The following is a 57,708-nucleotide window of genomic DNA, read 5'->3' on the forward strand; positions in this document are numbered from 1 at the left end:
TGATTTTTTGTGTTCTAGATATGCATTTTTTTGTTCTTGTAGGGTTGACTAAAAGCATGGATGCCATGTAATGCATAGGTCAGCTTCACTATTTCAGAGTTCAAACTTTCGGTGCCCACAGGTTCCATTTACAGGCTTCAGACAGGCATCTGTTCTTGACTAGTAGTATTTCAGCATCAAGAATTGCATATCCTGGTACCTGGGACTTGTTTACTTTTCCATGAAAATTGCATTTATGAAATTGGATTGGTGCGAATTTCTCCCGTTGAGTTGCAGGCTACATTGTGCAAGGGCCATCTGAAGAGAAATTTGACTCTCATATGAGCATGGCATCCACTATATTTTAGTCCCTCGGAGGTCATGTATATTACTAATAGACTATTAGCATGGCACACAGCATGCCCATCGATTCTCCAAAAGAATAAGCTACCACCCCGATCATCGTCAGAGGCTGGAGCACACAACATCTCCTTTCTGACCAACTCCCTTCGTGAGTAAGAAAATCTGCTAATGATTGGGTCATCAGGTAAGGAGGGTCTTCTTCCCTGACCCCAATCGCTAGCTTCACAAGCTATATTCAGATTCGGATACAGCCACTTGTTCTCTATCATTGCGTTCGCATCGATCTGTGAGTCTTATCTTTGAACGCGCTCTGTTCATAAATAAATCTATAATCCGTATCTGACAAGTCAATTGGACTGACGAAATCACCAGTCAACCTGAACATATATGGAGTATTTTATCTTCAGAGCCACACGTATACAGCTTGCTTCTGATGATGCCAACCGAGTTAAAAATTAAGTAAGTTTATCTTTCAGCTGAAGCTAGGTTAATTCCATTGGGTCTCGAGTTCATCGAAGCTGGAAGCAGTGTCGAAGCCCTGGCTTTCAGGAGGAGATGGCGTGTGCCGTTCCGTTGCGTTGCACTGCCCCTACGTTGGAGCAGAAATGTCAGGACGCTTCCGGATGCAGGGACTGACCGCGATTTGATATGCACCATGGTGATCATGGCCGTCGCACGGTCGCACTGGGCGCGGATCGCTTCGTGAGGTTGCGGTAGAATGTTTGTGATTTCTGTCCCACGAGGATTAGTGCTTGAAAATCGCTCGAAGGTACCAAACCTCTACTTGCCCCATGATGGTCGCAGATGAACAATGTGTGATTTATTTGTAAATGATCCATTTTTACCCTTGATGTGTAAAAATGTAAATAATTATACCTAAAGATTAAATTTCAAGCGTGCATGCCCTCTTTGCGTGGTATGCACGCTTGGATTGGCCGTTCATTCTTCATTAGAGGCGTGTGCGACTCGCATATGCATTCATATGGCGTCAGAGAGATTGAGAGATTTTTCTCACGCGCGTTCGTCTCCCTCATCTGTTAACTGTATATCGAACCCACGCGTCAGCGAAGATTTGCTCGTGGAACCGACAAGGCGGCTTGGAGACCTTTTTCAAACATAGGGAACTACACCTGTTCATTTTGTCGCTCTCGTCTCTCTCTTCAGGTTTGTTGCCCTCGCTTTCTCTTGGAATTTCCCCTTCTCTCTATCACTCGCGGTCTTCCCCTTGCGAATCCACCCGCAACTAGGGTTTTCTGATTTGCGTTTTTGTTGATTCAGTGCAAATCGGTAGTGTGGTGGGGAGGAGGGTTGCACAGGAAGGTGCTGTGTTTTTTTTCCTTCTCTCGCACATATCTTGCTTTTTTGGATCTGTATGATCCAGTGCAAATCGCGCATAGCCGCCCGGATTCCTCTAAATTTGCATGTATTTGGTTCTCTCGCATGCGATTTTTTCTCCCCAATCTTATGACCTAGGGTTTCCTGATTCGTGATTTTGCATAGATCCATTGCAAATCAGTAACGCAAGTTAGTGATTCAATTTTCCTAAGATATTTAACTGAATTCTTGCTTTATTTTGTGGTTATTTTTACAAACTGTTTAGCTTGATATTGGAGAAGTAAAATGGGTGTCCGGAAGAAACACAAGTCATTTGGACTGTTGTCAGCTGGTATATACTATTTCAAGTGTTTTTTCTCACGTTCAATTATATTTGTAAGCATTTCATTCATTTTACTTTCTTTATGCGAATTTATGCTTCTAGGTATCACTTAATATAATGTCAAAAAAAACAAGTAATTTTTCATATTCTCCAAATGATCAAAAAAAAAAAAACTAGAAGAAATTGGCACTATTTCCTATTGATTCTAAACCCAATTTTCAATACGTATGCATTTTAACAAATCAACATATGCAATTGAGAAATATCTAATAAGCATTTCATGTATGTGTTAAATAGAGCAAAAGCAAAATAAAAACTTACATGTTGGAAAGTAAATTTATTATTTATTTGAAGTATTTTTCTGTACATGAAATTCTTATAAGGTGTACCATTTGTTTGTGTTTTTATCTAAAAAATAATATTGTATCTTTCCACTTGCAACTTTTTACTGATCATAAGCAATTCTTCTATGATTGAGATTTAAGGTAAGCATTTTTTTATAAATGCAATGCTTAAGCAATATTTGATCATGATTGAGGCAAGATCTGTTTTAATGTTAAGCATTTTTATATAGGTTAGAAGCATTTCCTCCTTAGAGATTAGATGCATCTGAATTTTAAAGTAAAGCTATTACTAAACTGAAATGAGTTGTTTCATCAAGATGAGTTCAAAATTTCACAGATTTGAAAGCATTTTTATGCATTTGTGAAAGTAATACATAATCAACTTGAAAACATTTATCTAGTTATTGAAAGTAAGTTTAAATGGATTATAATTCTAATTTACTATAAACTGTTGATTGAGCACCTCATGTTCATGTAGTATTTTTATGCATTTACGAAATTAATACATAGTCAACTTCGAAGCATTGCTACCGAAAGCAAATTCAAATGAATCACACAATTTCTGGTTTCTAATAAACTATTGATTGAGCATCTCATATTCACAAAGTATTTTTAAGCATCTATGAAAACAATATATAGTCAATTGCATAGTATTTTCTATGATTACTCACATATTTGCTTTTTACTACCTACAGAAACACTTTAGTCATGCATATTTTCATAAGCAAGAATTAGGCATACTTGCTTTTTAGTATTAACCCCAACTTACAATTATGCATGCAGAATCGGCTATAAGGAGGTTTGTATTACAGAACAAGTAACTTGTATCATTGGATGAAGCAACAATTTTAATTTAGAAAAGCAAAATCACATACAAATTAGCTTACATACTTTGTGCTGTTTTTCCACTAAGCAATCATACAAATACATTCTGCATAAGGAAAATGCTAAAACATGCTTGTTTCATAAGCAACAACTCTACACACTATTGCTTTTTACACCTTTCCCCCCTGTTTACCTAATTTCTCATAACTTTTTCTTTTCAGATCATACATCAATGGATGAGCAGACAGATATGCATGCAGTGGAGGAAGCAGAGATTAACAATAGGGTGACAAATCACACAAAATAGAACTACAATTTGATCAGATGTAGAGGTAAAATGTGATCTTTTTTTAGATGCAGACAAGTTATGCTACAATTTGATCATCCAAGCTAAATCTTCTTAGAAAGCAAACATGTAGAAGCTAATGTAATTTTCTAGGCAAATTCATGCAAATTTGGTGTCAAATTCCTATAAAGTTGTAAAGCTGTAAACGTGTAGAATACAATTTGATTTTTTTTCTCTTGGGCAAACTCCTATAAAGCTGATAATAGAATCTAAAAAGGACAGCCATAAAACCATACCTGAGTGTTAGGTAATTTATTGCTACTTCATGTGCTGTTGTAATGGTGATCTTGCTTCTTTACTGAACACTAGCGACGCGGGGTAGGGAGGGTAGGTTGAGTTCATGTGGCCAGCTGCGCGTGCTCTGCGTGGGCATGCTCCTGTGTGTCGAAAGGGTAATTAGTCAGGAAAAACAAATCTCTAATCTAGTTTTTTTTTCCTAATTTGATCTATGCGGGTGTGCGGACGGATGAGTGTTAGCACCCATGCGCGGGCGTTAGCATGGTCTATAATTATAACTTAACAATTGTTAACAGCCGTTAATTAGGACAAAGAGCGGCCTTATGCATTATGCTCACTTGAGCTTTGAACCAAGCATGCCACAACATTTTTCACATACTACTCCCTCCGTCCTAAAATATATGATGTATTAGGATTTAGAAAAGTTAAATTTTGTAAATTTTGATCAACAATTAGTTATATTATACGTATATTTTAATGTATAAAAGTTGTATCAATATATATGTATTTTATAATTCTTTTAATACAATATTGATTTTATAGCAATTAATAATATATTGCAAAATAAATTAATGATCAAAGTATATTTTCACAAAAAATTCTAAATTCTAATACATCTTATATTTTTGTGATGGATGAAGTACATGATAAGCCTGACCGAGTCTCATCAAGAAAGGTCTTCAAGCTCTGTATCTTTGATCTTTAATATACATTATGTGAGTATATACGTATGGTTATATGAGTGCGTGCGTGCGTATGTGGGTTGCAATGGGGTTTCTCAAAAAAAAAGAACTCTATTTCTCTAGAAGAACTGCTAAACATAACTGGACCGGGCCGGTGGTAAAGCCCACCCAGCCTAGCACTCTTATATGGGCCGCCACTTTGGCCCACGGACTCAACGCTCTCTAGGCCCAACAAGCGCAATACCACCAAGTCCAGCCCAGCCCAACTCGCAACTACTAGTCCACCACCGGTCCCCCTCCGGATCCCTCTGCCCTGCCTCAGTGCCTCCCCCTGCGACACGCGCACACGCTCGTCCTCTCCTCGTCGCGTCCGATCGTCAACGGTCGAAGCCATGGGAGGAAGCCAGGAGCCGGAGGCTGGCGGGGGCAAGGCGGGCTACTCCTCCTCCGGCCTCCCGCCGTCGTCGCCGCCGCACCTGCAGGACCAGCCGCCCCAGCAGTACCAGCACGGGTACGGCACGTTCCAGAGCCCTCAAGCTGGGTCGGGCGAGTCCCGGCAGCCGCCTGTCGGGTTCCCGCAGCCCGCCCCGCCTCCCGGCTTCGGCGGCGGCGGAGGCTATCACCAGCAGCTGCCGTACGCGCCCGCGGAGCCGTACTACGCACAAGGGTACCAGGCCGTGCAAGGTATGGTGGTTTGGTCGGTCTCTCGAGAATTTTTTTCTCGTGCTGCTTAGTTTAGGTGTGGTGGGGAAATGAATAATTTATGCGATTAGTAGCATTCAGGAGGGTTACGACGTACTTATGCTTTCATGGTGGAATCAGCTTCTCCATGTCAATGCAGATTGTCACATTGCTTTTGTGTGTGATCAAAAGGACAAAAGCCATTAATAAAAAACTAAAAAAAGGGACAAAACCTCTAGCCGCTGTGTGCATGATCTAAATTCAAGTCCTAACCTTTTCTCCACCGTTGGCAAAGTCTGAGTAGAATCGCAAGATAGGTGAACTAATTCAGAATCTTAGTGCCTTGTTCTTGGGTAGATTGCAAGTTATGATAAGGGGAAGGGGGGGGGGGGTGTAATTAATGTTTAATTGTCAAATCGACAAGCTCCATTAGGTGTTGCTAGTTTGCTACTGTTATCGTAGTTGTGGCCAGTAGTTTTATCAGCAATTGAGATGTTGGTGATGGCACTGGTAAACTTTTTTAGGGCAGCAAAGGCATAATTCAGCTAACTTTGAGATAATTGAATTCACCGATCAAAATCAATGATGATGCTTGTTCAGAGTTTATTGCTGTCATCTCCTGTGGTCACCTTACACCTGTCTAGAATCATACAAGAAATGTAGCACCAGAGCTGGTTTGCATGGATTACCTGGCAAAAACAAATAAACGTTTGCCTAGGATGTAAAATAGAAATCTGTGTTATAAAATCATATGGTTTCTGGTGCCTCAGGGTATGACCCTGTTGTTGAAGGAAGACCAGTGAGAATGCGGCGCCTTCCATGTTGTGGTCTTGGCTTAGGCTGGTTTCTGTGAGTGTCCCTGTACATTTGTTTTTCCATACTTTCTAAAGCTGAATGAGACTACTAACAAAATCTCTCTCTTTCTTCCTCGCAAAGGTTTATCACTGGGTTTTTCCTTGCTGCCATTCCATGGTATATTGGAGCTTTTGTCCTAATCTGTGTACGGGTACATGAGCACAGAGAGAAACCAGGATATGTTGCTTGCACAATTGCTGTAAGTTCCTTTGTACTGATGCAACGCAATCGTGTTGAATTGTTTCACCTTGGAAATTCGAGATTATGAACCAAATGGAAGTAAATCGTCAGATCGACCATCTTTGTTTTGTTAACTGAAATCAATTAACATAAACGAACATACTGAGGTAATGCTTGCAGCTTTAAATTTCTAATCTGCTGAAAGATTGGTTCGGTGTGATTGACATGGCTCCTCAACATATAAGTACATTTAACTGTACAAATTTAGATAATTACAAGTACTAGAGAAATTGTTTATATCATAATTTGCTGCCTTTATCATTTTACACAAATTTCTTCATTTTCTGCACACTTGAGCTGACTTTGTTTTAATTTTGATGCATCACAAACAGGCTGCAATTGCTGCTGTTGCCATCCTCCTGGGAGTAACCAAAGGAACACACGTATGGTGAGCTGCCTCGGAGATTCGGCAATGATCCAGGGTCACTCACCGCTGTATTACTTGTATTGTTTACTGTATATCTATGTATTATACTACAAAAGTGGAGCAGCTTCGATGTACTGTTATATCGATATTGCTTCTACCATGTAATAAAATGATAAAAATACAATATATTTCTCGCAGAAGCATCGTGTGATATCATAATATAGCTCGGTGTTAATTTGAGAATTTTATGTTTTGCAATGGGCGCAGAAGGAGAACATTGACGAGAGAGAAGTCCAAGCTGTAGGCAGCCCATACTTTTTTTATATATATAAATCCCTCTATGCCACTGATATTTGTAGCATTTTCGTATAGGTCACTGATATCTCGATCAAATGTCATCAAGATATCAGCAGCATATAAGGAAACTGCAAAATATAGAAGTGGCACATGAGGAATTTACTCTTTTTTTTTTGTCCCGAACGATGCAACCAAGCGGAACACCAAAGGTAAGGGCTGCAAATTTCATCTACCCAAAGTAGATTTTATTTAGCAGACCTCAGCTTCGAGATCTATATAAATTTCATCTCGAAGCTGAGGTCTGCTAAATAAAATCTACTTAATATATATATATATATATATACACTATATATATATATATAAAATAAAATAGTATAAATATATATCTTCAATTTAAAATAAAAAATAATATACTTAAACCAAAGACCTTTAATATACCTGTCACTCTAGCTCTAACAATTTCTGGAATTGAAAAATTTTGCTAAAAAAATTTCTATAGCTATAGCTTTGCTAACCATCGAAGAAACAAATCGAGCCCACCATCGACGGCCCGTTAGGGTTTGTCTCCCCAACACATAAATACTCTTCCGCCTCCGCCTCCTCCCTCGTCGGCCGCCATCTCCCCCCGCCCTTTAGGTTTAGGTCTCCAACTCCGCCGCCTCCGGCCCCGCGAGCTCGCCGAAATGGTCGCCCACAGGGTAAACTTCTCTTCGGTGCCACCGTCTTCTCCGCCGCCTCATTGATCCACAGCGTCCTTGTTCTCAACGCTATGTCTGATCTCCGCTGCTTTTTGTGTGATTTGTTTGGAGCGCGCAGTTCCATCAGTACCAGGTGGTGGGTCGCGCGCTGCCGACCCCCGGCGATGAGCACCCCAAGATCTACCGCATGAAGCTCTGGGCCACCAACGAGGTCCGCGCCAAATCCAAGTTCTGGTCGGTGCCGTGCACTCTCGTCCCGATACCATGTTTCTCTGATTGTTGCTTTGGTGAGTGTTCCTTGACGATGGCGTGTGGCTTGTTTGCGCGCAGGTACTTCCTGAGGAAGCTGAAGAAGGTGAAGAAGAGCAATGGCCAGGTGCTCGCCATCAACGAGGTACGACTGGTTTACCTGTTACCAGGAATGCTGCTATACTTTCTGAATTGGTGTGGATCGAATGGAGTATTGCCAATATGCCGTAGATAGGTGGTGTTAGTGTGTTGCTTGCTGATTTTTTTGTCTTTTAGTTGATGGCCTTCCTGACTGGATAAGTGATGATGTACCTCACTACTTCGATCATCAATCATTATTGATTGGCTAAATGCAATAGGTGAATGGTGTATATGTGCCTTACTACTAGTGAGTAAAAGCCTGAGATTGTAAAGACGATCATTGTTCAATTTAGAGGATATCTTGGATTATGGTTCGGATTCCGTAAGTCTTGAGTTGCCGAATTTGTCAATTGCATGTCGATTAGGTTTGCTCTTGAATTACTTGACTCTGAAAGTGGTACTCTGGTCAACTGGTCATTTGATACACTTGTACTGGTGTATCCATTTTTGCAGAAATTGTGATATCATATACTATCTCTGTTTGCATTTACTTGTTAGTTTTGACTTTGACCATTATTTTTTAAGCAACTTATAAGCAAATAGCTCTAAACATCCAATGTTGGCAAAGTACTTTTTTATTACAAATCAAACAATACAAGGATTTTCAAAGTCAAAATTGACAAGTAAATGCAAACAGAGGGAGTACATGTTCCAATGTTCAGCAGACTTTAGTCTTTACTCTAATATTATAATGTTTTGTAGTGCTTGAAATGTTGAAGTTTCTATCCGCATCCTGCACCGCTTGTATAAATAGAAAGCCTATTGTAATTCATCAGCAAGTTTTAGCAATTTCAAATTACTCAAACTTGAGTTTGAGGAACATTGGTGCTGCCAACATTTAGAGTGCTTAAAACTTGTAGAGCTTCCAACTTGCTAATGATATGTCAGTGTCCAATGTAAGACTTGCATCAGGTAGTCCTGTTATTGCAACATATGTTGCCCTAGGTTGCTCTTTATATATATGAACCCTGTTGATCAGACTTTGTAATGAGATATGGTATTCTGACATCATATTGGGTGACAGTCATGAGAAGCTGATTCAGTATTTGGCTGTTAACTGACGCTCAGCTATTTAGTTATTTCGTTATTTATTAAGTGGGTTTCCTTGGTGGCATTTTGACTTGCCCTAGGTAGTTTTGGCTATAATAGGGCTGGATGAGGATGGGCTTGCAACCCCAAAGTTACTTGGCCGCTCAAAGATCCACGGGAAAATGGACTGATCTAGGGTTGTAGAAAATTTGAATGTGTTAAATGTTTTCCCTTCATGTTATATACCTTTCCCCCCTTGTACTGATTTTCTCTTAAAATACTTAATAGCTATGGCTTTCTTTGTCATGTTTGCTTCTAACATGCTTGATGTTTATCAGATCTTTGAGCGCAACCCTACCACAATCAAGAACTATGGCATCTGGCTCCGCTACCAGAGCAGGACAGGTTACCACAACATGTACAAGGAATACCGTGACACCACTTTGAATGGTGCTGTGGAGCAGATGTACACTGAGATGGCTTCACGTCACCGCGTGAGGTCCCCCTGCATCCAGATCATCAAGACCACGACAGTTCACTTCAAGCTCTGCAAGAGGGACAATACCAAGCAGTTCCACAACGCGCAAATCAAGTTCCCGCTTGTGTACCGGAAGGTAAGGCCACCAACCAGGAAGCTCAAGACCACCTTCAAGGCCTCCAGGCCGAACTTGTTCATGTGATAGGGTGGCAGGATGCTGCCCTTGTTGTTGTCTTAGCGCGCAAGAGTTGAAAGATTTTATCTGTGGAAGTTTTGATGCCCTGCAGATTGATTTCCAGTTACCACTTGGAATGATGCTATGCAAACCCTCACTTTTCTCGAATTAGTAATCATCAGACTCATTACTTCTGTCAGACTTGATCGCAATATTGATTTTCAATGTGCTGTTGCTCTCCTGAATTTGCCCAGTTGGGTGATGCAAGTTGTTGAGGAAGTGGCAGCTTGTGTATACTTCATAATTTATCAGTTTAGATTCCATGGGATAGATGATAAGAGCTGTACGCTGTTCAGAATGAAACAGAGTCAGTTTTTCCTAGCCATCATGATTAAGATGAACACTAATGTTTGGCAAGGTGGTTTTGGGATCTAAATCCCTAAGATTTAGTCCTGAATCCTTAAAATTCTTTGATCAATTCTTCGCTTGTTCAAAACGGGCCGGGTAGGCTGGCAAAGCTTGATGCCGTTCCTTGCGCCGGAGCAGCACAGGCGCAGCCGCTGCTGAAATGATGCGCATCCGTGAAAAACGTTTTGCATCCCATCAACGCGACCTCAGCGGCAGACGGCAGATACGCATGGCTGCACACACAGCGCACTAGCTGCTGCTAGCTACGTCAGCGCCAGGGCATAACCAGGGCGGATCTTAAGGGGGCTACGGATAAACAGAGTTATTAGAAGCTGAATAAACAGAGTTACGAGCTAGAATAAACAGAGTTACGAGAAATGGCTTCTGAAGAAGTGAGTAAGTATGTTTTTGATAAAAATAAATTAAAACTGAGAAACTCGTTGATAGATATTTTTGAGAAGTTATATGCTAAAAAGCTAAAAATTTATTGTAGAAGTCAACATGCTATTTTAAAAACAGTTTTTCAGACAAACAAAAACATAACTTTTCAAAAAAAACTTAAAAATAGAGGTTCAAACAAACAGACATTAAGTCTCCTACTTTGATGCTCCATGGAGACAAAGGAGTGATAAGAGGGAGAGAAGAGGAAGAAGAGGAGGGAGGGTGAGGGAGGAAGAAGGAGACGAGTACTTAGCAATCCATCTCGCATTTGTCACTAGGCATAACCTAACCACCTGAAAGCAGAACTTTCTCGAGTCCCCTTCTTTCTTGCTACAGTAGAGCGATGGCAAAATAGGCGACTCAGGCTTCAATCTCCATTTACGGTCGGCCCCTCACCGCCAACAGCCTCCCCGCTGTTGGAGAAGGTGGGTGGCCGCCCAAGGATGTTGGAGTAGCTATATAATAGGTTATTTTGTTTGGCCTTGGCGATGCTTGCTCCGGTTGTCGAGTGTCGGTAGTGGCGTGGTGGCGCGGAGGTTCCTAGCTAGGGTGGAGCAGCCCGAGACCGGTGGCGCTGTCTCGGGTGTCTCCTTCATGTTCTCAGCATTGCTCGTCCTCTACTTTGGGGCCGACATCCTCATCATGCTCGCGTTTGTGGCGGAGGTGAAGACAGGCAGCTCACCGCTATGACGGCTAATGTGTATAATGTTGTAAGGAACCATCTAGATAGTATTCTAATTAATCATTAAGATGATCATTTGCACAATCACGACGATAATGATTAATCAGAATACCACCCCGGTAGTCCCGTAATGTATTTTGTATCCAAGATCGGAACACATGTCTATCCAATATATAGCATCACAATGAAGTTTAGAAAAGATCAAGTAATTAAAGTTATATTACAAGTTTTTAAGAATTTACTAAGTTATTACAATTTATAACAAAAAAAAAGGTAAGAGAAGATAAAAACCGATTCAATTCCTAACCCACAAAAGAAACTACGCAGCGAAAGACTAAAGAGTATACAACAAAAGAAGGATGGAGCTATATGTCCTTAGACTCCATCACAAAATCACGACCTTCGAGTAGTTGCCTACTCATACCCACCACCACCCTTGACGGGCGTAAAGTAGCGAAAGACTAACTCCTCCTTGCCGGTAGCACCTAAAATAGCAGCGTGAATACGAAAGTACTCACAAGACTTAATCCATAATATGCACTTATAAATAGTCCGATCCCAAGGATTATGCATTGGGATGTTAGAAAGAATACGACCACATGGTTAAGTAAATTCATATGCGAAAGTAAAATTGACATAAACATGTGTGAACATCTATACTTGATCAAAGTAACAAACTAGCCCATAAACATCAACTGAACATAATGTAAAAAGGACTATAGGAATAATATCTGTAAAGCACCATCTCAACCCATCAACCACCTCAATTCACATTCGTAACTCTACGACTGTTGCAAATGGACATAAGCATGCTCATGAACGAGAGCGTGACATTTTGAAATATTTTTACACCCTGCAGAGCGTACAACTTTACCACAAGACTTGAGAACCATACGGCTTGCACGACCACACATGTCCATACAATAAGGTACTCATGGTCAACATTTCTCAATAAGCCTCAACCATTTGAATCATGCATTGCTCGGTACGGAGCCTACTTTGGTTAACTCCCGGAGCAACCACAAGTGTCTCTACAAGCCTGCTCGCTCACATCGTCGATGTTCAAGCCCAAATGATCACAGCTACAAAAGTATTCAGCTTATCTTTCCATTAGATCGACATGTGGTAAGTACGGTAAGTGCTAGAACTAACTGCAACAATGATCAGTGCTTAAGCGACGCAAGCGGTCTACGGTGTCCGGGTTCCCCTCTCGACCTACCCAGGGGAGCTCCACATCCGGGCAGGACAAACACCTTTAACATTGCCCATATCTCGCTTCATCCTCACCACTCATCCAACCAACACCATCAACTCATCATTGTGATCATAGTTCAAGTAATTAAAGCATATGCTCGCGAACGATGAAACATTTCACCGCTCGACTTATACCGAGGATCTGAGCACTTGCTAAACATCATAAATAACATTTTAAGTTAGATAATATCATATTAAACCTAGGCTATAAGGATACAGATCAACAATTATTCTGATAGGAGAATTAGTGCATCAACATAAGTTCTACCCTTCATAAACCCGACATCGACTCAAATACAAGCATAACGTACATAAAACATATTTATCATATTATACACACATTATCCAAATTAATGGAAGAAATATGCTTAGATGCTTGCCTTGCTACTCTGAGATTTGCCTTATGCTACCCGCGCACCACTCGTAAAGCTTAGGTAAATTGGTGTCGCCTTCAACCACGATCGTGACACGCTCTGGTTCTTCGTTCACTAAAGAAGAACGTGTACAATAATGAGTATGAATGAAGTGCACAATGCATACTACAATATGTATAACAACAAACTAAAGATGTAAGACATACGGAGGAGTAATAAAACTTACGATCTGAACAAATCCGGAAAAGTAATAGGAGGCCGAAGACTACGGGTTGAACTCAGAGTATCCGGGTTCCGAAACATCCAGGTGAGGGCTCTCGGTTAGCCATTTTTTAAATAACCTGGAACCTCCAGGTCGAGTTCGGATACTTCGGATTGGGCCGGACACTCCGAGTGAGGCCCTGAGTGGAGCTCTCGGCTAAATCTAAATTGTATTTACTCGAACACTCTGGATTAATCTGGAGTATCTGAGTTCTTGCCAAGTTGAGTTCTAAAGTGTTTCGCCAGTCGATTCAAGTCACATGCTAAATATATGCTACATCAACAAGTATATGTCCTATCCAAAGGGTTCTAAACTTAAATTGCACTATAAACCCTAACTATTTCTAAAAATAATTCAATGCGGTTTCTCTAGGTTTACCCGGACTATCCGGGTTGTGCAGAGAGGCTGCTTCAAGGGAGAAATCTCAGCTGATTTGATTTGTGAGCCTCTCCAAGCTAAAAAGGGGGACATGTTTGAGATAGTTCATAGAGTGTAGAACTCACTCACCAACCTAGCAACATGATTCCTAACTCAAATCTCACATAAATCCCTATTTTAGCTCCAAAGCTCAAGAACTCAAGAACTCTACTCTAACTCAAAATCGACTAACAAATCACGCAATCAAGCTAGAAAAAGCCTAAGAGACTTAACCACGGTGCTTGTGGAGGTGGGTGACCGTCGGAAGATGGAGGAAACACTCGGAAAGAGGAAGAACACTATTGCTCCTCGTTCTTCAACCGAGAACACCAAAACGAGTCAAAATCGGCTTGAATCTTTTAGAAAAACAAAAATAAATTGGATGGATGGGAAGCTCATGAGCTAGTGATCGCGTGAGTACCACATACATATCTCGATTCAGCTTCTAGAGTGCAGATTTGAGGGAGAAAGGGAGAGGGGGCTTGAGAGAGGGGGAGCTCCTTCTTCTTGGCCGGTTGGAGCACGGGTGAGGGAGAGAGTGAGCTGAGGGAGAGAGGGAGCAGGTGGGCTGCTGCCCCTTGAGAGATAGGGTGGTTGGCCCACATGTTAGAGAACAGTCCATTTTAGCTGCGAATTCTATTCCTTTCTCTCTCAAATTTTCTTTTCTCATTCGATTGACTCGAAACGAAGTGCTCTAATATGCCTAAATAAATTGTCCTAAAATTAATCATGACACTAATAACATATGGTTAGACTTAATTACGTGATTATGGATTTGAGACGTGACAAACATCCTTTACTAGCTTTCTTCTAGTTAGGTTTGTTTTGTTTCTCCATGGTTTTGCTTCATCTCTATAAAGGGATGGGAGCTTCATGTGTGGGTCGACGATATGCTTGTTGGCGATGCCGGTTCTCCCTTTCGTGCTGTTGACTTGTGCGATGGCGTTGGATTTCATTCCGGCCGACGAGTTTGCCCAAGGTGTTCAGCGTCCTTAATGCATCCTAATTGCAGGATGTTACTCTTAGTGGCTCCAAAAAATCTAATGACCTTTAATGGCCCGTCCTCATCGGTTTTGAGATAGGCTCCGGTTCCCTCGACCCTGGTCGGCAACGATGGATCGGAGACGAAGCTCATGGGTGTCACTGACAGGTCCTATGTGTTTATTGATGTTAGTTCCTTTGCCTGTTATGTTTGTGCTTTGATCTAATATATGCCACCCTCCCCAAAAAAAACACCCGAAAGCGAATCGGCTGATCAGGGTGCACTGATGAGATCCATATCTTTGACTTTACTTCGGCAAAGGTAGATGCACTACAGTAACTAGCAGTTTGCTCTCTCCCGTCTGTCAGATCATGAATGGGTGATCAGGATTTCAGTGATACAGTACTGCTACAATATTTTTATCCTTACGATTGGATGGCTAGCATTTTACTGATCATATCCTCATGAATTACTATAGCATCCCTGTTTTGGCCGAAACAAAGTAAGAGGAAGCGGATCCGCACTGATGATATGCGTCCGTGATAATTGGCGATCAGTCCAGTGCATTTTACGAGTTGATAATTGGCGAATGGTGGTAGTTGAAAAGGAGATCACAGGCATCATTACGCGTCAGATGATCAAACTACTGCATTCTTTATGTTCAGGCTGGCGAATTCTGAATTCTGAAGAGGCAGTAGAAAGACAGTATCCTCGGGTCCGTCAGGTCAGGTGTTTCCAGGGGCTTCTTGTAGCATGTACCCTGCGGTAGAAGTAGAAAGGTTGGAGGAATTTGCAAGGCGAGATGAAAGGTCTCTCTGTAGGCCGTAACTCATCAAAACTCTGACATTTCGGCATTTCGCACCCAAAAGGAGGAGACAGGCATGGTTTTCCTGCAGTGAAAATGATCATTTTTTTTTTGCGGATCATTTTTGTCTAACCGTTGAAATAACGATATGTCAACTTCGCCTGTACAAACTACTCCGGCAAAGTAACAGGGGCACTACAGGAATTATAATGAAATATGTAATTTTAAAATTTTCTTTTACTGTCATGTAGAACTCACATAGCAGATAACGAAAAATAACTGAAATTTCATAAATTTAAAAATTATAAAACGAAATTGAAATCTCTGGCACTACTGTACTGACGGGGAGATGGGTCCATTACTTGATTGGCGGCAGATTTCACTACCACTTGAAAGAGGGGAAGCAGATAATGGTGGCACACAGCATGGAAATTGCAGGGCCGCCCAGGTTTCACCTTTTCTTTCACTTGATTGGTGCGGACTTGAGTGAGTGCTGGCCCATGATCTAATGAGTGCACTTGCAGAAACGAGGCACGCACATATGCATGTCGTTTCTGCATTTTCCTTCTGTCTCTGCACTGTCATGTGACCACGGGAGAACAGGATGTGTGCAGCATGATCTCTCTTTCGGTATCTGTTGTTGGATTCTTCGCATGCAGTCTGCTTTCCCCATCGGCAACGCGGAGAGAGAGAGAGAGCATTGCTCCTTGGAGAAAAGACTAAAAAGAAGCTCGAGCTGGTCGGTTGGCCATTACAATAAGACTGTATTTTTGCTGATTCTTCCTAGTCTTAGTGCGTCAGTTATCTCTGAACCAATCATTTGCCAACACATATATGGACCTCGTTTCCTCATCTAGAACCGTATCCGGCAAATCACGGCACCTAAGGCACGAATATAATCCCACAAGGAGAAACCTGGAAACACTGCACAAGCTAATGGCAAACGAACAAGAGAAGATTGTGTAATCTAAGCTCGTCACTTTCCGCTTGTGCAGCGGAATTCTCTTGACCAAAGCAGGGCCAACCCTGTCTGCGTTTGACAGGGACTCGTTAACAGATCCTCCCATTGCCAACTACTACGAGCTTTCAGCTTTCAATCCGTCGCCCTGCGCCATGCAAATCCTTAATCAGCTTGGTCAGCCTATCCTCCTCGTTTGCCCCCTCCTCCTTTTCCCAGTGAAAATCACGAGCTAAAGTGATGGCTACTTCGCTAACAAAAAGGAAATTTAAGTGATGGCTACTTGCGATCGGCATCTTGCACATTGCCATGCACAGAGATTGGCGCCAAACATGCACGCATGGAGTTGGTGGGAGACCGGGAGTACACACAGTGCCGGACCTAAATCTCACTAGCTCCCGTCATGTATCGAGGTGATGGTGCCTGTAATCTTTGCATTAGCCCGCTGTTTAAGCAATCTGAACTGATCCACTGCGCAGATTCGATCGGGTCCCGGGTTTTCGTTATGACGACATGGCGAATTAAACTAAAGCAAATACTGCACCTGTGGCTGCCATTGATCTGAGCTTAAATGAGCAGATTAGGCGCCACAATACCGTAATCGAAATGTAGTCTCTGGTTAATGGCGATCAGATACTACAATACATTCCACTATGACGAGATCTCTACATGTTTATGACGAAATCTCTACAATGTAGTCTCTGCACGATAGTCTGTCTGAGAAACCGATAGTAAGTAGTAAAAATGACAATGAAATAAGCTTATGAGCCTATGATGTTTAGCAGGAATTCAGGCTTCATTTCATTCACGCCGAGCTGCACATTTTTCTGCTTAGCTTCTTTCTGTAGACACGTATAAGAATGTAGCTATGCAGCACTACCATGACCGTATATGAAGAAAGGCAATGTGACGCAAAGCAGATAGCTTTGCTGCCTGTCTGTGCTGGTCTAGAAGGTCTGTTAGCCACTGGACATTGACACCTCGTCTACAAACAGTTGAGTACCCTACTTTCAGACCTGCTTTTGCAAAATTTCCTGGATGCTGATACAAGAGCAGCCAACAATATCTTGGTGCTTCCTGCAGCAGCACCACAAAAACCATCCTTTATACCATCATACCACAGAGCTGTCAAAGCACAGCCAAATGTGCTAAAGAGCACCCGTCTCTTATTACATCCCATCCCATTCCATTCCCCAAAAGCACAAAAGTGCACCATAGTATATTACAGCAAAAGCAGCTGATCATTCATACCCAAATCATTCACAGGATATCCCCTCTCAAGTTCTGCCCCAAGACCGACCATATCTTACAATTCCTTAACTTGCTTGGCAGATTCTTTCATTCGTCGAGAAGTCATCCTCCTGGAACACCTCCACATTGCGCAGAGAGTTCGTCGGTTTCTGCCGTTCTTTTCGTTCATTTGTTTAGTGCAGATAGCTTTTTTTTTGGCTCTTCTTCGAATGGCAGTACTTAAGGCGAGGAAGGCCTTCAAAGACAGGAATGACTTGCGTAGTAGCATGAGGTGATAGTGAGAGTGAGAGAGAGATTGTGGAAGCTTTGCCTCTTTTTCCTCTGTCATTGTTAGTATAGATAGGCACATCATTTTGCTTCTGTTGTTTATTTATCAGGGGTGTTCAGGAGCTCTATTTCAGTTCTTGCTTGCCATTTTTTTGGGGGTGTTTGCTTCTGCTGTGGGGAAACTAGACTGACAAGCATCAATGCTACTGTTCATAAGAAAAAGACTGCTCCCTGCATTCACATGTTGTGTGATTCTTTTGCTTCTCACCCCAACCCATGGTGATTCAGGTAGCTCAGAGCAAAGCTACAAGATTGCTCAGCCTTTGGAGGTAATTTTCATGTCTTCTACTCCTGAAACTTTTAGCAAAATTTTCCTGGTTCTGTTCGACTTAGCTAGAACCTGAATATCTGACGGTAGAAGTTGTACTACTGACTGCAAATGAATTACTCTCGCAGCTCACACCCAAACTCTCATTGCAACTCAAGCTCCATGCCTTCCTGCTCTGGTCTTCAGTTGGCTTCCTGATGCCGATAGGAGTACTATTAATCAGAGTCTCAAGCAATGTCAAAAGCGCCAAAAGCGTCAAGGTTCTCTTCTACTGCCATGTCGCTTCACAGGTCTGTGTCACGAACTCCCATTTCTTTCAACTGCCCGGTTTCTCACAAAACCATCAGATATTCAGATGCAAGATAATTACGCGTTGCACTGGGCCTCGCAGATTGTCGCCGTCGCTCTTGCCACTGCTGGTGCAGTCCTGTCGATAAGCAACTTCGAGAACGCATTCAACAACACTCACCAGAGGATCGGATTGGCGCTGTACGGCTTCATATGGCTCCAGCCGCTCATCGGCTTCTTGAGGCCAGACAGGTAGATCGGGCAGCTCGTGCCTGAATCTCATCACACAATGCTTGCTAGCATCTTCTTCCCATGCTTCTTGTGACCAAGCTGACATATGATGGCTGAACATGCTGTGTGTGGATTTCTTTCTTCAGAGGCGTGAAGATGCGGAGCGCGTGGTACCTGACCCACTGGCTCCTCGGCCTCGCGATCTGCGTGGTGGGCGTCGCCAACGTCTACGTCGGCCTGCACACATACCAGGAGCGGACCGGCAGGAGCGCGAGGCTGTGGACCGTGCTCCTCACCGTCGAGGTCGCGGCCATGGCGTTCGTCTACCTCTTCCAGGACAGGTGGAGCTACGTGGTGCGGCAGGAAGAAGCTGCCCTCGAGGACGAGCAGAGCGAAGGATCCATGTACCCGGCGAATGATCACAAGGAGGTCGTCGTGGTGCCGTAGCGAGCTTTCGAGACTGAATGCCAAATTGCTAGTTACTTTAGCCACGATCGAGCAGCTGGGATACCAAGAAGGCTGTCCTGAAAAAAAAATTGCATTTGTGCAGGTGAATAGGTGATGTGCTTGTAAGAAGATCGAAGGGGTTGAGTGCCTCTGACACACTCATCTAGCGAGTCCATGACTGACAGATTCTAGAGTAGTTAGATTAGATGCTTGCAATGCATTTCTTAATCATCTCTAACTATTTTCTCTTCATTTTATTCTTTTTTTATTTCCCTTGCTGTTCTAATTTTTTTTATTTTTCCTCATCTCTAACGGTTTCTCTTCGAAACAATTCATGAAGAAAAATGAAAAAAAATCATAGGCCGGAGAGAATCACTTTGTGAAGGAAACCGTTGGAGAATTAAAGAGAACGAGAATCTTTTCGCAAATAGAACAAAATTCACGAAGTGAATCCGTTGAAGATACAAAGTAACACTATTTATGAATGGGACCCATATGAATAGTGTTTGGTTGGGCCGAATTAGGCTCGGATTTGGACCAGGTTTGGGCCTGGATGGGCTGGGCTAGGTTTGGTCTTCACAGTAGTGGGCTACACAGTACTAGCCTTGCTCGGTTAGGGCCGACTGGTTCATAAGCTACAGAGCTGGGCTAGCCCACTGGGATGTAGCCTTTTGGTGGCTGGGGCTTGTCGGCTCGGTTGGGCCGTGCAGGTGCGAGAACGGCCTAGCCATGCATGCGCGTGCGCACAGGCGCGCTGGCCTCAGTAGAGCGGTGAAGGGGGGATCAACGATGAGCGATTACGCCAAAGCGACGCCGGAGGACTCGCTGGAATCACTCACCCGCCGAGATTTTATGATGACGGATGGTCACCAAGATTCTACACACGACAACGAGTTCGTCTGGGGACTTATTGGTGGCGGGCCAGGGCCGAAGCGGCGCCAAACAGCGGTCGTAGTAGGTCTAAGCGGTGGTGCGGAAACCGAGAAACATCTCCCCCGCTTTAGCGCGCCCTGGGCCACCTGCAAGGCTATGGCTGGGTCCATGTGACTAACTTGGCGCGAAGGCCGGCTCAAGAGAGGGCTATGGGTCACCAGCGGCGAGGAATTATGGCGGTGATGGGGAAAATTCACGGTCACACGCGGTTATGTAAAAAGAAGGCATGGGGATGGCTATACGCTAGCTAAGAGGATACACGAGAGGACATGGATGCTCACCGAGTTCAAGGCCGGCGAGAAGTTGGATGGTGGCCGATGATGTAATAGAGTAGTGGCGGTGGAGTAGCTCAGCTATTGGCGCGGGCGGGCTTCTGGTCGATGGAGAGCAGCATAGGGATGGCGACAACTTCCTTGTGTTCCTCAATAGCACGCGGGTGGCTGATCAGCGACGACGAGCTGCAGTGGTGCATAATGGCGGCAAAGCCGGAGCTCTGGTGGTGGTGATATGGAAAAATATGGAAATAGGGATCGGGGCTGGTGTATTTATAGAGTGGAAGGGAGCTATAGAGAGGCGGTGGTCCCGTCATGCTATCCCTGAGGAACAGGACAACGGCTGACGGGGATATTTCCCGCGGCATGGTGGCACTACGTCGGCCATGCGCGCGGGCCACGAAAGTCATGGGTGGAAGATGCTTGGGCTGCACGTGAGAGAGAGCAGAGAGAGAGAGTGAGAACGTGGGCAAGTGGCCGAGCATTCAATGTGGCGGCTGGATATTTCCTGGGGAGGTGGCTATCGCGGTGGCGAGCGGCACGGCGTCGCCCTGGAGGAGGAAGGAGAGGGTGCAGGCGGGCGATCGTGGGATGGGCGACGCGTGGACGACCGAGCTTGGCGGCTAGCGCGCGCGAGGGAGGCTGGGCCGGTAGCACGCTTGTGGCCCATGCGCGGGAGAGGGGGAAGAAGCCGGGCTGGCGAAAGGAGAGAGGGAGAGAGATTGGGCACGGGAAGAAGAAGGAAAAGAAAAGAAAAAAATGTGTTTGGGTTTAAATTTAAATAGATGTATTTGAATTTAGTTTTAACTTTGGACTTGGCATAAATTCAATTGGGGTTATTTGAATTTACAAAATGAGTAAAGCTCTGAGATTTGGAAAGTGATTCAAATAAAAAGTTTTGAATTTAAATTGGATTTGAGCTGAATAAAAATCTAAGAATATATTTGAAATTGAGAGACATTCAATTTCAAATCTCCACATAAAGAATCATAAAACCCATAAATCAATGCATATGAAATAATTTAATACACGGATTATTTTGGAGATAACTCTAGGGTATTTTAAAAATAATTCTAGTGCATCTTAAAATACCTAGTTAACTTAATAATTCTAGGGCATTTCTTGATTTTAGCTGGCTTAATTAATAAAAAAAAAATTAATTTAGAATGAAATATGCAATTAATTAATATGCTAAAACTCAAAATGTTACAAAGATATTACCTCGTCATACATGCCGCAATCGTCCTTCATCTTTCACGCTATGGTTAGGATGGAAACTGGAGAATCCTAACTCTAGAGTGAGGAAGGGGCATATGTATTGGTGTGGTGAAGGAAGAGGGAGCCGTGATCAAGATCAGAGATTAGAGACGAGGGGATCGGGTTGGCAGGATGGGCATGGGCGGTTGGAATGGTCGCGTGTTGCGAGGGAGGATTGTACGATTTCTGCGTGTCATAGGTTCACGGTTTTGAAGGGAACGACAGGCAAGTAAGACGCAAGAAAAGTCATGTTTTATATAGTTAAGATTTATTTATCTTTAATTTCCTATGATCTCGATACATGTTAGTTTTTTTCCGAAAATTGTGAAGCATAGCATCATCTACATAAAAAATAATTTTTATAATTTTTCATAGCTATTTAGATAGTGTTTCGAAGGTTTGAGAGTATTAAAACATGATATTTTTTATTAAACATATCACCTAATGTATTGTTAATAAGTATAGACCGTTCGCTGAATGGGCGATAAGTATAGATCGCATGTTCAGCGGGCTAAAACCATCTTTTTTTTACAATTTTTTGAAACACACGTATATTTTTGCTATTTAAAAAAAAACAAAAAAAATCAAAGAAGAAAGAGCTTAAGCGCACAACTAGCATACCGGCCCATCTCGCTGCGTCGAAAGCACGAGTTTCTTTTTATATTTTCTAACATTAATATTTAAATAAATAGATTTTTGATATAAAAAAATTATAAAATTTGATGGCGGTTAGGCTCTAACTGCCACACCATAGGGTTGTTAGCCCCTTTTGAGGGTGATAAGAGCCTAACCGTCCAATCAGAGAACGATATATATCTAATTTTGTAATTTTTTATATCAAGAGTTTGTTTATTTAAATGTTAATATAAAAAATATAAAAATAAAAAACTCTCGAAAGCACTGCAGCCGCAAGCGGGTCCAGACTAGTTACGGCCCGTATATTCCTGTCTCCTTCAAATGGGCCGATTTTTTTTTTTAAACGGAGGCAGAGCATTGCCTCATTCATTAATGGAGCCGAATGGACCGGACTTGCCCTAATTCTTTCCAGATTTTTTTATATTTCGAAAATAAAAAATTGCAAAAGTTTTGCAAATTTTTCAAACGGACGTTTATTTTTACCATTTTTATTTTCGAAATATAAAAATAAAAAGCTCCTTCTTTCAGTCTATGCATGCAAATGTAAATCGGCCCACGAAGCGAAGAAAAAATCATGGCGGCCCACTTGCTCGCTGCTTCGGGGATCTGATGCTCGACCTCCTCTACGCGAAGCAAGCACGGAATCACCCCCCTCGGTGGTTGCTCCGTCGCCGCTGAACTGAACCCGCCGCCTGCCTCCGGTGGTTCCACCGAAGAGAGGCAGGCAGGCAGCCAGTCGCATTCCCCCCGCCGAAACGTTTCTTGGTATCGGATTGACATGGAGTGGTGATCCATCCGAACTTACGGCTGTTTTCTTCTTGGTAAGGAACCCTAACTTGCTTGGATGTATTTTTTTTTCTAAGACTTGTTATGGGAGATCTCTTATCTGCATTGAGCAATCAAATCTCCCAATCCAAAATTTCCAAAAAAAATCCCATGTCCAACTGCAGCCGCCGGTTGTTCCACCGGAAGAACGGTAGGCTACCAATCGCACTACCCCCGCCGACGCGTCAATTGGTATTGGATCAACGCAGCCTGATATCTCGGGGGGGGGGGGGGGGGGGGGAGTGTGCACATACTGGCTGCCCTCACATTCAGCACTTTAGCAGGCTACACTGGGACTGAGTTGCTCCGAATCCGAGCCATTTTCTCCTGCTTCATGATAAACAGTGAGCTTATTGGGATCTGGATCCAAGCTTGCCGGTGGCTTCGATAGATCCTTGTGGATGCGCTTCTGCTATTGCCACTGCTGTTGTCTTTTGCTGTTTGTGTGAGGCGACGATGCAGCCACATGCGGGCGCTGACTAGATGGGGATGGCCGCATGTTTGCGGCCTTGGTGGGTTTAGTTGGTTCACGTGGTTGTGTTGTGGTGTTGTCATTGTTGGTGATGTTAAGTGCGGTTGAGTGGTCGACCATAGTCGAGCCGTCCTGCGGCTTGGTTCCTCGCTGTGATGTGAGCGTTGACACCTGTCGATTTCATATTACATTGCATCTCTTTTAGGGTTTTGCATCCGTGAATTAAGTCCAGTGGTCCAATGTGTTTTGCGGTGAATATTTGTGCTCAGGGTTAGGGTTTGCCGGACAAATTTAAGCATATTTAAGCTGAGGCATATCAACCTATGTGATCTCTTCGAAAAAACGGACTTTGTGCTCATAGCTCCTTTGTATATCTTCTATATTGATGTGATTGGAAGAGCTAGTCCTTTGCTGCCATCTAGTAGACATTTTTACATCTGTAGGTTTAGGATAAACGTAGTTGCATTTTTAGCGTATAGCTGTATCACTTAATTATAGTCTGTGCGTGGTCGGTCTTTGATATGTCCCACATGAATATGCAATAGAGATGACATAGGTTGATATGCTTCAGCTTAAATATGCTTACTCTTTTCACTATATATACGCTTAAATCTGTGCAAATGTACCTTGTTGTTTTACTTATATTTTGTTGGGTGTCCGATATAGGTTATTTGATATGTCTAAGGGTCGAGCTTAACCTTTTCAGCAGGAGTTGGATCTTAAAGTAATGAAACAAAATGCTCCTCAAAAGCAAATTTAAGTTGGCCACCGCCATCGGCATCATGCTGTCGATGCTATCACTGCTTGTGCACCTTTTTCTTGCAAATTATTCTGCTGGGGGTATCACAAAGTACAGCATGCATATGGATGATGCCCTTCCATTTGGATCGGTAAGTCGGAAGTCCTGACTACGTTGCAGTATCACTTCTCGAATTTTCTGTGTTTTGTGTAATAAGGAATTCATGTTTATTGAGGTTACATTGGATATATTTTCATTGCAAGAGTCGAATAGGTCCTAACATCTTCCTTTTCCCCGCTTCATAATTTTGGCAGAGGCCTTGGCCACGGAGATTGTGGGGTCCATTGAGTACACTTGATCACCTACATCCTTTTTCGAAATCTAGAGAACCCTACGCTGGTAGCTTGTTTCTCAACTTGCAACTATTATATTAGCATTTTCCTTTTTGACATCTTTTGTTAAACTAGTCATTTGGTTATGTAAATAGAACTTCCAGGGGAAATCTACGGTACCAGCTGGTGCATTTGTGTTCCTTTTTGAAGTACACTTCTGCACTTCAAAAAAATCTCAAAAGATAAATACATATAGCCATGCTAGAATATGTATGTTTGCAAAAAAAAAAAAAAAGTGTGCATACACATGTTGATTTATGCGCTGTGCAAAAAGCCAAGTTTGTGCATATATATTTGCAGTATAATTCTATGCCTACGTCTTTTTTTTTGTGGTATGTACAGATCAAATTTTTACAAGTTTGCATATGCGACCATGCTTGATGTCTACGATTTTTTTGAGATATTTTTGACGTGTACAAGTACACAAACTAAAATTGGTGCAAATGCACCCATTTGCTGATGTGCATCAGTACTGTGTTGTTGACCTTGAAAGTTCTTAATTTGGCTCCTGCAAGCTGATGTGGATAAATATGTTTGCCATACTTTGACTATAATTACTCAAGAGCTTATAACATTTTATAAAGTACCAGATCACTTGAAATGCTATGATCTGTATATTCAGTGTGAGCCTTCAAATATAAGCATGCCAAGGTTGGATACATGTCAACCCATTTTAGGAATTTATTTGCAGTTTTTTGTTCGGATCGAAACTCATAAACTGAAACGTTGATGAATTTATTTGATTCACCTTATTACAGCTCCTACTAAGAATAATGGTTTTATTTATGCAAAAATATATGGTGGCTTTGAGAAGATACAGTCTTCGGTAAGTTTTTCTTCTGTGAGGTATTCTTTTATTAAGTTATTATTTTATAGGATCATGACATGTTTCCCTTTGTTAGATCTGTGATCTTGTTGCCGTTGCCAGGCTCTTAAATGCCACTTTGGTTATTCCTGAGATACAAGCAACAACTCGTGCAAAAGGCATCAGGTCGCTGTCTCGTTCCTCATTCTGATATATTTTGATGGTTTCTCTATTCCTTTTTACACTGTTTTCTGTTCAACCTCTCAATATAGCTTTTCCTCTCTTCCCACCTTGCAGTCCAAAGTTCAAAAGCTTTTCTTATCTATATGATGAAGAGCATTTCATAACTGCACTTTCCAACGATGTGGCTATTGTGCATGGCTTGCCAAAGGATCTCAAGGAGGCCAGAAAAAAGTTCAAATTTTCCACAGTATCTCCTAGGAATTCTGCCACTCCAGAATACTACATCACAGAAGTCTTACCCAGACTTGTAAAGTCGAAAGTTATTGGTATAATCGTTAATGGAGGTAAATGTCTCCAGGTATTCTCCTGGCCCAAGCTAACTCTGTTTTGTTTTTCATTCTCTGGTTCAATGTGAACTTGGAGCCTTCACTTTTTTTTTTTTGCAGTCAGTTCTCCCTGCAAGCTTGGAGGAATTTCAGAGGCTTAGGTGTAGGGTAGCTTTCCATGCTCTCAAGTTCCGCCCCCAAATTCGGGCTCTTGGGAGCCAAATAACCGGAAGGTGACACTTTCCACCTTTGCCATTGGTACTTTTTTTTGGTTGTTTGGGGGGGGGGGGGGGGGTTGATAGTCCGTGCGCGATGTAGTTTTCACTGTTTTGATTGTGATATCTCACTACGCTTTTTTCCTTTTTGCCTTGGTTTGCCTCTGCTCCATTACACGGTTACCCTGTGGGAAGACATTAATTTTAAGCATTACGGAATATTTCCTTGTACTTGGAGATTTTTGGTTGCTTTCTCTGGATTGAGAATGTTGATGTTAAACTATGTAAAATTATCTTGCCCTTTCAGTATATCTAGTTATAGGAGCTGAAGCTGCTTTTCTTCCCTCAATTGTACTTTTTTCTTCTAATAGGACTTAAAATGACTTGTTAGCCTGCCTTTTCGGTTCTCATAACTCCAGAATGATTTGTATAGGTTGCGAGCATCTGGCCGTCCATATCTGGCCTATCACCCAGGACTGCTAAGAGATACTCTAGCTTTTCATGGTTGCGCTGAACTGTTTCAGGTTCGGATAGCTAGAATTGTTATGTTCCATTGTCAAGTTTTGATGGATTTCCATCCAATATCTATGTACTGTTTTTCCTTTGTCTGGTTTTTAATTTGGTCTTTTCCAGGATATTCATACAGAACTTATTCAGTATAGAAGGAACCAGATGATCAAACGAGGAACTGTAAAGGAACAGCTAGCAGTTGATTCAGTGTCCAGAAAGGTGGGTGGTTCGTGTCCACTCATGCCAGAAGAGGTGAGCTTGTTCATAATAGTATCCACAATTTGGCCGAACTGTTCATCAATCATATACAGATTAGAGGAAAATTTATGTGCTTGGTAATAATATGTAAACTAGTGTTATATGCAGAGCTGCAGACCCATGAATTCCCAGGATCAGGCCTTTTTTTTTTTTGTTCTGCTAGCAAATTATATCATGTATTCACATTACACATACAATAAATCTGAGGCAAAATATGAGCAACGGAACAAGCTAGTTCCAGTTGGTGATTTTCCTTTCCTCAGTGAACCTTTACCCCAGGGCTTTTAACTTTTATGCTTTGTTTTTATGTTCCTTTGTTTGTTCATTTCCACTCGTTATGAAATGCAAGCTCAACCATCTAGCTCCGAACATACATGCACATGCACACCTATAAAGAAGCAAGACAAAATGAAAAAAGTAATTAGAAAGACTTCTTTGACGTGACCAATTTTTTTCTAGTCTTTGGCCGTGCTTTGCACTATAATTTTGGGCCTACCAATTTTCTATACCAAATGGCACTCTTTGAGAACATAATTTCTTCTATGAAGTTACAGCGATATAATCTGCACAATAGTGTGCCTGATTTGCCATACATGCTTATTGATTCCATTTGTTTGCTAATGCTGTGGTGTAAACAATCATGTATTCCCAGGTTGGACTTCTACTTCAAGCATTAGGTTACCCGCCAACTACGACAATATTCTTGGCTGGTTCTGAAACTTTTGGTGGGCAGAGAATGCTTATTCCTCTACGAGCTATGTATGCTAACCTAGTTGACCGCACTTCATTATGTAGTCAGAGGGAGCTATCTGATTTAGTTGGGCCAGAAGGCCTCCTTGCCTCAGATATGTCACATCCTCCCCCTCCCAAAAGCGAGAAAAAACTCATTGAAGAATGGAAGAGAGTAGGGCCACGTCCAAGGCCCCTGCCCCCACCTCCGGCAAGGCCATTCTATGCCCATGAGAAGGAAGGCTGGTATGGTTGGATTGGTGAGAACGACACAGAACCAGATCCTTCACCCATTGAATTCAGGAGGCAAGCACACCGGTTGCTCTGGGATGCACTTGATTATCTTGTTTCTGTTGAAGCTGATGCATTCTTCCCTGGGTTTCACAATGATGGGAGTGGTTGGCCGGACTACTCAAGTTTGATCATGGGGCACAGGTTATACCAAACTCCATCTGGTATAACCTATAGGCCTGACAGGTACGAAGCCATTACTGTTGTTATAATTACAGACTCTGTGTTCTTTTTTAGAAAAGAAACATAGCTTCCAGCTCCATTAACAAAACCAGGTTTAGAAGGACCTTACACTACAACAAATACAGACTTGTAAACCAGGTTTACAGAGTCTGTGTATAGCTTGAAGGAATTGTTTTTTTTCTTTTTCTTCAGTTGTTAAACATGCATTTTATATCGATTAAAATAAATAGGAGAAATAGTAACCAGTGTTTGTGGTAGTAAAGTAGGCTTCAGGGTGCAGGTGGATAACAACATTAAACTTGGATCAAACACAAAAGCTATGTTGGTTGTTATATCATGAAGGTTACTTGAGTGTTTTGTGGTTTACTATGGGTGGCATTCATAATCATCTTTTGACAACTGTAGCACCAGTTTATGTAGATTACTTAATGTTATGTTATTTTGTGTGATGACCATTTCTCCTTTTTCTTTAATCAACAGAAAGGTTGTTGCTGCACTGTTTGAAAACGTTAGTGATCATCGGTATCACCCACCACGGAATTGGACAATTGCTGCACGTGAGCACCTCAATAAGAGTGCAAATGTGGAAGGCTTCATATCATCAGCTATGTTGTCGAAACCTGTATCATTTCTCAGCCACCCGTTGTCAGAGTGCTCTTGCAGAACAACAAAATCAGCGGCTGTTCAACCGGTGAAAGATAGCCATGGCAGACTCCTATTTGGAGGTGAGGAAGAATGTCCTGATTGGATGGCGCGCAGCTTGGCAACGGTGTCCACCAAGAATAATGAACCTCAGAACGAGGATTATGAGGGTGAGTTACCTGAAGATGACTCTAGCCCAGACAAGCAGCAGGAATCTGACAGAAGTGACACAAATAAATCCTCAGAGCAAGACGAGGAGATGGATCCAGATGATTAAAATGATGTGGAGCATGGATGTATGGCACACCTTTTAACCGCTATCAGCTCCAGGTTACTGGAGCAGTAGAAGCATACACTGAAATGATCCACTGGACCAGCGGGTTTCATCTTGCAGCAACGCATCGGCATCTGGCATATTGCAGGGACAGCAAGATCGTCGATGTCAGGAGCTTGCGTGGATTGTCCTTGGTATACGACCAGACCTCGATAGGGAAACTAACACTTGATTCTTTTCTTCAACTCATTTTTGTTTACATTTTTTGTGGGTGTAGCCCATAGGAATTGTTTCTGTACAAATGTCTACTAACAGGGAATACATTATTTTTTTGGGTGAGTTTGGTCTCTAGCATTTACGAGGGAATCAGACTGGCTTCTGGCATATTGATGTGCATCAGTAAAATATAGAGTAGTTTCCCCCCACAGTTGCTGCGTTTGTGAGTGTTAATTAAGCTGGTTGTTTCAGATTTTTGGTTCCTGTTCTCTTTGCACCACCCAGTTAACAGTCATGCTCCATAGCTTTGTTGGAAAAGGTGAAAAGTGTTAGGGCCGTTAGGTAGAGCTCTGGGAGATGATTCTGTCTCAGAATCGGTGGGAGCTCTACCAAATGTTCTTCCGTAGAATCGATTCTGCGGTAGAATCAGAGAAAATCACTCTCATATTTTGTACTGCGAGGTGAGAGTCGAAAAATCTAGCTTTCACCTATTCCTAATTGATTCTTCTCAATTTCAACACAATCTTCTTCTAGGAATCATTTCCACCACTAATATACCAAACGATTTCACAAATAAAATTACTTTCACTACAGAATCTACTTCTACCACAGAATCAGAAGGTTGAAGAGATCTACCAAACGGACCCTTAGATGGTCTGAGATTCATTCATAGAAGATCTGTACTTGGTCGATTTGTGTAACTAGTGCAAACCAGCTAGTTGCGTTTGTGAGAATCTGTAGTGCTAGTTGAGGAGAGTAGGACGGAGTTTACTATGAATTTGGGGTTGCGGAGTTGGGGAGTCAGACTAGTCAAACTCTAGAATCGAGGACGAGGTGTGATTTCAATGCTAATGGCGCGAAGTTGTTCTAGAACGTGTGCACTTAAACTTTAAAAATCACTAATATATAATTATTAGGATTTTATATATGAAAATGATAGTAGTGAATTTGTCGTGAAAAATACTTTAATATTATTTAATTTTTATTAACTTTTATTAAGAGATATTATCATACAAGAAATGATCAGGTCTGAAATGATGATATACGTGCGTGATAGGGTAGAAGTGGCACCAATTGAAGAAAAAACTTATGCAACATCAATTAAAATGGATTAGACATATTTAACGTAGACCTCTGAAAGGATCTAATGACCTAAGAGAGGGTGAATTGGGCTCTAAAATTAAAACTTAATTCTACAACAAGAAATAACATTAACCTAGATGAAAGAAACACAACTATACGAACAAGCTAGAACAAAAGCAAACTAACATGCAGGCAAAAATACTTGGACAATTGTGGAAATGAAACTTGCATAAAAGTAAACGCTTGAAGTAAATTATGAGAAAGTAAACGAGTAAGAAAAGAGGATACTGTTTTTTTTCAATGTATCGAAGAGTTAGCACTCTTCACTAGTCCTCGTTGGAGTACCCACACAAAGATATCATTCTCTCTTAAATCACAAAGACTCAAGTGCTCACTAGCAATTGCCACTTCTCTCTCTAAAATAACGGATATCAAATCAAGTACAAACTCTTCTCGGGGCTGCTGCATCCTTTGCTTTCTTGCTGTTAACTGCTCATGTTTGCTCAGAAAAAGACAAAAGGAGATTCCTAGCCACTGGTGATGAAGTGTTCTTAATTTCTCAAACACGTTTCTTGAAGCAAGCCCCATTGTTTGTGCAATGCTTCTCACCTCGGCCATCGTTGCCACGACGTCGTTGAGTTTGTTAACAGCAGAACCAGCTCCCTGAAGTCAGAAGAAGAAAAAAAGAGCTCTTGTAAAAACATTCGGACACTATGCAAGGCTATCTGCTTAAACCATGGACTTGAAACATGAGAAACCCTCAAGACCTAAGAAGCTATATTACACTACTGTCCCAAAATTTCTGTAGAAACATCGGTTTCCACTTTTTGGCTAAGACCTCCCTACTGCTGTACAGGTTCTCCACACCAGCAGCTCCTGTAGTTACTGCCATAGTGCAGTCACTGAGCTTAACCCTGATGAGCACATCACTGGAATGCTGACAGCCCAGGAGATGGATCGGCTGCAGCCAGTGTTGGTCTTGCCAACCAATTTTACACAATTTAGTAATTCTGGTACAATAAGGACCAGCTTGATATAGATACAGCATGTTCTCTTTTTTCCTAGTTCTACCCTGCCTTCCAATCAATCCAAGCACTCCAGACTTTGTTGGACTAGAACATTTTCCACCCTCAGTTTGGATTATATCAGCGCCTCCTCTTTGAGTAGCTCCGCGAGTCTCATCTGCAAATAAGCATCGAAATTAGCCAGATTAAAGCATGTGTAAATTATTGTCATTCCAGAAAACTAGTATCTAAAAGCAGTGATTAGGGATGATGATATACCTGATCAGTCAGGCTTAGTGTGTGAGGAATTGTTACTGTTAAGGTGATATCAGGAAGCCTCTTCCTTGTCAGCTTGAGTATCTGAATTTGATTACATATGCATTTCTCTCAATATTGAAATTTTGGATTCTGTTGCAGTAAGGGACGTGCAATTCGCAAATTTAGCAGTTTTGAATAGGGAAGGTAGTGATCACCTGTTCAGAAGAGAACTCAACGCCCATCTCGTAAAAAGAATCATAATTTCCAACCTCAACCTGCAAGAAAAAGGTTTATGAAGGAAAACAGTTACCAAAATAAATGACATCCTTTTTTGTTTGGTATAGTTCATCCAAAGTTTAAAGACTGCCCATTTTGGCACCAGCTTGTACTGCTTAATAGAACGCTGAAGGATCTACAGATGAAACGCATATCTGCAATATGCAGTTCCCAAAATACACTTAGCATAGCCAACACTCTGCAGTTCCCAAAAGAAAATTACAATTGGCATGTTCCAAATACTCCATGAATAGTTAGCTCACCGGAAGGGTAGTAAGATTAAGAACAAGATTTACTAAGTCAACGTCACATGTTATATCAACATCGGTGGCACCTCCCTGCAGCCATTAACAAGAGTATAGCAAGTTTTTTATGACGAGTAATCTTTCTGTCAAAATACAACAAGATCATCAATACTAAAAGAGGCCCCTTTACCAAACTCCTTCCGTTTTTTAAATGTTCTAGGTGCACATTTTCCATCTTCTCTTTACAAAAAAAGGGTTCAAGGATCTTTAAAATTCTTCAACCAAGTCAATTGTTGGAGAAGATCATGAGATGAGACTATAGGTTGCTTCCTGGTTTTTGTAGATGTTGACTGTATTTGAAGAAGGAAGTTTGATGATGCAGCTAACTTGCATTGACAATGACCTCTTCGAAAGAAACTTCACCACTAACGTACTTGATGAAGGATAACAAGTGCGAGTTCCGATTTTCTGAACAGATAATACAACGAATCCTGGGCAATGGCCATACACTGCCATCTGATTCTAGGCTACTTCGCTGACAAAATCAGCAGTGGCACAATCTTAAATTATTCACATCAGTAGACGACAACGCAATATAGGTATTTGTGTACTCAAAGAAGTCTGCAAATCCAACAGATTTAACCAAACATGGTTTGTTGAAGAACCTTTTCTACATCCATGAAAAGAAATCAGATCCAGCGCAATGATTCATCCATCTGCAGGAACCGAACCATAAACACAATCTGAAATATAAATGCATTATGCACACCTTGCTGCAGCCGTGACAACAGATGCAAGCAACCTTGCTCCTGTCGAAATTCTGAAGGTCAGAAATGATCTGCATAGTTGCAGAGCCAATGACTATCAACGTTCAGCAAGGAAAGCGCATCTGAACATAACAATTCTGTTACGTTACGCGTCTACTCTCCACTCCTAAGTCCTAACTCTGAAGACAACACTACATCCATAGTGCCTTGAGAGAATGAGAGCCGTGTCCACGCGGAACGCCCTGAGGACGGACGGCGTCCATGGTGTGGGCGGCGGCAGCCGAGGCGCGCACGGCGAACAGAGCTCGTGGCGCTCGCCGGCCGCGGCGAAGGACTGACCAGTGCAGTGCTGACGTTTCAGTTATCAAGTCACTTGCGGATGCCATTCAGGCGCTCAAAGACGGTGACCAGTCCCTGGAAACTCATGTCGCCGTCGCCGTCGCCGTTCGCCACCATCGCCGAGAACATCTGCCGGAACAGCGCCGCCCCGGGCAGCACGTTCGCCTCCTCCTGCCCGTCCCCGACCTCCAGCGCCATGCCGAGGTCCTTGACGATGTACCGCACGGCGCCCCCCGACGCGAACTCGCGGCGCAGCACGCGATCGCCGAAGATGTCCATAATGCGAGACCCCGCCGCGCCCTTGCACACGACGTCGAGGAACAGCAGCGCGTCGAGCCCCGCGGCGCTGGCGAAGCCACGGACTCGCCGAGCCCCACCACCGCGCCGACCACCGCGATCTGGTTGGCTTTCTCGCTATTCTGGCCGCTGCCGGGTGGGCCCATGTAGGTCGGTCTTCCGAGGTGGGTGAAGAGCGGGGCGAGCCAAGTGACCACGGCCTCGTCGCCGCCGGCGAAGATGACCAGGGTGCCGTCGCGGGCGCCGACGTCGCTGCCGGAGACTGGAGCGTCCACAGCGTAGCAGCCTGCCGCACGCGCCGCCGCGGCGATCTCGCGCGCGAGGGGAGGGTAGGAGCTCGTGCAGTCCACCAGCACGCCGCCGGGACGGAGGCCCCCAAGGGCACCGGAGGCAGGATCCAGGATCACCGCGCGGACGTCGCCGGGTGTGACGCCCGTTTTCTCGCCGTGGCCCAGCCCAAAGCGCCGTCTGCTTCCGGCCCAGCCCACCCCACGCGCGCGTCGCTGACCGGTGGGACCCGCTTGTCGGCTCTGTCGTCTCCGCCGCGCCCCGCAACAGCCCGCGCCGTATCCAAACCGAATCCGCAGCTGCCGCGCCGAGTCCGATTTCGCCGCGCCGCCCGCCCTACGCGCTACGCCCCGCAACAACCCGCGCCTGCCTCGCCTATATATCCCCAGCAGCGCCGCTTTCTCCCCCTGCACACGCGCAAGAAAAACCCGAGCTCGCCGAGCGCCATAGCCGCCGCCGTCGCCGAGCAACCCCCCGCACCGAACCTCCCCGCCGCGTCCGAGCTCGCCGCCAGCTTCGCAGTAGCGGGAGGAGCCCGTTTTGCGGCTCGCCGACGCCTCTCCGCCGTCGGACCGAGCTCTCTCCGCTCGCCGGTAAGCGCCGCCGCCCTCCTCCGTCGCTAGCATCGCCCGAAGGTCCCCGCGGTCAGCTAACCTTTTCTCCGGCACCGCATGTCTCCCAGGAAGCTTCCGCGCCCGTCGATTTCGTCTCTCCGCCGTCGCAGCCAGGTCCCCGTCAAGTTCCGAGCATCGCCGCCGCCCCTCTTCGTCGCCGACTGCCGCCGTGACCTCCCCGCCCGTCGAGAATCCCCTGGTGAGACTCCCCGTGTGCCCCCCTTCGTTTTCCACCGCTCGCCGTAGGTTCTAGTGGTCCGTAGCGTGGTTTACCGTGTCTCCGGCGACTCTCCGGCGAGATCCGATGCGGCGCCGCCGTGTTCCGATCGCCGTCGGCCTGTTCCCCCCCCCCCCCCCCCAATCAATCTCAGCCGTCGGATCCCCTTTGAACGCTCCTGATTAGATCGCAAAGATACCCCTTCGCTAGCCGTCCAAATTGCGCCACGTGTCCCTCTTAAACCCAGTCAGCAGCAGGGACACGTCAGCGCGCCACGTGGATGTCCCTATCCTACGTGGCCGAGCCCAGTCAGCAGTGGATGCCCAGTCAGAGCCCAGTCAGCCTGTGACGTCAGCATTGCGCATTAATCAGGATTTTCAGTATGAAAAGAATTCCACCTATTCTCGGAAAATAGGGAGATTTGCTAGGAAACCCCTAGGCTTCACTATTTTTGCATATAGGCCCTTAGATAGTTCTGGATAATTGCAATTTGGCCCCTAGACTATAGGATAATTGCAATGAGGCCCCTGGATTTTAGGGTAATTATGTTTAGGTCCCTGAACTTTGCACTTAAGCCCCTAGAACTATCTGTTTTACAATTTAGTCCCTGCAAACTTTCAGAAAAGCCCCTGTAGAGTAGAATTAGTGTAACTTTTCCATACGACCTCCGATTTAGGTGATTTTCGCGCTCCCGAGATCGTAGCAGCGTGTACTTTCCGTTCTTAGCCTTTTTAGAGTTAGTTTCTCCTGTTTAGTGTGTTGTATTTAGCTGTTTTGTTATTTATTTCCGGTGTGTGCTTCGGCTTAGGAGGAGAGCAGAGTGCCAGCATTCAAGACCAAATTTTCGAAGATTCTGAGCAGCCAACTTATGAAGGCAAGTGTCCTTGATCACCTTGATTTAACCATAGATCAGTATAGTTTACTTTTCCTTAGTTGCATGCTTGTCTAATTTTGAATCCCATGAATAGGGTTTATTAGAATTTGTATGGCCATTCCTTGTAGCCTTTTTGGGGTTGTTGGGTCCTGTAAAAGGGTAGTCATGCTAGTGCAGTCATGGATTAGAATCATTTTGAACTTTGATTAATAACTATGGAACAAGTATTGGGAAAATTGATAATCTTGTAGTAACTTGAATTTAGGGATCCCAACGGAATGGCTGGTTTGTGGTGGAGCTACACAGCAGGGTTTGTGTATGTTCCTGTGTGGGATCCTAAGGACCGGTTCTTGGAGCCTGTAACCTGGCAAAACAGCACAACCATGAGGCCTATATGGGTACGGCCTGGCTAAGTAATTAGTGTTCTTCGCATTCTGTACGCACCAATGGTTGGTTCGGTGGCACAAGAGGGGGCCTCTGCAGTGGATGGGATCCTTGTTAGCGGTGAAACCTCAGTGGGTGCTTATAGATGTGGAGATACTTTGTAACAGCCTTGTAGTGAGACCCCGGCCATACACCCCGGAAGTGTAAGGCAAAAAGGGAATCACGACTCGTGGGTAAAGTGTGCAAACTCTGCAGAGTAAATAACTGATCGATCAGCCGTGCTCACGGTCAAGAGCGGCTTGGACTTCTTCAGGATTAGATGGGAACTTTAAGGGTTGGTTTTGGGTAGTCGGGTGGTGGTACTCCCCGATGAGTCGGTAGCCGGATATGGGATATCTGGTGAGTCTGGTAGTCGGATGGAATCCGATGAGTTATGTTCTTAAATTGTTGGAATAAAAATCTAGTAAATAGGATTGCTAGGTTGTTTGAGTCTGGTTTAGCTGAGCATAGTCGCAGTAATCCCCGAGTTGACTTTTCCTTGTCAATAGCCTGCATGTCATATTTTTTCCTCCACTTGCTGAGTACTTTATGTACTCACGCTTGCCTTTTCCCTACCCTCGGATGCTGCTCAGAAGGTGAAGTTTTCGAGGAAGTCCCGGGCGAGGACGCTGATTTCTAGAAGGAAGATGGCGTCGATTGAAGACCATGTCCTAGGCTGGTGTTTCCCCCGGACAACGCCTGTGGATGGATGGGTGTTCCGCTGCCAATTGAAGATTTATTAGTATTTTCTTTCAGACCTTCAGGTCCTTTTGTAAGGATTGTTTACGTTATTTGAGACACAGTTTATGTTATCACTAATGACGTCGCTGCATGTATGTAAAACTTGATCCTGGCATACATGTGGAATACATCTGGTTGTTTCCTTTAAAATCGGGTGTGACACCGAGGTTTCTGACCATAGTGAACACCACGTCGGAGGCAGCAGCCATAGCTGCCGGCGAATCCGCGAGGCTCGCACCGGCGGCAACAAGGCTCTCCGCCTTGGCCGGCGTGCGAGCGTTAGCGATGACCGCGAACCTAGCCGCGAGGAGGTGCTTGACCATGGCGCCGCCCATGACGTCGATGCCGATCCACCCCAGCCGCGTGGCCCCTTGACGGACCGGCGCCGGGAAACCAAACGCCGCCGCTTCCCCCTTCCGCCCCTCTTCCATTACCCCCTCCATAGCCACTCTCAAATTCCCAAGTACCCAAAGCTGCCTCTTTTTTAGTGGACGTCTCACTCGCACTCGAGTGATTTGGAGGGCGATCTCACCTGATATTTTGCGCATTGAATTTTAGATCTCTTTCTATGACAGTAGTAAAGAGAGATTCGGGTAATATTACTGAATTTTGGTTTTTTTTTTTTCAAATAGAAGGGAACAGAGGCCACTTCCAGCGCCGAGGCTAGAACCCGGGTGGCCGGCGTGGGAGAGAGCTCTAGAACCAACTCGGCTCAACCCCCTCTTCTACTGAATTTTGGTTTACATCAAAAAGTCACTACCTCCTATATAAACTAACATGTATCTCCAATATAAATTCACTCGAGCTGAAGTATAAAAATTCAGGTGCTGAAAGATTTAAAACACATAAATTTTTATTACCTCATATACCGATCATTCCTTGTAACAAATATGAGCGTCCAAAAATCAGGTGGAAGGAGAGAAGAATGAAGAAACACTACGCTGACATATAGCAGTCCCGCTTTTTCTTACTAGCAAAAGCGACAGCAATATATAAACAAAAAAGAACTCATTTGCTCCCCAAAGGCAATCTCTTGCATCACAGCATCCAAAAACATGAAATTAAGCTAATTAACTCTGAACAGAGATTGCAAATTTCCATCTTTGTACCGAAAGTTATAAAATTTACAGCAAAATCGCCGATAGAAGAACTGAAGAAGCAAGAAGATGGCATTTGCTACACGCCCGCCCAAGTAGCGGAAAAGGGGGAAGAAACAGCTCAGTCTGCTCAGAGGTGGCAGCCGCAGCAGAGGAAGAAGCAAGAGAGCGCGAGGCCGAGCACGACAGCCTCCACGACGTACATGACACGGAACGCGACCGCGTCGAGCACCGCCGATGCCGAGCCGCTCCGCAGGCTGAGGGAGGAGAATCCCGGGAGCCGCTTCCACCGCAGCGACCGCGACAGCGACGACGCCAGCCTCGACGCGCCCCCGCCCACAGCGTCGCCGGCGGACCTCCACCGCCGACTCCGGGGCAGGTACTCCCGCGGGATGAGCCGCCGCAGCCACCCACGCGGCCGCACGGGGCCCGCCACCGCCACGGTCGCCGCCTCGGCCTCTGGGCACATCGGCGCCGTCTGGGAAACCGCCCTCGCCGCCGCCACTGCTTCCGTCTCGATGGCCATTGGCGGCTTTGCCATTGCCTTCGTGGGTTTGGTTTGGCTAGTAAAGATCGGGTTTTGGCTGGTAAACTGAGGAAAGAGACGTGGGAGGCGACGTCCCGTGCTCCGGCTGTGGGGAGCGGAGGACGGAGGACCGGGAATATATGGGAGCCGGCGGAATAAGGTTTTGTCTCAGTTTGGCCCCCAAATTTCACTTTTATAGCGATACGGTCCTTGACATTGCTTTGTGTACAAGGCAACAGCGATGCAACACCTAGTGCAGCTATTTGTTTTACAGGAAAAAAATTATATGCAACGGCACCTAAGATGTTTCTTCTTGCAGCACCGTCTAGATAGTCGGCACTTTCACTAAATATGAATCTCAGTGCGGTGGATGAGATTCACTTAACACTAATTAAAATGGTGGATGAGATTAGAGATGTACTTTGGTTTCTTGTAAATTGTTTTCCTTTCAAACTAGTTTGATTTCTACTTTCTTTCCGGGAAAAGTTTGAATTGATTTCCTTCAGGAAAGTACTCCGAGTAGAAACTAGGAACTGTCAGACTGAACATTGCAGAAAGCAAACAAGCAATACATGGTCTCGATTAGAAGAGATGGTCACGGGACTTTTGAATGGCAGCTTCAAGATTTGAACAATTCAGTTTCTTGAAGAATCTTAAACTGAACAGGTCACGTTTCCGTGCGCATGCAGTGCTGTGCAGTGCAAGATGTGAGGAGCTAGCGGTTAGCAGAGAGTAGCAGCTGCCAGCAGATCGCGCGACGCATCTGCAAAAAAGTTTCGCGCGCCAGGGTGCGAAGCGCAAACCGCGACGCTCTACAACTGTACGCTCCATACAGCTACCGCTCTGCAGCACGGGCGCCGGACGGCTCGCGAATGCGGGCTGGAGCCGGGCTGGCCGATGACACAGCGAGGCGTGCAGGTGCAGGCGCAGCCATCCTCGTTTCGTTTTCGTGTGCATACCTCACGCGATGGCGATGGCGATGGCGATGGCGAGTTTGTTTATTTTCTCATTCAGAGATGGGGGCCGTTGCTGTCGCTGCCCCCGTGTGCACATCGCCTCCACGAGAAGAGTCGCGCTCACGGCTCGTGAGGCATGAGCGGTAGCCACGCCAACGCAAAGGCGCAGAGCATGGGGGAGAAGCGCGCCGCCCGCGAGGAATCCGCGCGACTGCGAGAGACCGGGAGTGGGACTTGGTTACGCTGTGCGCTTTCCAGAGCAAGCAGCTGGGGCGAGTCAAGGGTGTGCAGCCTTGTAGCCATGGACGGGAGGCGCCGCGCGATTCGGAGAAGCTATTACGCGGCTCGCGACGCATTTCGCACGTCCGGATGGGGAGCGCAATGGAATTCGGCCGTTGTTGGGCTGGTGGTACCGTGGTAGCCGGTAGAGCGCCAGCTGCTGACTACGACTACCGCACTGTGCGTCTGTGCCCTTCTAGAAGTTCTGTTCCTCCCCCTTTTTTCCGAATTCCATTCGTACGTTACTCCACATTACTATGTTTTTTTAAAATAGTATTTACATGGAAAATTGCAAAATTAATGTTCAAAACGAAAAATTATAAAAATAGGTGGCAGTTAGCAATAGGAATGTCGACATCTCATATGCCGATAGACCTTTTGGTATTTTGTGTGGCGATAGGTCTCACTCTAGAGGCCAATATGGGTATCGATATGTCTCACTCTACATACCAATAGGGGTACCAATAGGTTCTATGTGGCCACTTGCTGGCACTCCGCTCAGCACTCGTAGTGTCGATATGCCTCTGCAGACGGTCAACGGTTTAAGTGGCGTCAGCCTGGCCACTTGTTGGCATTCAGAGTACCAACAAGGATCTAAGGCCAACTCCAACGGGAGCCGGAAATCTAAGCTGCATCCCTGTAGTTCTGATTTTGCCGTTTTCAGCTGCTACATTCGGCTCCAGCGGAAGAGGCATCCGGTTCTACAGTGATGCAGACGCGCGACTGTAGCACTAGGCAGCCGGCAAATTTGCCGTTGGTTTTGAGGCTCCCGTAACCCTGTAGACTGAGTATGCGTGTGGGCCCGAAGGGAGGAAGAGAGTAATGTAAGGTAGGAAATAGGGTGTCTGTTGGAGATAAAAAAAATAGGGGAGACTGTAATAGTGATAGAGGATGCTGTAATAGTGTTATAGGGTGTGGATTTTTAGAGTTTCTGTTGGAGATGGCCTAATTGGCATAGTCGGCATTCTAAATGTCGACAGATATGTAGTCAGAATTTTCCTCTGTTTAGTATTAAACATGATCAGATGATTCTGTTTTATTTTGGGTTGAGCTAACTTATGATAAGTTATATTACAATTCGCGTTAAAGTCGCACCAAAATAAATTGGTATTAGTCGAAACCACACTGAAATAAATTGATATTAACGGAAACCACACCGTACACTAATGAAACACCGTATTAACTAATACCATATTAACCGTTATACCATACTTTCTGAAAAACCGAAGGTACAGTCCTACTTAACACTGTGAGCCCAAGTTACCACTGCCAAGGACAATATGTGGCTCACTTTAAATGCAGTAGAACGTAGTATTAAAAACTGACGCAAGGTCTGACCAATACTAATAACAAACTAACAATCCGTGGGGAAAAAACACCCAAAAGTGGTAGCAAATTAGAGTTCAGTTTACACAAGATTACCAGCACCGTTGACACGACTTACTTCTCAGGACTCTGTCAAATGTAGTCCAAAGCTCATATATAATTGCTCCTTCCGTTTCCAAATGGATCAGATTGGTTCAAAGGTTATAGTTCACTAAAGTACATGAGTTAGTCGTTGTGGGAGGAATATATATAGTGGTATTTCGCATTCTTGATATGTAGACCAGGAACCAGCGCCATCCTCCAATGATCAGAGTAAAGTAAACTAGTGTTCTAGCCGTTAACAGCTAGCCAAGCCATCTATCCATAGCTGGCTTGGTACAGATTTATTGTTAACCTTGCAAGCTCAAATACTCTGGTTTTTCTTTGCCATAGGCGTTGGAAGTGGAAGAGAAGAGACCAGACAAGTAGCAGCATTGAGTATTGCCAATTGGAGAATGGCGACACTTTCAGGCGCGCATGCGAGTATCACGCTTGCATGCATGGGAATTATGGAGCTGTATGCACAGATAGCCCAAAAATTTAAAGAGACCAGGAGAGATGAACAATTCACTAATCCTTTGCTGCTTCCTTTTATTGAGGAGTGGACAGCAATTTATTTTATTAAATAGAATTGGCTAAGACTCAAATTTAACATCTTTAGCTCTGTTGCCCTATTAAACTACCTACACCGACCAATTATACTCAAAAACTTAAAACTTATTGGAGAAAGTGAGCGATTATTCACTAATACTTGAAAAGAACATTTGGCCTAACAAAGCGGCAGCGCACAGCGTATTGATACTATTCTCCTGCACCAACCAAGAGAAAGCTAGATGGCGCTGCTTCCAATCAACAACTTCAAGAACACTTTTTTTTCTTCTTCTGAAAGCATCTGGAGGAGTGCACGGTTATACAAGTGGGAAAATTCCACTCCCTTTGTTCCGGTGCAAACCTGACAGGTAGTAGTGTTCTGCAACAACTGGTTGGACCCAAGGGGCCGGATTCCTGGTTACGCGAGACCAGCTAGCAAACCTGACAGCTAGCTATCTAGCCAACGAAAGCGAAGTTAACGGGCGGAAAACGAGCTGCGCAAACTACTTTCTAGCTGTAGAATATATACCCCTAGAAACACCGCATCGATTTTCCAATGAGTGATGGTTAGACAACATATACTAGCGTATTTGTTGAAATAGAAAATATGTTATCGTATTTACAAATTTAGCATCCATATTCGACGTATCATTTACCAAAAATAGATTTTCGGTACACCGTATGCCGAAAAACCCATATTCGGCACACCGTGTGCCGAATACAGTATTGTAGCCCATATTAAACACATGATGTGCCGAATACGGTTGATATTCGACACATGTTATACCGAATATGGACTACAGTGCTATATTCGGCACACGGTGCGCCGAATATGACCAGATCCACGGTTTTTTGGCGTACGATATACTGAAATTTCATTTTTTTGGTAAACGATGTGCCGAATACGAATGCTAAAATTATAAATATGATAATATATTGTCTATTTCAGTAAATACGTATATGTATTTTGTCTAATTTTGGATTTTTACCGTCAATTCTGTTGATCTCTGCACGTAGGATTTTCTCGCTTTTTCTATCTCGTTGCTGAAAGAATCCATTCTCTTATTGTTGGGTTGTCATTAAGCACCCAACGCTCTTGGCCTCGTCAGTTCGTGCTTGCGGATAAACGAGTCTCCGAAGGCTTTGCAGATCAACAGGTTTCGGAATCTTTCAGAGCCCTGGCCTTCCCAGCAGCAGCACTGGCGCTGGTTCAGTCAATCGTAAATGGGTCCCAAGAAGCTTTGCGGATCATCAGGCTTCAAAACCCTCCAGAGCCCTGATCTTCTGGAGCCCCAGTCTCTAGATTCCCTATCCTTCAAAGTCTGGACAAGCTTTCTGAAATCCTGAGGGTGAGTCGTCGAACCTTGAAGAAAGATCAATAAGAGAGGATCCACCAACTGTCCTCCTCTTACAAGGAAGTGATCTATATTTAATACAATCAAAGTAGAGATCATCCTGGCATCCCCTGCGCAAGTGAAGGTTGTCCTAATATCTTGGCAGTGCGGCGTCGTAATAGACGATCGGTTATGCACCACACTCCGACCACTTGCCCCACTATGTTGGCGTAGTAGAAGAATATCTTCCGATTAGGAGTAAACGCATCCCACCTAGATCCATACTATGTGATTCGATCAGTTTTAGGCTTATGCGATATGATGATATTTGTATTGCCATCTTCGCAGGGGTATACTTGTATATTCCACACTCTGCTGGTACCATAAATACAGACTCCTGACCCCAGGCCAAAGACCAACCCTTTTGACCATCAACATATTTGATGTTCTTTCCTCTTCACTTATTCTCTAAGCTTAAACCGCTTCTGTGAGTGAACTCATGTGACACTTATTCGCGTAAGATATTTTCTTGCACTAACACTTATTTTTTTTCTTATTTAGATTGCATGAACTAGCCTGTAACTTGCACCGGTTGCACAAACGGGGGGATAATTCGTGCATGCCATCAACCGACCAAATCTGTAAGGGCATGTGCAGTGATACAGACGGTTGCTGTCTGTTATACAATTATATGTCACATATACATAATATAATAGATAAGGTATTGTGTGAGTTGGCTGCAAGTAATCTAAATAATATCTAATTGTTAAATGACACGTAGAAAGTTGAGACTACAAATAACAGATAATATTCATATAGTAAAAAAAAATTTATCTATAAGAGTGGTTTTCTGATATTTTAGACCGTCTGTTAATTAATACATAATATTTTCTGTCTTATTTCCCTTCCTTTCACGTCAAATAAAATTTTTGATGACTTATTTTCTAGACAGCTTATGTCACCTCATTGCACACACCTACAAACTTGGCAGTGAAGCAGTTTTTGGTTAAAAAAAGCAGTGAGGCAGTTTCTACTTCTGTATACCCACTTCAACAGTACATAGACAGAGAAAAAAAAAGATTGGTGTTCTTTCAGAGGAAAGAGAAAAAAGATTGCTTACTGCACGCTAAAGTTTGGAGAGATGCACGCGGCCGGAACATCGACTACGTACTCGTTGTTTCCATCTCCAGGACCTTCGATCCAAAGTGCACGCTGGGCTGAAATCACGCGGTGTTCACGCTTCTCGATCTCTATACTGCAGGTCTCTAGAAAATTGCCAAAAGTGCTCTCTTTTTCTTTGTCCGGAGAGACGGAGAGCCGAAGATGGCGCCGCGCGCGCAGCATAGGATGGTGCGAAAGTGCAGGATGGTGGAGTGGATGGAGTCTGCCTTTTCTTTTCTTCTGCACCGTAAGGTAAGAGTGGTAGAGACCGGGAATAATCAAGGCCACCCCCCATCAACGCGTTTGGGCAATGGACACCGCTGTCCTGCTTTGCAGTACAACGTCTCCACTTTACGCAGAATTCAGATGAATATACCTTTCAGGAAACGATTCAGGTGAATTGAACTTTCAGAAAGGATTCAGATGAATTCAGAATGCATCTGAAAAATCGATTCCAAGAGATGTTCCGCTCAGGCTCACAACTCACGGCAGATGACTTGAACGCGCACTATTTTTGTCTTAGCCTGACATAACTACCGTATGATTCAGAACATACGAGATGATATCCAATGTTACTGAAAACAGCTCAACATAATAAGACAGGCAAACCGCTGGTATTAGTGACGGATCTAGAATAAAAATGATCGGTGTCCTACTTATTAGGCTAGAAATTCGGATATTCGTTTGTTAGGCTAAGGAATATCTTATAAAACTACATATGATGAATTACTAAAAATAAAAAATTATTCAGTGTCTTGTACACACCAGTTTAAACATGGGTCCGCCCGTGACTGGTATATGAGCGATGATTCGGAGCTTGGACAAGACCCACTGGTGAAGCGAAAAAATTGGGGTTTGTCACTTTGCTGCCCCTCCTCGTGGTAGCACTGAGCAATGGGATTTGGGTACAATGATGCCGGAGCACGAGCATTACAATAGAGCACTTTTTGGCCACCCCTGTTCTGCTGTCTCCTAGCTTGTACACATCAAGATAAGGGAAGGCGTCTCTCTGCGCTCATGATGATTGTTTGGAGTGCCAATGGTGGCTGCTTAATCAATGTTAATCCAATGCGGTTGTGGGTAGAGTTGTGTAATCATCAGTCCAGTTCCAATAGTAGCTACCCACGGTCATGGCGCCTGCATATTCGACATTACCTTCGCCACCGAAAGAAGATGGAGGATTCCTCGGCTCCAATGACACGGTGCTACGCAGGGGCGGATCCAGGTTCCAGCCCCCTCCTCTTCACTGCTTCACAGCTAATGAGGGAGAGGGAGAAGAACAGGAAGAAGAAGAGTGAGAGATAGGTCCTTTTGCTTTTGGAACCCAATTCGTGCATTTTGTTTTCACCCTGGACAAAATATGATTCCATGGAGTCGCCTTTATTTCGATAGAGTTTACTGTACCCATTTTAAAGCTGCAAATACTTTTCGTAAGCCTTGAGGCCCATGCAACTTTGATGAACATTTGCATCCGGGCAAAAGGAAAATATCGGTCTAGCCTATCAATGCAAGGAGGCTTGGCCCATACTTGGCCCCCCTGCCGGCTGCAGTCCTGAATGCATTTGAAAGCTTGATCAAGGCAATGAACATGGATATGAACAAGCTGTCAAAGGAAGGGTGCAAGATGAAGAAGGCTGTCAGAGTAAGGTGGCCGCGGTGGCTTTGAAGTGAGCTCGGAGAATGTTGTTCATCAGGTCGATGTCTGTTTTTCTTCGTTCCTTGTTTTGTGTCTGTTGTTTGGGAGTCTTTATTAGTAGGATAATAACTGTTGCTTGGCTGTACACGGTTTTGTGGTTCTTCTATGGGAGAGAAGAACTGGGTCCTGTTGGTTCCGATCTGGAGCTCGCCGCTTTGTCATGACCATAGTGACTATGTTGCGTGGTCAGCGGCCCTTGTCACGCCCGTTGCTCAGGCGCCGGAGTTGCTTGCCCCTCGTCATGTTGTGTCTGCTGTTCGTCCCATATATGCTAAATCTATATATCGCCTGCCTCCGCACTTAGCGGGATTTTGTTTCGGTTTGTGTTGCTGATCGCCTCCTATGAATATCAGTGACATAACTGTTGGAATGTTTGTGGCCTCAACACGAGCTTAAGAAGAGACGTTATCTATGAGATGGTTCGTTCTGTTCGGGCCTCGATTGTATGCCTGCATGAGACAAACTTGGGTAACATTGATGATGGAACTGTGGCACAAGCCTTGGGAGCGAGATTCACCTCTAACTACTCCTATGCCGCAGCGGACGATACAAGAGGTGGAATGCTGATTGTGGTGGATGATGGGAGCATGCATCTGATTTCCTCCAGCAAGTCTGAAAATTCCTTGATTGTGACTATTAGACACAAGGATGATAGAGCTGAGTGGAGTAACAAGTGTGTATGGTCCTCAAGGGGATGCAGACAAAGTGAGGTTTTTGGAGGAGCTTAAGGAGATGAAGCGGGATGCTGGGTCAAGATGGCTGATTAGTGGTGATTTTAACATGATCTACAAGAACAATGCAAGACTAAACAGAGGACTAATGAACAGATTTAGAGACACTATTGATGTGTTAGGCTGAAAGGAGTTAGAGCTACAATGCTGCTAGTATACCTGGACAAACGGCCAGTCTAACCCTACCATGACGAGGATTGACATGATTTTTTGCTCATCAGATTGGTATCTCCTCTACCCAATGGCCACCCTCACCAGTGCGGCATCCACCCTATCGGATCACTGCCCTCTTATTTTGCATGGTAATTCTAGTTATAGGAAACCATGCTACTTTAGGTTCGAAGCTTTTTGGATGGCCATTCTGGGTTTCCACCAAGTCGTTTTTGAGGCATGGAACAAGTCGGTCTTCACTACAGACGCCATGAGGTGCTTACACATCAAACTATCGCGCACTGCAAGGGCTTTGAAAAATTAGAACAGGTCCTGTATTGGCAACATAAGGCTACCGTTGGAAATGGCAAAATGGGCACTGCACAAGATTGAGGTTGCGCAAGAAACACGGGGTCTTTCCATTTTGGAAACTAAATTCAAGGAGAGAATCAAAAACAAATTTTTGGGACTCGTTGCCATCCAGAAAATCAAGGTAAGGCAGCGTGCACGGTTGAACTGTATTAGAACCTCAGATGCAAACACCAAACTGTTTTTCTTACGTGCCAATGGGTGGAAGAGAAAGAAACACATTCATCTTTTAAAAACAAGTGGTGGAGTGTCTGTCACACGGGAGGAAAAGGAGGTGGAGAACCATAGATATTTCAACACTGTGCTTGGGTCCTCTTTCAGGCGTGAGCACACCTTATATTGGAGTAAGTTAGGCTTGCAAACACAGGAACTCTCTGTCCTAGAGTCGGATATCAATGAAGATGAAATCAAGTTGGCTGTAATGAGCTTGCCGAGAGAGAAGGCGCCAGGTCCAGACGGTTTCATCGGAAGTTTTTTTGCCAACTGCTGGAACATCATCAAGGATGACCTTGTCAGGAGTATAGAGCGGCTAACTTGCTTTAGAGCATCTAGGCTCAACTTGCTCAACTCTGCCAATATTGTGTTATTGCCAAAGAAAGAACAGTTGGACTTAGTAACGGACTATAGACCAATTAGCCTGATCCACCGTTTTGCCAAAAAAAAAATCTCCAGAATTTTAGCCAACCGGCTGGGACCACTCTTGCACCTCCTAATCTCAAATTGCCAAAGTGCTTTTGCCCACGGGAGGTGCATACACGACAGCTTCATATACATGCAACGCCTGTTGCAAGACCTACACTGGAAACGAAAGCCGGCTCTTTTCCTCAAACTGGACATTAGCAAGGCTTTTGATTCCGTGCTCTGGCCTTTTTTGTTGGAGATCATGTAGCAGTTTGGCTTTAGACTGTGGTGGAGGGAGTGGATTTTCTTAACTCTAGGCATTAGCTCCTCTAGAGTGCTACTCAATAGCACCCCGGGTAAACCTATACAGCATAGAAGAGGTCTATGACACGGTGACCTGTTATCACCAATGGAACCTCTTCAAAAAATCTTGAGCCTAGCTTCTGAACTTAACATCATCTCTCCGGTGCATAGAAATTCAAGGGTCAGTGAGCACACAATCTACGCAGATGATGTTGCTATTATGCTAAATCCAAGGACGCAGGATCTGAGAGCTATAAAAGAGATTCTTTTGTTTTTTGTTAAGGTCTCCGGGCTACACACAAACCTGGACAAACTTGAGCTTTATCCAATCAAATGCAATGGCATGAATCTAGAAGAGATGCTTCATGATTTCTCGGTGAATGTTAAGTGTTTCCCATTTAAATATTTGGGCTTGCCACTGCATATGCGAAAGTTACGGAAGATTCACTATCAACCTCTTATTGATAAGTTGGCACGACGGCTCCCTGGATGGAAAGGTTTTCACCTAACAAAGGCAGGAAAGATTGAGCTGACGAAATTGGTGCTAACGTTAACTGTTTGCTTTCATGCAACTGTTTCTAAGCTATCGAAATGGCTGATTAAGGTACTTGATAAGATAAGGAAGTGGTTCATCTGGTTAGGACCTAATGAGAATGAGAAAAGAGGGTGTAATCTAGTTAACTGGGAAGTCATGTGTAGGCCGAAAAGCCTTAGTGGGGCTAAGATTTTAGACCTTGAGCATTTTTGCACAGCCCTTCGGTGGCGATGGCTTTGGTTTTCGTGGTGCAATCCAGATAGGCCTTGGAAAAACATCTATGTCAACCTTCATGAAACCAAAGAGGCTCTTTTTATGGCATCAACAGAGGTTTTGATCGGAGATGGAACCAAAGCAAATTTTTTGACCGATCGGTGGCTTGGAAATCAAAGCTTGACATGCCTTGCGCCCAATCTATTCAATGTTGCCATATTCAAATCACGGATAGTCACTCAAGAGCTTAGCAATTCGTGGTGGATCACTAATTTTATAAACTTTGATAACTTGATGCAACTATGGGAATTCGTGATAGTTTGGATGTTGCTTCAGGAGGTCGTCTTGACGCCGGGCCACTAGGAAACAATCAAGTAGAGATGGACTAAAACCGTCTCTTACATGGCAAGGTCCACATATGAGATCCAGTTCATTGGTGCAAACACATTTTTTTGGAAGACGAACGTGGAACCGAAGGTAGGTTCTTCACATAGACGGCCATGCATGGCAAACTTCTTATGACTGACAACTTGGAGTTGAGAGGTATAGATAACAGTATAGTTTATGCCTTATGTCACCAAGATCCGGAAACAACGGATCATCTTCTTCTACAATGCCCCTTTGCCTAGCTCGTCACTACAAAGGTAATGCAGTGGCAGCACATGGCGGGTACTGTTGAGGTGGGTGTTCTTCAGGGCTCTCTCTCGGAGTGGTTGCATGAGACTGTAATGTTAGGACCGAGCAGTGAGTGCAATGTCAGGCTTGGGGCAATCCTATATGCGTGGTGGAACATATGGAAAGAACGAAATCGACATGTGTTTCAAAGATGCAAAGAGGACGACTTGAAGGTGGCGTATAGAGCAAAGGAAGAAATCTACACTTGGAGATTGGCGGTGGCATGCGCTTATCGGGAGTCCTAGGTTTACATATGTAATCCCTTTCTCTTTCAACCTTAGGTTGCCGGCTTCTGTCCTGTTATTTTTCGCTTTCCTTGCTTGCCTCTGCTGCTAGTCAACTTCGAGCGGGCGATGCTGATTGGCAAACTGCTTGTTGTTTTAGTTTGTAATCTGTTCAGTATGCTCTTCCCGTCTAAAATGAATAGACATAGCACCTGCCATGTTGCTTCCAAAAAAAAAAAAACCAACATTCGCCTTTGCAAGTAGTAGACTGAGCCACGGCAAGCAGATCTTTAGCCCCAAGCACTAGTAGGCTGGGCCACGAGGCAGTGACAGTTGAGCCGATGAATTTATCGTTGGCTTGGGAACCTCTCGTTATTACTGGCTCTGATTGCAAATGTAGATCGTTTTAGCCTCCTCAACTATTTTCTAAATATAAGTCATTCTTAACTTTTATGTATTTTTTTCTCTTTTATTATCTTGTTGCTCTTATTTAATAAATGCTACACTCCTATAAACGAATGAGTTATCTTTTTCAATATAAAATAAATAAAGAGCAACAAGATCATTTGATTTATTTTTTTAATCATTATGCATAAATCTAAAACGACCTACATTTATAATTGGATGGAGTATTTCACACTTCCTCATCTTCAGTGCCTAAAAACGACGGGTGTCACAGAAAAATGGTGAGACAGAGGGGGTTAGGGGAGGGAGGTTTCCTTCATCGTCAGACTAAGAGTAAGAGCTAGGGGAGGGAGGCCAGCCTAACGGAGGAGATATGCACGGGGTGGTAGGCACACCATTGGATGTGGACGGTGGATGACTGCTAGCTGGGCTAGTGCTGAAGCAGAAGAGCACTAAAATGGAGAGATTAGCGTGATGGCAGGCTGTGAACGTGGATCTGACAGCAGAGCACCATCAGGACGATTCACAAGCAAGCAGAAGTGTCTGGAGGTTAAAGATGATTCATTCATTCACCATTAAAATCGCATGTAAAATCTTGGACTTTCAAATCTTGAAGTATAGCTTCATCCTTATTATTTGGTCATGGGCTTCAGCCCATTGTATGGTCCGGTCAAGACGCAACTTCTTCCTGAAAGTGATCTCATCTAGTCTTGTTCTACTTTGAAATGAAACAGTAGGAGTTGGAAGGCTCGTGTCGAGTACTACACAGGTCTCTGTACCACCCGGTAACTTTGAAATGAACCATTTTTCTGTAGCATTAACCGTGCCGTGCAGCCACGAGCAGCCGAAGATGGACTCCAAATTGACAGCCGCGCACGACTTTTTCCACCCTGGGTTACTTTATTAACTTGTAGCCTCGAAAGCAGTCAGTCAGAGTCACTCCCAGATCAGTCGAGCACGGAGAAAAGTAAGAGCGGGAGCTCGAGCCGAGCCGAGCAGAGCAGAGCGAGCGAGTCAAGCGTTCTAACTCCATCGTCTTCGGCTGCTGCTTTGGTCTCCCAACCCAATCCCGTTCGCCATTACCCCCTTCTTGAGACCAAAACAGGGACGATTTGTCGCCGCCATGGCTGCATTTGACCTCGGCGGTTTTGTCTCCATTCACTGCAGCACAAGTTCAGACCTTTTTTACTGCTAGTATTACCTTTCCTTCCACTGGTAGTATGCTATGCTCTCTTGGAAGGGCATGTGATCTGACTTTTGGAGAGATGCTGTGGATTGTTTAGAGCCGCTAAGCAACACCAAGGAGCACAAATTACGCGGCCGGGCGCCAACCCAGAGGAGGGACAGACATCTCTCGTCTCATGTCGCCGTGCTCGTGCAATGAGCAGTACTAACTACTAGAGCAGCGGCATATCTTAATCCTGGCGCGTGTTGTTAACTGGGCACTGCTGCACTGACCGATGGGGAAGAACAGTTTGCAAGAGTTGACCTTGGCGATCGCAGCAGCAGCATGGGTAGCCAGGCGCATGCAGCTGGACGTGAGAAGAATCTAACCAAAAGAAGCGGGGAGGGAGCGGCGCTGCAGGCTGGCTGCCGCAGCATGTGCCATGCATCGTGCCGCGCGCACGCGCTTGTCCCCGTTCTCCTGCTGCGTCTGTGGCCGCGTGCCCACGGCCACAGTAGAAAGGCCCGGCGGTCAGCGTGTTCGATCGAGCTCTGTCTTCTTGTTTTGGATGGTTTTTCTCCTCTTTCTTGTCTGAAAACCGGGTTGCAAGTGTGAAGGCGAGCACCTGTAGTGGACTCGAGAGCATGGCTAGAGATGGAGTATGTCTGTCCGTCTGGGTGCACTCGTGCATGCAGCTTGGTGCAGTGCATATCATACAGGAGCAACTGCATGCAGACTGCGCAGCAGTTCATGTTCGTTCATGTGAGGTACTAAGCTAACCTTCAGGCGGACATCAGTGCCTCTCAAAGGCTGGTAATTTTTAAATGTACAGAAAACTCATGAACTCAAGATAAGTTCAGAGGTACTACTTGCTTGCCAAATGTTCAATTATCCTTTTTGTAGGCTCAACGGTCGATTTTGCCCAGCGGTACATTTCATTCAAAATTATGCTTCCGTTATGTCAGGCTAGCTAAAGATGACCATTCACTTGCCTGTGTCTATACTGCAACCAATGGCGTACACAGAATTAAAATGACCAAGTATCATAAGATGGTTTGCTATATATGATGAATCATTAGAAAATAAAAATTTAACCAGTATACTATACATCCTATAGTCACAACATGGATCCACCCCTGGCTACAGCTTTATGCATTTCATTTTACCCATAGGGATAGGAAACAGGGGCTACACAGATCCATCAATATTCTGCTGAACTGAAGGACAGCTGAGTGCAAGAACTTATACACGGAAACAAATTGCATCCTCCACTCTCCAGCCTTTTTGAGCTAAGCCAGGCTAATCATTTGGAGGCCCTCCAGCATTGTAGTGTGAACCTGCGAGGATGGGGGCTCATGCAAGAAGATTCCCTCCGAGGCAGAGGCTGTAGCCCCAGAAAAAGAGGCAGATAAATAGTACTGAAGGAAACATAATGATATAACAAGAAGCAAGTCAACAGGGCCAAACATAAACATAATTATTTGGGAATAAAACCATTCACCTGCCACATATACAAAACCAAACCCTGCCTGATTAGTTCCTGCAGGTCTCTCCTTCAACAATCCATCATTCACGAGTGGATCACATGATACAGATCCTGCCTGAAAAGCTTTCAATGTTTATTGGCTGGTCTCATGGCACTGTTCCAAAGGGGAATAAGGACAATAAACTAGGGGGTAGTGGATCTCCACAGAAACGCCCTTTGCAACTTGGGTCATCTCTTGTGTTGACTTTGCCACCGAAGTTCAGTATACCATGTCCACAAGATATATATGTGCCCTCAGATTTATATCTGTTCTGCAGACCAATCACATCACCATCTACCTGGAAGTATTTCCCTAGTACAGACTTTCAGAACTTACCGGTATTTACCTCAAAAAGAACTTACCGTAAAATGTTCAGAGAAACTGGAGTTCTGAAAGTCTGTATGTCAGAGTGAATAATAGGTCACAGCGACACAGGTCAATGATCTATATGCGTTTGTCAAAAGAAATGCATAGATGCTGAGACAATTATATGACCAATTTATACCCAGTTCCGTTAAAAATGTCTGTTAATTGCCTCAACTATAGACCATTGTAGTTTTATTCAAGAAAAGCATAAATGCACGCCAGATATAACCTGGTCTAAGATCCTTAAGAACTTTCAGCATATATAGAGCGTGACTTTTCAGATTACAAAAGTAGGATCAAAAGAGAGTGACTTTTTCAGATTGGAAAAGTTAATCTGTCTACGTCCTGTCACTCAGTTGGGTGAGAAAGATACTGAAATGTGAGATCTTCCTACCCATTATCCAGCAACTAGCATTTGAAAGCTGCAACCCTTTCTTGTGCATGCCTTTCTTATGGCCATCAGTAACCTGCCTAGCTTTGCGACTAAGTCAAGTTCGTTCCCAGAGGCGATCTGACTAAACATGTCAACAGCTGAAATCTTTGGCATCTCTAGCTTTTGACAAGATCAGGAACGTGCTGTACTGTGGAATATATACGGTAATTGTGCTGCTGCTGCTGCTTCTAGTAGGAGTGCCCGTTTGAACATGGAAAAGATTCCAGCTTTTATTTTCCATGAGGAACTACGCGCCTGATGGGTATCTCATGTGTTTGGCAGGACAGGCAAATGAGAAGTTTTCATCACAGGTACTTTTCAAAGATGCTTATTACAAACAAGAATTAGCTTGGAAAGCCTGTCTGAAGAGAAATTCAGGAATGACCAGGATGCTGAGACAAAGCATGTGTCAGAAAGGCAAGAGAAATTCAGGAATAATTAGGATGCTGAAATGAACTGTGTCAAAAAGGTTCAAGGTTATTTCTCTCTCTACAAGGAATGAACAAGTAAAAAGCAAATCTTCCAAAGATGCCTGAATCATGAAGGCTCCAAGGTTGAGAGAATGCAGCTAGCAACTATCCGGATGCTAAGGTAATTTTTCTTCGGAAAAACGCTGAGTAATATATAGTAGATATGAAATACTTTGTCTTTCTTGGATAGATTAATCTACATAAAAGGCGCACCATTTGAATTTTGAAGACAACGACATGATGGTCACTTGTCCAAGTTGAACAATCCAAGAGCTGAACTTGACTTGGTGAGGTTATTCCAATTTTAACCGGATCAAGTCAAACCTGCGAAATAAATATACTGCGTCTTCATGACTTACTCCTGCAAGATGTTTACTTTTTAACTATTGACACCATACAGGGGGTGTAGAACTGATTACGCCGTACCTGAGATTTGGAAATTTTATCTGGTGTTTGCAATGGAATCTTTACTGCTTTTTTAGATGATCTAAGCATTCTAGCTAGCGGCCGGTGTGTTTGGCAGCCTAGTGATCCATGTGATGTAGCTATCTAGCTAGGCAGAATTGCAGGTAACTAGATATGTACTATATCTTGGGTGCAAGTGCATCTTCATCCATCTTTCTGCAGGCGAGAAACCAATCAAGCAGAAAAGAGATATATTTTTCAGGGGACAAGGAGGAGGAAAACAAGTTAAGCAACTAGTACTTGCTGTCATTTGTGCTTTGGCAAGCTACTCATTCCGATGGAGCTTAACCCCCGTAGAGCTGCAAATTGCATTAGCAACATGATGATGTTACTGATGTAAATGCAACTAGGATATCCGGTGACAGCTTTAGTTTGGCAGTTCGACCAGTACTACCACATCAATCGCCAAAACGACAGCGCCGACGACGGTGGCGGCACGCCGGCTGGCGGAGATCGATGAGACCAGCGGCGAGAGGGACGGTGGTGGAATGGAGTCCAAAAGCGGGAGCTGCCTCCCCGGTCAAACTTCAAAGGCGAGAGCAGTACCTGTCTGTCGAGCTTTTCCATGACGGAATTAGCGGCCAAGCCACGTACCAATACGTACCGTCATCGCGTACCATTTGGTCTCGTCAACATTCTCATGCTCCGATAGTCTCCATGCGTCTTTTCCGTCTTTCAATCTGGAACAAGTACAAGAAATAACTATACTTGCGCATAGCAAACCACAGGTGGACACTACGCAAGATTCATAAATAAATAGTTAATTTGCGATTTAAACTCACCCGACGCAAGATTCTTTTTCAATCGTAACGAAACTATCTACCACATTTTCTTTAAACGTTTGTTAGCTAAGACTATCTGATATATACAGTTAAAATAGCTTTAGAGATTAAAAAATTGAAAAATATATCACATATAATCGTACTTGGTTCCAGGAGATGTGAGCTAAGAAAAAAGGAAGAATCTTAGTTAGGATATCATAATGTTTTGGACTATTTAATTTTATCGTAATGATATAATGTTTTATAAAAAAAACAATTATGTCATTCATGTATACGTTTTTCAAACGTACTTACTAGCTAAGTTTCTGAAGACTGCTTCACATGGAGGATCAACGAAAGAGTTTCTGACGGTTTGTCAGATGTTGGAGTGGTGATAATGTAGCTCTTTATTAAGTACGAGTGGTCATATAGTTATGATTACAGCTGCATGACACTATATAGTTTTACCTTATTTCCTCCCCGTATGATATTGGCTACTTATGCCAGGATATTGTAATACAAATATTGGTTATATGCCTCTCAGGATGCAAAAAGCCAGATGCTTATCTATTTTTAAAAAACAATCAAGCTACATAAATCTAGCGTAAGAGTATAAGTAATCAAATATTTTATTACACTTTGCTACATCAAAAATAAACTTAATTTCTTTTTGTCGATTCTTATGATGCATCGGCTTAAGAGCAGAGCGAACGAATAGTTTAGACTTAGAAGACCAAGCCCATTCAACCACACATACATCAACATCACCATCGTCCGAATTTTTAGATTCATACTCAAGCATGCGCACATTAGGATCTTACTCTATCATTTGATCTATGAAAATTTCTAGAATCTTTAGCCTGGCTTTCTTGAGCCAGAGAATTTTGTAATACTTGGCTAACATCTAAGAAATTTTGATTCTCTAGCTTTACCTTTAAATAAGAAAGTAAATCAGAATAAGCTAAGTCAGAAATTATCAAATTAAAACATCGATTTATTGTATCTCTAAACCTTCGAATGTCTTCAGCGATAGACTCATTGTATTTTTGTTTAACCGATGTTAAATATGACAATCTAAGCTCAGTGTCCCAGTATAAAAATACTCATGAAATTTCTTCTCTAATTGGGGCCACGTATAAATAGAACTAGGTGTCAAAGAAGTAAACTAGGTAAATATAGAGCCAAACAATGATTAAGGAAACAATCTCAATTTTAACATATCACTAGCACTAGCTTCACCACACTACAAGATAAATTGAGCAATATATTCTAGAGTAGTTTTACCATCATCTCTAGTAAACTTAATAAACTCGAGCACTCTATACCGTCTAGGATATTGAATATCATCATAAAAATTAGGGTATGATTTTTGATAAACACGTATTCTATCATTAGGTTCTACCCTAAAGTATTCTTTCAAAATACTAGCCATTTGCTCTCTAATATTTTCATGCCCCATAGGTTGCTCAGCCGGGGGCCGAGTAGGAATTACATTAGTTTGTTACTACTGCACAAAAGAATACAGTGGTGTATCATAAGAATGCGGCACAAGGGTTGCGTATATGGAATACTTTGTGAAGGCACTTTGAAACAAGCTTCCGTCAATAGATCATAAGGGATACCGAAGCCTTGTGGAGGTATATGTGGTATACTATATGCAGCGATATTATATAGAAGTACCTGCATATTTGCTGAGATTTCATTAACTCGGTTGTTACTATTAGCTATATGTGGAACTGAGTTAATTATACTAGACGTAGTATTTGATAATGTAAAACAAATGGTGTCACCTTCGGTTTACTGGCATCTAGTGAAGTAGGCGGTAGTGTGACAACATTGGCCAAACCTACAATATTAGTTCAGCTATAAATTTGTTCCATCAGCATACTTTGTTATGTAGGTATAGGTGTTATAAATTTTACCGATGAATGAAACAGACCTTGCTGAATTCTACCATCATTATTAGAAGTTGAAGCACTAGCACCATGTGATAGATGTCGTTTTAATGTATCCTTAATATTTTGCATCTCAAGAACCATAGACTCTAAACGGCTACTGAGTGACTGATTAAAACCCTTAACTAATTGTCGAAGTATTGAATAAAGGGGTACGCTGGCAAACAAGCTCCGTGAGGGATATAACGGCCAGAGGCGTATATTTTCTAAAACATGGCGGTCGCGCAACCAGGGTATGGTTCCCGCAACCAGTACAAGGCATACGCAAGACCAGTCTCCCTGCGTGATCGCATAAACCCGTGACCGGCCCCATTGGTCGTAGGGCTAGATCTGACACAACCTGTCCAATCGCATTTACTAACATCCACTAAAAATATTTTTCTTTCCCATGCGCCAACTCCAGTGGACGAAGTCATGGACACGGCTGAGGGGTATTGTCCCGTCTCGTAGCATTAAATGCTACAAAGTGTGACTTTTGTAGGTTGACGCTGCGCCGCACGATGAACGGGACGTTATCAGCAGGACAATCAAGCAAGTGGTCAGGGATGGCAGAAAGGGGCATCGTCCCATCTCGTAGCATTAAATGCTATAGAGTATGGAGTAGGACTTTGCATACCAGTACAACGGCGCATGGCGATAGGATATACAGAGCCCTTCGAGCAAGTGGACACGCCTGGTCCTCCGTAATAATGGCTTGAGTTAGATATTAGGAT

General features: G+C 43.8%; 6 protein-coding genes across 7 annotated transcripts; 4 read left to right on the plus strand and 2 right to left on the minus strand.

Annotated features, from left to right (window-relative positions):
* Positions 1–4,736: 4,736 nt before the first annotated feature.
* LOC133929420 (large ribosomal subunit protein eL20z-like) lies at positions 4,737–6,777 on the plus strand. 2 transcript variants are annotated; one of them, XM_062376167.1, is made up of 4 exons: positions 4,737–5,118; positions 5,886–5,964; positions 6,052–6,169; positions 6,543–6,777. In XM_062376167.1, exons 1-4 carry the CDS (start codon positions 4,827–4,829, stop codon positions 6,600–6,602), a joined length of 549 nt encoding a protein of 182 aa, XP_062232151.1. In that variant the 5' UTR covers positions 4,737–4,826; the 3' UTR covers positions 6,603–6,777. The 2 variants fall into 2 exon arrangements, with proteins under 2 accessions (XP_062232151.1, XP_062232152.1); XM_062376168.1 differs by lacking the exons at positions 5,886–5,964; positions 6,052–6,169.
* Positions 6,778–7,416: 639 nt separating this feature from the next.
* LOC133929421 (large ribosomal subunit protein eL20-like) lies at positions 7,417–9,842 on the plus strand. Its single transcript, XM_062376169.1, has 4 exons — positions 7,417–7,572; positions 7,691–7,806; positions 7,903–7,966; positions 9,330–9,842. Exons 1-4 carry the CDS (start codon positions 7,558–7,560, stop codon positions 9,669–9,671), a joined length of 537 nt encoding a protein of 178 aa, XP_062232153.1. The 5' UTR covers positions 7,417–7,557; the 3' UTR covers positions 9,672–9,842.
* Positions 9,843–17,241: 7,399 nt separating this feature from the next.
* LOC133929422 (cytochrome b561 domain-containing protein At2g30890-like) lies at positions 17,242–19,280 on the plus strand. Its single transcript, XM_062376170.1, has 5 exons — positions 17,242–17,749; positions 17,856–18,074; positions 18,202–18,363; positions 18,465–18,613; positions 18,739–19,280. The coding sequence occupies exons 2-5, from the start codon at positions 17,946–17,948 to the stop codon at positions 19,037–19,039; spliced, it is 741 nt and encodes a 246-aa protein (XP_062232154.1). The 5' UTR covers positions 17,242–17,749; positions 17,856–17,945; the 3' UTR covers positions 19,040–19,280.
* A 3,935-nt stretch (positions 19,281–23,215) lies between these two features.
* Positions 23,216–29,408, plus strand: LOC133929423 (protein EMBRYO SAC DEVELOPMENT ARREST 30-like). The gene is made up of 10 exons (XM_062376171.1): positions 23,216–24,324; positions 24,488–24,572; positions 25,324–25,391; positions 25,468–25,556; positions 25,668–25,911; positions 26,000–26,112; positions 26,528–26,618; positions 26,728–26,856; positions 27,515–28,068; positions 28,546–29,408. The coding sequence occupies exons 1-10, from the start codon at positions 24,172–24,174 to the stop codon at positions 28,982–28,984; spliced, it is 1,965 nt and encodes a 654-aa protein (XP_062232155.1). The 5' UTR covers positions 23,216–24,171; the 3' UTR covers positions 28,985–29,408.
* Positions 29,409–32,700: 3,292 nt separating this feature from the next.
* Positions 32,701–37,333, minus strand: LOC133929426 (probable 3-hydroxyisobutyrate dehydrogenase-like 2, mitochondrial). The gene is given in 3 exon segments (XM_062376173.1): positions 32,701–33,525; positions 33,528–33,906; positions 36,785–37,333. Coding segments are annotated over 3 exon segments (1,092 nt in total). The 5' UTR covers positions 37,172–37,333; the 3' UTR covers positions 32,701–33,199.
* A 375-nt stretch (positions 37,334–37,708) lies between these two features.
* On the minus strand, positions 37,709–38,414 carry LOC133929425 (uncharacterized). The gene has a single exon (XM_062376172.1). The coding sequence runs from the start codon at positions 38,259–38,261 to the stop codon at positions 37,851–37,853; it is 411 nt and encodes a 136-aa protein (XP_062232156.1). The 5' UTR covers positions 38,262–38,414; the 3' UTR covers positions 37,709–37,850.
* Positions 38,415–57,708: the final 19,294 nt, after the last annotated feature.

This window comes from Phragmites australis, chromosome 9, assembly GCF_958298935.1.
Source record: "Phragmites australis chromosome 9, lpPhrAust1.1, whole genome shotgun sequence".
NCBI lineage: Eukaryota > Viridiplantae > Streptophyta > Magnoliopsida > Poales > Poaceae > Phragmites > Phragmites australis.

What these genes read in the sequence shown, in the direction of transcription:
- LOC133929420 (XM_062376167.1), top strand. Translation starts at nt 4,827, where the DNA reads ATGGGAGGAAGCCAGGAGCCGGAGGCTGGCGGGGGCAAGGCGGGCTAC. An exon ending in AGGGTACCAGGCCGTGCAAG is followed by an intron (nt 5,119 to 5,885) that starts GTATGGTGGTTT and finishes CTGGTGCCTCAG; the next exon opens with GGTATGACCCTGTTGTTGAA. An exon ending in CTTGGCTTAGGCTGGTTTCT is followed by an intron (nt 5,965 to 6,051) that starts GTGAGTGTCCCT and finishes TTCCTCGCAAAG; the next exon opens with GTTTATCACTGGGTTTTTCC.
- LOC133929421 (XM_062376169.1), top strand. An exon ending in CGCGCCAAATCCAAGTTCTG is followed by an intron (nt 7,807 to 7,902) that starts GTCGGTGCCGTG and finishes GTTTGCGCGCAG; the next exon opens with GTACTTCCTGAGGAAGCTGA. An exon ending in AGGTGCTCGCCATCAACGAG is followed by an intron (nt 7,967 to 9,329) that starts GTACGACTGGTT and finishes GATGTTTATCAG; the next exon opens with ATCTTTGAGCGCAACCCTAC.
- LOC133929422 (XM_062376170.1), top strand. Translation starts at nt 17,946, where the DNA reads ATGCTACTGTTCATAAGAAAAAGACTGCTCCCTGCATTCACATGTTGT. An exon ending in AGATTGCTCAGCCTTTGGAG is followed by an intron (nt 18,075 to 18,201) that starts GTAATTTTCATG and finishes TTACTCTCGCAG; the next exon opens with CTCACACCCAAACTCTCATT. An exon ending in ACTGCCATGTCGCTTCACAG is followed by an intron (nt 18,364 to 18,464) that starts GTCTGTGTCACG and finishes TGGGCCTCGCAG; the next exon opens with ATTGTCGCCGTCGCTCTTGC.
- LOC133929423 (XM_062376171.1), top strand. Translation starts at nt 24,172, where the DNA reads ATGCTCCTCAAAAGCAAATTTAAGTTGGCCACCGCCATCGGCATCATG. An exon ending in TTGAGAAGATACAGTCTTCG is followed by an intron (nt 25,392 to 25,467) that starts GTAAGTTTTTCT and finishes TCCCTTTGTTAG; the next exon opens with ATCTGTGATCTTGTTGCCGT. An exon ending in ATAACCTATAGGCCTGACAG is followed by an intron (nt 28,069 to 28,545) that starts GTACGAAGCCAT and finishes TTTAATCAACAG; the next exon opens with AAAGGTTGTTGCTGCACTGT.
- LOC133929425 (XM_062376172.1), bottom strand. Translation starts at nt 38,261, where the DNA reads ATGGCAAAGCCGCCAATGGCCATCGAGACGGAAGCAGTGGCGGCGGCG.